Genomic DNA, 72089 nt, shown 5'->3' on the forward strand with positions numbered 1-72089 from the left:
CTAAGGCAGTGAGTAAATTTTTTTTTTTTTTAGAGATTACACTTTTTTTTTTATTAATTGGACATAAATTTTTTTACAAGGTGTTGTGCAAAGAGGGTGCAGTTACATAGTAGGGCAGTGTGTACATTTCTTATGATATCTTACGACCTGTTTTTCTATCCCTTGTCTAGGTCAGGTTGACATATATGCAATATACAATGTATCAAGAACATATACAGTATTCACAGACTTGGTCTCTACTGTCTCTCCGTCTCCCTTTGTTAACAGTCATATATCAGGGAGATCATGCCCCTTTGTTTTCTGTGTTCTAGGCTTGTCTCACTCAACATTATTTGTTCGAGTTCTGACCATTTCCCTGCGAATAACAGTATTTCACCATTCCTAATTGCTATGTAGTATTCCATTGTGTATAAGTACCATATTTTTTGGATCCATTCGTCTGTGGAGGGGCATCTGGGTTGTTTCCATATTTTACCTATTGTGAATTGTGCCGCGATAAACATGGAAGTACAAATGCCTTTTTGATATCTTGGATTTTGCTGTTTAGGATAGATGCCTAGGAGTGGTATGGCTGGGTCATAGGGTAGGTCTATATTGAGCTTTTTGAGAAACCTCCATACTGTTCTCCAAAGTGGTTGTACTAATTTGCACTCCCACCAACAATGGAGAAGGGTTCCTCTTTCCCCACAGCCCCTCCAGCATTTGTTGTTTCCTGAGTTCAGAGTATAGGCCATTCTAACTGGGGTGAGGTGGTATCTCAGGGTTGTTTTTATTTGCATTTCCTTTACTAGCAGGGATGTTGAGCATTTCCTCATATGTTTCTTTGCCATTTTTATATCTTCTCTTGTGAAGTCTCTCTTTAGCTCTTTTGCCCATTTCCTAATAGGTTTATTAGGCTTGGAGGGGCTTAGTTTTTTGAGTTCTCTGTAGATGACCGATATCAGGCCTTTGTCTGTTGCTGTGCTGGTAAATATCCTTTCCCATATCGTTGGCTGCCTTTCTATTTTGGTGGCTATGTCCTTAGCTGTGCAGAAACTTTTTAATTTGTAGTAGTCCCATTTGTCGAGTCTTTCCCCTATTTGTTGTGCCCCTGGGACTCTATTCAGGAAGTTCCTTCCTGTGCCTATAAGTTCTAGTGTCTTTCCTACTCTGTCCTTCAGTAGTTTCAAGGATTCAGGTCTGATGTTGAGGTCCTTGATCCATTTTGAATTGATCTTGGTGCATGGTGATAGGCTTGGGTCTACTTTGAGTTTTCTGCATATGGCTGCCCAGTTCTCCCAGCACCAGTAGTTGAAGAGGCTATATTTATTCCATTGTATGTCTTTAGCTCCTTTGTCGAATATCAGTTGGTTGTAAGAGTGCGGTTTTATTTCTGGGTCTTCAGTTCTAATCCATTGGTCTTCCGAACTGTTTTTATACCAATACCATGCTGTTTTTGTTATGATGGCCTTGTAGTAGAGCTTGAAGTCAGGTATTGTGATACCTCCTGCACTGCTTTTTTTGCCTAGAATTGCTTTGGCTATTCTAGGTTTTTTGCTGTTCCATATGAATTTATGGATTGGTTTCTCTATTTCAGTGAAGAATGTGGCTGGGATTTTGATAGGTATTGCATTGAATTTGTATAACAATTTGGGCAATATGGCCATTTTCACTATATTGATTCTGCCTACCCATGAGCATGGGAGGTCTTTCCATCTCCTTGTGTCTTCTTTGATTTCCCTTATTAGATTTTTGTAGTTTTCATTAAATAGGTCTGTCACGTCCTTGGTTAAGTTGATCCCTAGGTACTTTATTCTTTTTTTGGCTACTGTAAATGGAATTGTTTCCATAATTTCCTTTTCTGTTTGTCTATTGCTGGTGTACAGAAAAGCTGCTAACTTTTGTGGGTTGATTTTGTATCCTGCTACTTTGCCAAATTGGTTTATTAGGTGTAGGAGTTTGGGTACTGAGTTTTTTGGGTCCATCAGATATAAGATCATGTCGTCTGCGAATAGGGATAACTTGATTTCTTCCTTGCCGATGTGGATCCCTTTAATGTCCTCCTCTTGCCTTATTGCTATGGCTAGGGATTCCAGCACTATGTTGAAAAGAAGTGGGGAGAGTGGGCATCCTTGTCTTGTTCCTGAGTTTAGGGGGAATGATTTAAGTTTCTCTCCATTTAATATGATATTAGCAGTTGGTCTGTTGTATATGGCTTTTATTGTTTTGAGGAATGTTCCATCTATTCCTGTTCTCTCCAAAGCTTTTAATAGGTATGGATGTTGTATTTTGTCGAAGGCTTTTTGGGCATCGACTGAGATAACAATGTGATTCTTGATTTTAGTTCTGTTTATGTGGTGAATTACGTTGATTGATTTACGGATGTTGAACCATCCTTATGACTGAGGGATGAAGCCTACTTGGTCATGATGTATGATATTCTTGATCAGTTTCTGGATCCTATTAGCTAATATTTTATTGAGGAGCTTTGCATCTGTGTTCATTAGTGATATTGGTCTGTAGTTCTCTTTTTTTGTTGGATCTTTGCCTGGTTTGGGAATGAGTATGATATTAGCTTCGTAGAATGAGTTTGGGATTTCTCCCTCTGTTTCTATTTCGCGGAAGAGTTTGAGGAGTATTGGAATTAGGTCCTCACTAAAGGTTTTGTAGAATTCGTTGGTGAATCCATCTGGGCCTGGGCTTTTCTTAGTAGGGAGGTTCTTGATTACCTCCTGTATCTCACCATAAGTTATTGGTTTATTTAGTTGATTTATTTCTTCTTGGTTCAGTTTGGGCAGTTTGTATTTCTCTAAGAATTGATCCATTTCTGTAAAATTATTGTTTTTTGCTGAGTAGAGGTTTTGGAAATAGCTCCTTATGATTATTTGAATATCGTGTGTACTTGTTATAATTTTTCCTGTGGAGTCCCTGATTTTACGAATATGAATCTCTTCTCTTCTTTTTTTTGTAAGTCTTGCAAGGGGTCTGTCAATTTTGTTTATTTTCTCAAAGAACCAGCTTTTAGTCTTATTTATTTGTTGAATGGTCTTTCTATTTTCAATCAGATTTATCTCTTCTTTAATCTTTGTGATCTCTCCCCTCCTAGTCGTTTTAGATTCTGTCATTTCTTGTTTCTCCAGTTGTTTTAGTTTCATCGTGAGGGTATTCACCTGCTCTGCTTCCATTCTTTTAATGTGGGTGCTGAGTGCAATGATCTTGCCCCTCAGTACTGCCTTAGCTGTGTCCCATAGGTTTCTTTGTGATGTGTTTTCTTTGTCATTGTGGCTTATGAATTCGTTGGTTTCATCTTTAATTTGATCTGTGGCCCAAGTGTTGGATAGCAGCGTGGGGTTTAGCCTCCAAGAGTGTGTATAGACTCTGTGGTATCCTTTGTTGTTGAGGGTTACCTTTAATCCACTGTGATCAGATATAATACATGGGATGACGTCAATACTTTTGTATTTGCTGAGGTTCTTTGTGTGGGCTATGACGTGGTCTATTTTGGAATATGATCCATGGGCTGCTGAAAAGAAGGTGTATTGGGTCTCTGTAGGGTGAAAGGTTCTGTGTAGGTCTGTTAGATCCATTTGGGAAATGGTGTTATTTAGGTCCTCAGCTCCCTTACTAATCCTCTGGGTGTTGGATCTGTCTCTTGGAGAGAGAGGAGTATTAAAGTCACCCACTATGATTGTGTTTGCGTCTATCTTGCTCTGTAATTCTTTGAGAATTTGCTTCACATATGTCGGGCCTCTTTTGTTTGGTGAGTATACATTTATCACCGTGATTTCTTGATTCTGGATTTTTCCTTGTATTAATATGTAGTGTCCTTCTTTGTCTTTTTGAGTGGACTTTAAAGAGAAGTCCAGCTTGTCTGAGATCAGAATGGCTACACCTGCCGTTTTGGTGGATGCATTTGCTTGGTAGATCTTGCTCCATCCTTTCACTCGAAGCCTGTTTTTGTCCCTTGCTGTAAGGTGGGTCTCTTGTAGACAGCAGATGTCAACTTTTTGTTTGCGAATCCATTCTGCCAGTCTGCTCCTCTTAATCGGGGAGTTTAAGCCATTTATATTTAAAGAGATCAAGGATAAGGGTGTTTTTTCTCCTTCCATTTTCTTGTTGGGCTGTTTTTTCTTCTTCTTTTTTTTTTTTCTTGTCTTTAGTGAGCTTGTGTTTCTGCTGGACTTTGGCTATTGAAGTTTCTTTCTGATTCTGTCTGTGTGTCTTTTACGATCTGTGTTGGGTGGGGATCCCCTCTTAATATTCGCTGTAGGGCTGGTTTTTTATTCACATACTCCTTTAACTCCTCTTTGGTGTGGAAAGATCTGGTTCTCCCTTCGAATGTGAACTCCAATTTCGCTGGATATTTGATCCGAGGTTGTAAATTGTTATTCTGGAGTACTTGGATGGTGTTCTTCCACTCACTTCGAGCTTGGTAAGTTTGTGTGGATAAGTCGGATGTTATTCGAATCCTCTTCCCATTGAAAAAAGTTTCCTTCTTCGCTTTGGCTGAATTCAGAATTTGCTCTTTAATCTTGAGGTCTGTAGTCTTGAATATTATGTGCCTTGGGGTGGCTTTCCTGGGGTCTGGCCTGCCAGGTGTCCTATAGGCTTCGGTTACCTGGATGGGGTCCCCTGTGAGATTGGGGAAGTTTTCTGCAATAACTTTATTGAGAACATGATTAAGCCCTCTGCTCTGATATTCGGCTCCTTCTTCTATTCCAATTATGCGCAGATTATATCTCTTGTCTTTGTCCATTAGTTCCTGGATTAGTCTTCCCTGAAGCTTCACCTTTTCTTGGAGTGTGGTCATTTTCTGGTTGTTGTCAGCTGCTTCATCGTCCAGGCGAGAGATTCTGGATTCTATGTGGTCTACTCTTTGTGTTATGGTTTCAATTGTGGAGTTTATGGATGTCAGAGAGCTATTTATGGTTGTCATATCAGCTCTGATTGTGGAGATTTCTTCCTTTAAAGAGTTGTATTTTAAATCTATTTTTTCATGCATTTCAATTCTCAGGATGTGGAGATTTTCTTTAAAGGCAGCTTGCATTGTATCCATTTTTGCTTCCATTTCTTTAAAGCAGGCTTGCATTGTATCCAGTTTTGCTTCCATTTCTTTCTTGGCTTCCTGGGTGTCCTTCCAGATTTCCGCTCTAAATTCCTGGAATTGTTTTCTGATTTCATGTCTGACGCTTTCGATCATTCCTGTTAACATAGCCTCATTTTCTTTTTTATTCTCCATCTCCTCTTCAGTCGTGCTGCTTTTTGGAGCTGGCGAGTTGGCTTGCCCTTTGATGAACTGAGTTATGTTTCTTTGTGATTTGCGCATCTGGAGATCTGGATGGCTTCTCAGGTTTGGTTCTTCCTTCTCTCCTGTGTAGGCGTGTCTACGGCAGCAGGTGCTGCTGCTGTGGCTCTGCCCACCAGTGCAGGGTACGCCTACCAGAGCGGGCGCTGTCACTGGGGTCCCGCCCTCCTGTGCGCTGAGCGTCCACTGCAACAGGCACTTCGGCGGGATATGCCTCCCAGAGCAAGTCCTGGGTTGTTGGGTTGTGTTTGTGCCCTCCCACGAGTCAGTTGGGGGGGGCGGTATGTGTGGGGTCCAGTGGGATCGACTGTCCGCGTGTGGCTTGGCACCTTCATTCCTCACCTCTGCTGTGAGTGGGGGACCTGATCAGGCTCAGGTGACCCTGCTGGGCTGGTATTGCCCACCAACACCTGTGGTTTTAGTTGTAAGAGCCTGCGAGGTCCAGGCGCCTCGGGTGGGGTTTGCACAACCGGCCGTCTCCCGGCCCCTGTTGGGAAGGGGGCGGGGCCGGTTCTGCCAGTTCAGGAACCTGTGTGGCCTTGGGGCTGCTCCGCCCTTCCCCTGCTAAACTGACTTCCCAGCGCCTGATGGGAGCTTCCCCGCCTGATTTGGGGGTTCTTTGTTCCCTCAGGGGTGGGGGTGGGGGAGGGAGGGCACTCACTTTTGCTGCTTTGTGTGTGTGTCCCGCGCAGCCGTTGGCCCTCCAGGGGTTGGCTATGTGTCGTGGTGGCTTCCCTGGTTCCCGATTTCTGCCGTGCTGGGTTCCTTTGTCCGGACCCGGTGTGGACCTGAACTTCTCGTCGCTGCCGGTGTGTGTCTTGGTCCGCACCCTGCCTTGTGTCCGTGGGGTCTCCCGCTATATGAATTCTGCGCTCCTGGCAGCCTGTCTGCCGATCGCCGGGTTCCCCTTTCCCAGCCTGACCCTGTTTGGGCCAGGGTCGGCTGGTGGGGGGAGGGTGCCCCGGTGAATCTCCGGCTCCGTGTAGGTTTTCGGTTCTTCTTTTTTGCTCCTTTTTGTTTTCCTGCGTTTCTCCACTGCTTCTGGCTGCTGGTTTTGCTGGGTTCTTGATGGGGTGTTGGGTGTTGGAGTTCCCAGCTCACTATGCCGTTGGAGCGAGTCGGGGTGCCTCCCTATTCTATCGGCGCCATCTTTCCCTCTCTAGTGAGTAAATTTTTTATCCAACTTGTTACCTCCTCCTTATTTTTTCCACCCTCTTTCCCATCCCCAGTTCCCTTCCCACTGTCCCCGAGTTGTACAGTTGGATTATAGCATATTGTTTTGTAAGTATTGCTGTTGTATTGTTTCACCTTTACCCTTTGTCTCTCCATTTTGTTGTCCCTTTCCCTAGTTTTGATAAACATACATAGCAGTGTATCAATGTCAGTTACAGTGACATTAGGGATAAAACCATAGGGAGGAAAGATAAAAGGAAAAGGCTTAATTTCATATGGTACGTTGAAAATAACAACAACAAAGACAAACCACTTATTTCTAAATCTTGTAGTTCATTTCCCTTTGTATCATCTTATGTGATCATATGTACATTGCTATTGAACTATTGTGCTCTTCTGCTAGGACTGTCCTAGACAAATACTAATTATTTCTGATGAGTGAAACCATAGAGTTTATGTTTCTTTGTGTCCGTCTTGCTTCACTTAGTATGATTTCTTTTCCAAGTCTTTTCATTTCATCACAAATATGGCCAAGTCATTCTTTTTAATAGAAGCATAGAATTCAATTGTGTATATGTACCACATTTTCTTGATCCACTCATTTACTCAGGGGCATCTGGGTTGGTTCCATATTTAAGCGATGGTGAATTGTGCTGTGATAAACATAGTTGTGCTGGTAGCTTTGGTGTGATCTTGCTTATAATCCTTTGGGTGTAAATGCCCAAAATCCGGTTGCTAGGTTATAGAGGAGCTCTATGTTTAGCCTTTTAAGGAACCTCCATACTGCTTTCCAGAGTGTTTGAACAAGTTTACACTCCTACCACCAGTGCAGTGGGGGTTCCCTTTTGGCCACACTCCCACCAGCATCTGTTGTTGTTAGTTTTCTTGATAATGGACATTCTTACTGGGGTGAGGTGGAATCTCAATGTTGTTTTGATTTGTACTTCTTTTATGGCCAGTGATGTTTAGCACTTCTTCATGTGTCACCATGAGGCTAATTCTTTTTTTTTTTTTTTTTGCCAGTCCTAGGGCTTGAACTCAGGGCTTGAGCACTGTCCCTGGCTTCCTTTTGTTCACTGCTAGCCCTCACCACTTGAGCCAGAGCCCCACTTCCAGCCTTTTCTGCTTATGTGGTGCTGAGGAATTGAACCCAGGGCTTCATGCATGCTAGGCAAGCACTCTACCACTAAGCCACATTCCCCACTGCCAAGAGGCTAATTCTTAAAGCTCTATTCAAGGAGCCTCCTAGGAGGCAGGATTTTTTTTTTAAATTCTTTTTAACATTTTCATTTATTTTTATTTATTTTGTTGGTCATGGGGCTTGAACTCAGGTCCTGCATGTTGTCCCTGAGCAATTTTGCTCAAGGTTAGTGCTCTGTCAATTTGAACTACTGCTCCATTTCTGGTTTTCTGGTGATTAATTGGAGATAAGAGTCTCATGGACTTTCCTACTCAGTCTGAGGACTGTGATTCTCAGATCTTAGCCTCCAGAGTAGGTAGTTGGTATGAGCCACCAACACCCAGCAATACTTTTATCTTTTATCTCTAAGTAGTTGTAGAAAGAGATTTCAACTCTACATATTAATTTATGAGTACAGCACATTTTGATCAATGTCACCCCTGAAGAAGGAAGGATATTTTTTTAAGGACAATGACAGTTGCTGTAAATTCTTCATTTCCACGATGGGTATAGTGATTGCATTCATAGCAGGCCATACTCATTTATACAATATGAACTGATATATGTAGTTTTTGGACTTCAAAGCTAAGTTGCCTTTTTTTATATGAACTACTAAAAATATTTCAGAATGTATGGATGGAGAGAGCGAAGAAAAACACATCTGTCAATAGTTACAAGAAGGCTGGTTAATAAAGTATTAAAAGTAAAGAAGATTTCTGAGTGCCCCAGTAAGCTTGTTGATAATATAAATTAAAGGTAATACACTTATTATAATTCCCCCTAGCATATGACCAGTTGAATAGACCTGGCTCATAAATTGAAAGGCAATCTCCAAGGTTCAGACGATAGGAAAACGTGGAGGTCATAATCAACAATCTTTTCCACCCTGAAAATAGGAATGTCTCAGGACCAATTAGGCCTTTTGGTGGAGGTGGGCATCAATGGCGCTTTCACAGCATTACTTTCGGATTTTGGCTTCATGGTTTCTGCGCCACTTGTCTCTAGGTCATTGTTAAGTAACAAAACACAGAGTTAAGCTGGCTCTACTCATCATTTGTGCTGGGCAGTTTCCATTTGCCTTTGCAGATACACCCTCCATACTTTTTTCCTCATTGCTTCTTGTCATGGGAGGCTGACCTGCATGTGTCCTGGATTCCTCATGCCCTTTTTCTTGGGTTTGGCAAATGGACAACACTATTAGGAAATCAGAAGGGGGAAACATGATGAAAGTGAAGGTAATTATTCTTTTCTTCAGGTTCAGAAGTTGTCTGTATCAGTGCCTTAAGGTCACAGCCCCTCAGGTGATCCTCTCCACATAGCCTGACTCTGGGTTCTTTGAACTTCTCTTTTTCCTTAAGGCACAGGGTGCCTACAGTCTCCTCTAGTTGTGTGTCTTGCAGTTCTGCATTATCTCTTGTGACCCTTCATACTGTCTTTATATGTCCGTATTCATAGTTCTGTTATTAAACACTTGCTTTGATGGCTAATTTATGAGAGAAGAAACTAAAGTAGTAAATTATTTGGCTGAGTGGGCTAAGGTTACAGAGGTTACACTTTATACTGTTCTTCCAAGAAAACCCATGTGTACATCACAGGAAATCTGCCAGAGCACTGGGAGGAGGAGGGATGAATAGCCAGAGAAAAGAGGATTTAGAGCAGTGGAAGTACTATGCATAATACTCTCATGGTAGATACCATGCATCATATCTGTGTCCTCAAACTATATAATTCACAGTATCAAGAATGAACCTTTTTCTGGGGGATAGCTTGTGGTAGATCATTATCTTCCCAGGTAGGCAAGTCCCTGGGCTTAATCCCAACCCCAGAAAAACAGATTGTTTTCCAAGAGCAGAGTAAAATGTGGATATTGGGTGATAATAATGTGTCAGTATAGATTCAGTTGTTCAAGCCCCAGGATAAGTACAAAAAATTTATTCCAAAGTTACCTAAAAACTGTTAGCTACCACTCATTCTTAGCAACAAGTAATTTGAATAATGGGGGTTAAACAGTTGATAAAATAATTTTGTCCTATAGTAAGATCATCTCTAGATTTGCTATCTTTATAAGTGCTCTATAAACATTGTTGAGTAAATGAGTGACAATGATCTATTCAGTAAAAGAATGGAACAGCAATGAATTGCAAATGACTGGATGATATACTATAAAAAATAAAAGTCCCATATTTCTGACACCTAAAAAATATAAATTAGCCAGGTTCCAGTGGCTCACACCTGGAATCCTAGCTACACAGAAGGCTGAGATCTGAGGATCACAGTTCAAAGCCAGCCCACGCAGGAAACTCCATGAGACTCTTATCTCCAATTAATCAACAGAAAAGAAAGAAGTGGCACTGTGGCTCAAAGTGGTAGAGCATTAGCCTTGAGCCACAACCGACAGGAAAAAAAAATTACTTCAAGTTAGGAAAGAAAAATGTGAATCACCGAAATTGTCAAATCTTTATTTTTCCTATTTTATTCTGAACTTTATCTTTAGTTGTACAGTCTCTTAAAACTTGCTATTTTAGGTGTATGAGATTTTGCTTTCTCTTAACCTTGAAAATAGTGTATAAGATCCCTTATTATTGTTAAATAGCCTAGTTACAGTTTTTAATAACTGCATAAAATTTTAATAACCCACATAACATACAATGATTGCTCTTTGCCCTAATGTCTGGCATTTAGGTTATTTTCTGTGTTTTACTATTAGGACTCTAACCTAAATGAATTGTTTCATGATACTCCTCTGAAAAAAGGTCACATTTCTTTATTTTCCTAAATCAAATTAAATTTAGCTAGGGCTCCCACCTGTGAAGGTTAATGAGAAATCCAATCCCAGTTGTTTTTGAAACAGCTTCTACCTCTTCTATCAGTTTTATCAGAAACCTAGGGTTTATATAACTCAAAATTTGGGGGAGGACTCCTTATCGTCAGCTAGTGTTTGTGCTTTGACTTTCACCTTAACAATGCAATGTGTCCTGGCACCATGTGGCAGCAGAGATGTCTGTCTGCAGAAGCCCTACACATTTGTGGAAGCGGTTTCTTTTTTGGCTGGCCCTGGGGTTGAATTCAGGGCCTTCCATTCTCACTTGGCTTTTCTCCTCTAGGTGGGTGCACTACTGTTTCAGCCACACCTTTAGTTCTAGCTTTTTGCTGGGTAATTGGGGAAAAGAGTCTCTCAGACTTTTCTGCTCCTTTTGGCTTTGAATCTTGATCTTCAGCTCTCAGCCCCTGAGTAGCTAGGATTTTACAGGCCAACAGCACCCAGCCTGCTGGAGCAGCCACCACGTCCCTTCTGCTTCCCTCACAGGTGGTAGCCACTTCGACAGGACTGTATTCAACCACATGCACAATTCAGTCATGTACAGTTTTGTTCTGTCTTCTTCTCAGAGCCTTCTGGAATCAAGTCCTTCCAGAGACTCATCTCCTCTCAGACAATTAAAATTTCTCCCTCTTCAATTCAAATCTTTTAACCCAAGGCTTCAGTGACGGTTTTCTTTCTCTCTCTCTCTCTTTCTTTCTTTTTCTTTTTTCCCTTTTTTATTGTCAAGATGACGGAAGGGTTACAGTTACATGCTTAATGTAGTGAATACACATACATTTCTTGTCATACCTATTATCTCCTTCCTCATTTTTCTCCCTCCTTCCCTCCTCCTGGACCACACCCTACCCCCTTGCTTTCTTGATTATTTTTCAAAAAACAACAACAAAAAACTTATTCTCAATCTATACTGTCACTCTGGTCTACAATGCTTATGTCCTCTATGATTATTAATTGTAAACAAATTCCTTACAGATCAGGTGATATATACATCTCTTTTCTTTTGCTTAGTGTAATCTGCTCCTTTTTTCTCTAATTCCACCCCCCTCCCTGCTGCCCTTGAATTGCTTAGTTTGTTCTCATCAGTGTCCATTGCAGCTGTTGGGCCCCCTCTACTGTATCCCCCCCATTTTCCGTTCTGTGCCCTCCTCCCAGCTTCTTTCAGATGTGCATCTCTGTACATCTTGTGTGAGGTAAAAGGCCATAGGGTCCTTTAGGTTTTCTAAGATTGATTATGAAGAAGTCTTTTGCTTCCTTATCTTTGGTGTTCTTTACAGCCTGGATATTAAATTATGTGCATATGTTTTTGTGTTTCACTTTTGGGTGCCTTTCTCCCAAGGATGATCCTTTTTTTTTTTTTTGGTCTCCCTATGAAATGGTACTTTGGGTCCTGCTTTCTTTGTCGTGTCTCTTTGTTATTTATTTCTAACACTCACATATCAGGGAGATCATGCACTGTTTGTCTCTATGTTCTAGGCTTGTTTCACTTAACATTATTTGTTGAAGACCTGTCCATTTCCCTGTGAATGTCATTATTTTGTGATATCTAAATGTTGTGTAGAATTTCATTGTGTGCAGCTACCACATTTTTTGGGATCCATTCATCTGTAGTGAGGCATCTGGGTTGTTTTCATATCTTGGCTATTGTGAACTGTGCAGCAATAAACATGGATGTGCAGGTGTCTTTGTCATATCCTGGATCCTATTGCTCAGAATAGATGCCTAGGAGTGGTATGACTGGGTCCTATGGTATGCCTAGGCTGAGTTTTTTGAGGATCCTCCAGACTGCTTTCCAAAGTGGTTGTACTAATTTACATTCCCACCATCAGTGCAGTAGGGTTCCTCTTTCTCCACATCTCCTCCAGCATTTGTTGTTGCCTGAGTTTAGAGTATAGGCCATTCTAACTGTGAAGTCTCTCTTTAGCTCCCTTTCCCATTTAATGATTGGTTTACTAGGTTTGGAAGGGGTTAATTTCTTGAGTTCTCTGTAGATGATAGATATTAGGCCTTTGTGTGTTGCTTTGCTGGTGAAGATCTTTTTCCAAATGGTTGGATGTCTTTCTAGTTTAGTGACTATGTCTTTAGCTGTGCAGAAACTTTTTATTTTGATGTAGTCCCATTTGTGAGTCTGTCTCCAAACTGTTGTGCCGCTAGGACTCTGTTCAGGAAGTTCCTGCCCATGCCTATAAGTTCTAGTGTCCCTCCTACTCTGTCCTTCACTAGTTTCAGGGTTTCAGGTCTGATGTTGAGGTCTTTAATCCATTTTGAGTTGATGTTAGTGCATGATGATAGGCTTGGGTCCACTTTGAGTTTTCTGCATGTGGCTGCTCAGTTTGCCAGCACCAATAGTTGAAAGGCTATGTTTTTCCATTGTATGTCTTTGGCTCTTTTACAGTGACAGTTTTCTTTAGGGAAATAAAGAGTTAGTTAAGCCCCTAGAACTTCATACTATGCAGAGCTTAGAACTTATAATACAAAGACATGCCTGGCATTTATGTAAAAGACAGGAGGGAAATGCAGGAATTCTTCTACATCCTGAAAACATTCATACTTTAATTCATTGTCTCATGCTTAGAATTCAATTCCTTGTTCTGCCATGTCATGATGCTGCAATAAATATAAAGCATGCAATTTTTACCTCAAGCAGTTTGATTATTGGGTCAATTTTCATAGTCTTTCGGAAAGATAAAAGGCAGTGAAAGGATCCAAAGAGATGTGCCACAGAAAGTTAATGGCACAGTTCTATGCCAATTAATAGCACAAGGAAAAAATTTAGGAAATTCTACTGGAGATAAAAACGAAACATGGAGCTTATATTGTTGAAGATAATTTGGAAAGGACTTTCATCCTCAGCTCTGACTGTCCATTAAGTTACAGTGACATATTGTGCTTATGATCCAGCAAAGAACAACAGTCAGACTATCATGAAAACATTAGAGAACTACCAAGAGAGAAAGTTAAATCAGGATAGAACCAAGGAAGAGTAAGTTGCCAGCTTGGACTGCTTTCCCTTAGAAGTGAGTGCTTGATGGTTATATAGAAGAGAAACACATTTTGAGGCAGGTACTGGTGGCACACTCCTGGAATCCTAGCTACTCAGGAGGCTGAGATCTGAGGATTGTAGTTGTAAGTCAGCAGCTCAGGTATCGCCAATTAACTACAAAAAAATCCCAGAAGTAGAGCTGTGGCTCAAGTGGTAGAGCACTACCTTTAAGTAAAAAAAAGACTTAGGAACAGTACCCAGGCTCTGAGTTCAAGCCCTAGGACATACACACACACACACACACACACACACACACACACACACACACACACTCAAAAAGAAACTGAGATCTGATGATCATGGTTTCAAGCCAGCCCAGGTGGTAAAGTCTGTGGACTCCTACCTCTTAGCTAACCACCAAAAAGCTGGAAGTGGAGGTATGGCTCAAGTGATAAAGTACTAGCCTTGAGCAAAAAATCTGAAAGACAGCACTCAGGCCCTGAGTTCAAGCCCCATTATTGGCAAGAAACACAAGTCTTAGAGACTGACTGTTGCTCTGGATAGCCAGGAAAGTAACAGGAATTTAAATTCAGGTGTGGGAAGATGCCAGAAAATTCTAGCTTTGAGCTCACAGTTCATAAAGCTATAGTTTAAAAGTAGACATAAACAATCTTTTAAAGGCTGAATTCTTACAAATTGTTTCTGTTTTGAGGTAAAAGAAGGTACTTCTAGATTGTCAAGTTCCCAGAAACAATTGATAGAAGCCACATGCATTCTCTGTAGAGAAAGATAATAGGATATTCTCCTTCTCCTCCTCCTCCTTCTTCTCCTCCTCCTCCTTTTCTTCTTACTTTGTGCTGGTACTGGGGCTTGAACTCAGGGCCTGGATGCTGTCCCTTCACTTTTTTGCTCAAGAATGGTGCTGTACCACTTCAGTCACAGCTCCATTTTAGGCTTTCTTGGTGGTTAATTGGACGTAATAATCACATGGATTTTCTTGCTTATGCTGGTTTTGAACTGTGATCCTCATATTTCAGTCTCCTGTGTAGGATTACAGGTGTGAGCCATTAGCACTCAGTTGTAATCTTTAAAACAGACTAGAGAACAAAATATCTGGTAGATAGTAGGAAAAAATCACCCTGCCAGGTGACAGTACAGCATGAAAGAATTCATCAGAAATAATAAACAACAAAGATAAGTAAATAGGGGCTTTCAATATTGAAGAAAATATTTTAAATAATTTAAAAATATATACTTACAATTTGTGACAAAATATGGATTTCTCCCTTCAGATAATTGGAAATGAAGGACAAAGAATAAAACTGGAAAATAATTAAGGAACACATTGTTATGCTTTTTGAAGGACAGATTTCTTTAGTAATATAATATTTGTGCACTAATCATAAAGTTTGCCATCTATAAAGGAAAAGATTGATAAACCAACAAAATTTGAATTTTGAGTTCCAAAAAATATGACTAAGAGTGTAAAATTGCACATAAGCACACAAATGAGTGGGAGAAGGTATTTGCCAAGCATAAAATTAACAAGAGTCCCACATATAAAATATACAAATAAATACATATCAATGATGACAGATACTGAACAGAAAATGGGGAAGTAGAGTCATCATGCTGTACTTTGACTCTGTGATGTTATACAGAAGGTCCATGTGTCAAAGGTTTGGTCTTCAGTCGCTGCTGTTGAAAGGTAGTAGAGACCTTTAAGAGCTGGGGTCCTGTGGGAGGTATAGATCCTTGAGCTTGTGAGCTTAAATGGAAGAGTGGGAATCAAACTCCTGTCTACCTTTCTCTTTGTCTCCTGGCAGTTCATGTTGAGTAGCCTGGTCCCCAGTTGTCTCATGCTACATGCTTTGCCATTGCACAGCCCCCAAAACAATAGAGCCAGCTGACTGTGGATTGACATCTCTGGATTGTGAGCCAGTATGAACTTATTCCTTTATCTTCTTATCTCATGTGCTTGTTATTTAGCAAGAATCCTAGCATACATCATAAAAGTAAATATTTAAATGCCAGTACAATGCTGGGTGTAGTGGTTCATGACTGTAATCCCAGCACTTAGGAGTTGCAGGCCAGACTGGCCTACCTAAGGAAACCCTAGTTAACAAACAAGCAACAACAGAGAACAAAACCCCAAAACAACAACAAACCTGAACAACATTGTGATACTCATGAAAAAGTGTTCAACCTCACTAATAAAATGCAGAAAATGCAAATCAAGTGAAAAATAATATCAATTCAGACCCCACAGAATGACTGTAGTAGAAATGACTGACAATCCTGAGGGTTGGTGAGGATGTAGAATTTTGGAAACATTCATATGTTTGTTGAAGTTTAATTTCATCTTTTCAACCAATTGACAAACACTTAGGAATTACCTAGTGAGGTGAAATCTGTGGGTGTAATGTGTGCTGTGTGGTGAGCTGAGGGTGTCATGTGTGCTGCATGGTGAGCTGAGGGTGCAATGTGTGCTGTGTGGTGAGCTGAGGGTGTAATGCATGCTGCTTGGGGAGCCGGGGGTGTAATGTGTGCTTCTTGTGAGCTGTGGGTGTAACGCGTGCTGCGTGGTGAGCTGAGGCAGCAGCATGTTGTCTAGCAGCTCAGGTAAACCTTGTTCTTAAAGGAACTGTGTCAAATCAAAGCTCTACAAGCCAGTTTCAAAAGGCATGAGCAGCAGAGCTAACTCGTGGAATAAGCTTGGAACCCATACTCCAGCTTGCTCCTAAGCTGCTTTTGGGGGGAAAACAGAAGTCTGTGAGCTAGTTATTCTATTGTTGATACTCAGTTATTAAATCATTGCTCTCTTCCTCATTGTCAAGGTAAGAGCATTTACATGCTAACATCTCTATCAGGAGTTTTCAAGTCCATCACTGTATGTGACCCAAAAGGTCCAATCCTGCTTAATATATCCAGCAAAGATGTCTTCTCGATTATTATGGGTTGAGTATGAAATGGCCCCTGCAGGCTTATGTTTTGAAATCAAGGCCTGCAGCTAGCTGGTGCTATTTTGGGAGGAGTTGGACACTTCAGGAGGTGGGGGGCCTAGCTGACAGAATGAATTCTGGGGGTTTCATCTAGCTCTGTCCCTTCCTGTACTTCTCTTTCTAAGTTTCCTGGATTCCATAATGTGAGCTACTCTGCTTCATGTGCTCCCCTCTATGATGAACTAAAGTTCTAACACATGAACTAGAACAAATCATTCCTTCCTTTACATTGTTCTTCCAGATGATTTGACACAGTAGCAAAATTTGAATGAACAGGAAAGTGGTATTGAAAGTGAGCTTATTGCTGTGAGCAAAGCTAACCATGAGCTTCTTAAATCTTTAAAAGTGTTTTTTTTTAAATGATTCAAAAGATCTATTCAGTTTATTTAAGAAATTATTTATACTCTCCCTAATCACCCTATAATACATTTTCTGGTATGGATTCTCTATCATTGTATAAATCTTTGCACTTCCTGTCTCTCTTCCATGGCAAAACCAGCTGACATGTTGTTTTCACTCTGAGAAATAGATAAATACAATTAGTTTGTACCTCGCGTCTAGTTATCACTCAGCTAAGCTGGCTGCTGGAGCCTTACATTTCCACATAACACTTCTGTAACATATCTTATTTTTAAATTATTTCTACAGGTTTTAATTTAAAAGTGTTTTTGAGGACTAATTTGGCTATGTTTTGGAAGTGTTGGCTAGGGAAGTACTGGATACTAAATAGAGCTTTGTAAGGAATTCTGGTGGGAGCTCAGATTAAAATGCCAACAGGAATGCTCAAAGTAGCTCAAGAGGAAGGAAGTGAAAACAGTACCAAGAAGTGGACTAGAGGCCGTTTGTGTGACAGTGTGGCAAACAACAATAACTAACACAACTTGTCTACATAAAAAAATTTATTCCTTATTTTCAAAGTGATGTACAGAGGGGTTACAGTTTCATATGTAAGGCAGTGAGTACATTTCTTATCCAACTTGTTACCTCCTCCCTCAATTCCCCCCACCTTCCCCCATCCCCATTTCCCTCCCTCCCCATGAGTTGTGCAGTTACTCTGAGACTTTGTGGAAGGTTGAGCTTCAAGAAACAGGACTAATCATTCTGATAAAGACTATTGCAAGTATCTTAGCATGTAGATTGTCATATGGGCATGACTGGCTGCTTTTAGCCAGGATCACACTAAGAATTTGGGAGTAAAAAGTAGATCAGAAAGGTTTGAACATTTTTGAGCTGGTTTTGAGGCATGCAAAAAGCTAGAATTATGGGCTCATGGATGCTTCTACCCAGAGTTCAAAGCAAGGCCCTGGAGGCTAATCAGTATGTAACAGGGTCTGAGTCTCTGCAGTAGGCCCCTCAGAAGATGATGTGTGAAACTGTGGAAGTAAAGCCAAAGATATCAGTGGACACCCCTAGCAATAGGTAGTGACCAGAGTCAGTCCAGAAATGAGGCGAGGTGGCAGCAAATGGCAAGGCCACCAGGACAGGGTTTCCCAAGAAAATGTCTACTTCCACAGCATCCCCTAGATGATGACAGCATTTGATGTATATCCTCCTGGATTTCAGCCATGCTTTGCTCCATACCTTCTTTCTGAGAACTAATTATTTCCTTTAGGTTCTTTATTCTTTCTGGTACTAGACTTGAACTAAGGGCATGGCACTTTGTGATCACAGGCTGGTGCTCTACCATTGGAGCCACACCTCCAGTTCCCCACTACTCCCTTTGGAACTGGAATATTTATTTTGTGACGTTGTATGTTGGTAGTATGTAGTTTGTTGATTTCCTAGCAGCACGGGGACCAACATTTGGCATGAGTTTCAGAGGGGAACTTTGAAGTTGACTTTTGAATAATTTGGAACTTAAGACTGGGATCCCTTGGAAATGGACAAATGCATTTTGCATTGTGAGATGGACATGAACTTTTGGGAACTAAGGGTGGGATATCACGGTCAGAATATGAAATGACACCCCCATCCCCATTACTGGGCTCATGTATTGAAGGCTTTGTCCTTAGCTGATCCACTATCTGGGAAAGTAATGCAGAGTTTAGGATGTGGGCTCTGGCTGGAGAAATAAGTCACTGGGGGCATGTCCATGGGGCCATGTCTTGTCCTAGTTCCTTGCTTTCTTTCTCTGGTTTCTGTCTGCCTGTGAGATACTTTGCTCTGATGTGTTCTCCCTGTCAGGATGGACTGAGGACTCTGAGATATGAACTAAAATAAATGTTTCTTTCTTTTAAGTTCTGTCTCTCTTCCAGCCTAGGCATACATGTGAGTGTCCATCCACCTACCTTAGGTTTCCTATCACTGCTGGCATCCCAGACACATGCTACCATGTCTGACTTCCCTATGTAGAAGTAGAATCTAAAGGACTTTTCTGCCCGGGCTGACCTGAAACTGAAATTTTCCAAATCTCATCCCCTTGTGTTGTATATGATAGCAGGTGCATGCCACTGCCAGGCTACAGCTTGAAAATGGTTTTCTTCCAGGGCTGGCCTTCAACCACGGTCCTCCCATTCTCAGCCTCCCATGTCAGTAGGCTTCCATGTGTGAGCCGCTGGCACTGTTATGCCTAGATTTCCGATCCCCAAAGACCACCAAGGAGCTGATTCCCAGGCAAACGCATGAGAGTCTTTATTGCAAGCTCGAGCTTGGACTCCCAACCGTCACCGACACAGCGGATCTGGATTGAGAGTCCCGACCCTCAGATAGGCAGGATTTTTATTGTGATTACAACTGGGGCAGTGCATTTCCAACTTGGCAGATACTTGATTGGATGACATTTAGCAAGCAAGTCTTGTCCTGTTTCTATTGGCTGTCTACCCTATCCGTTAACTATTTTGGCTTTGATATTGGGAACTGGCCTCGATATCAGGAACTGACAACAGGTGGTCATGTAGCACTGATGCAGGGGTTAATGCAGGGGGTAGAGCAAGTCACAAATGGGTTAAGCAAGCCATTTACACAAGCAGAATTTTGTGGTCAGACTGACCTCGTAACAACTTTAATTTAACAATTGCTACCATGTTTTCCCATTACCACTAAGCAAGCTTGAGTGGGCTAAAACATCCAGTATTCAATCATAAATAAACCAACCCAACAGTTACCATGGCATTTCTACTACTATTATAGTTATTTCTATAGTCTACGACTATGATCATTTTTTTTACTGTCCGTTACCGTGGTTGCTACCTAGGTACAGAGGAGAACAAGGGCTCCCTATATTTTTATAATGTCAAACTACAAGAAACTAGTCTCATGGGTGGGGGTGCAGCCCTCTAACATGGAGTCATCACCAGGGTTTAGAAGCTGTTATAATTTTAATAGTAAAACTTATATTTAGTCACTCAGGTTCTCAGGCTTGTCCTTACAGCACTTGTCTAGGCAATCATGACAGTTGACACCATTCAGTCAGTAGAGTGGTGACTCACTGTTAGGAGATGTTGGTAGGTAGCAATACTTTTGTTATGGAGCATGTGGAGGAATTCTGGAAGGTCTTCCTTGACCAACTATGGGTGTGTTTGTGTAGGTGTGCAGTCTGTTTGGGTGTGTTTACTCAATGGTATTAATGAGCTACATATTTTTCTTTTCTATTATTTTCTTTAAAAATATTTTTATTTGAGCATTTGTACAAAGAAGTTGCCATTCAACAAAGCATTTTAAGAATACAATGTGTTTTGATTAATGTCACCCCTTTTGTCATTCAGACACTCTACAAATTTAATGATTGTTTTGTATTCTACAGTTATTTCTTCAGGTTATGACAGTCCTGGCAGCACTCTACATATTTCCTGTGCTTCCCTGCTCTCAGCTTTCAGGCATACAGTTATTTCCCTTTTGTTTTCCACCATCTTTTGTTTGCATGGTTCATACTGCATCACAGACTACCTGTGTTCCAATTGCCTTGGAGCAAAAGCACATGTGTGGTGCTAGCGCTAGTGGAGAAACTGGCCTGTGACTCCAGAGTGTACTTCTGTGAGAACTTAGAACCAGCTTCCTCTCTTTGCAAAGGGACTGAGAATTATGATTTCTGACAGCTCCAAAGGGACTGGAGGGTGGGAGAAGTCTAATGGAAGAAAAAAAGAATAGTCTAAAGGATACTACTATCTTCACCACAGGCATGTTTGTCTTTTGGCATGCCATATTATATTTACTTTTTTCTATTTTTGCAAATATTTTGATGTCTATAGTTGTCTTTTTACGTTCCTAACAATGTACTTTGAGTAGCAGAAATTTAACTTGTTACTTGCACTATATTAAAAAAGATGAACTAAAAACTAGTTGGGCTCCAGTGGTTCATGACTATAATCCTAGATACTCTCTAAGCAGAGATATGAAGACTGAGGTTCAAAGCCAGCCTGGGTCAAAAAGTGTGTGAGATTCTTATCTCCATTGAACCACAATAAAGCTGGAAGTAGAGAAAAAAGACCTGAAAATGGATACTAGATCTAGATAAAAGATATATAGAAGATAACATAAAAGATTTGTGACTAGATTTGACAAAGATTTTGTACTTATGACACTAAATCCATGCATAGTCCATACAGAAAAAAGATCAGTTGTGCAGTTTTATAAGAAATGTGTTTGTTATATTCATCAGGAATTGGCCATGCTTGGCCTACTTTTGTTTGTATTTTGTTTGAAATTGTTCTCTTTTGTTTATTTACTTTCTTGTGTTATTTTTTTCTTTGTGATGATCCTGGGGCTTAAACTTAGGGCCTGGGCTCTGTCTCTTGAGCTTTTGTACTCAAGGCTAGTGCTCTACCACTTTGAGCCATAGTGCTACTTCTAGCTTTTTGATAGTTAATTGAAGATGAGTCAGTCTCCAGGACTTTCCTGCCTGGGCTGACTTTGAACTGTGATCCTCAGATCTCAGCCTCTTGAGTAGCTAGGATTTCAGGCCTGAGCCACTAGTGCCCAGCTGAAATTAACACACAATTGTTAAACTTCACATTACTTAAAATAGTGGAACTTGAGTATGCAGGGAGTTATTACTATTAAAACTGACCTGAAGGCTCTGAAAGCAGCATGAAAATGGTTTACTAAGGGAAACATACTGTTGAACTGAGAGGTGACTAGATAATTGAAGCATATTGAAAGACACCATAAACATTGAGAATTTTCCTCTCAGATTCAACCAAGGTTTTTATTTATTGAAATGTACCCTGAGACAATGGAGGTGTGGCTCAAGTGGTAGAGCACAAGCTTTGAGCAAAAAGGCCAAGGGGCATTGTGATGCCCTGAGTTCAAGCCTTAGTATTGGAATCAGGTACCATGCTACTTGGAGAGCTGAGATTGACAGGGCTGTGGTTTGAGGCCAGCCTGGGCAGAAAGTTTTTGAGATCCCTTCTCAATGAAGAGCTGGATGTAGTGGTACATATCTGTTAGCTATTGCATGTCTTAGCCATAAGTGATATCCTATGGCAAAAACAATGAGAAAAACGCTGGGCTGGAGGAGTGGCTCAGTGGTAACAACCCTTGCCTAACAAGCATGAAGACCAGAGTTCAAAACATGTGCATGTGCATGGGTGCGCGTTCATGCACACTCACAAATAATTCAAGATTCATGATGGAAACTGTTTCTGAAGGAAGTACAAATGGAGACTTGTTAGTATTCAAAATAAAGGAGTTGTTCCTATATTGAAAGATTGCCAAATAACTATCCAAGTATTTTAAAGTGGAAAAACTTAAGATATTTAGAAAATTAACTTTTTTACTAACTCACTAACTTCCATTATGATAATTTCACATAGGAGGGCTTCTAGCATATATACTACATTGTAGACATAAACACTTATTCTACTTTATATACCCCAGTATCAAGATATTTTAAAAATATTTTTAATTTTATTACATTAATTTATGTTATACAGATGTTTAATGTCTATATAATGTAGTTTTTCTGTCTTTTCATTTTTGATGTATTTTTCTTTTTATTTTTTTTCTTTTTTTTTTTTTTTTCGGCCAGTCCTGGGCCTTGGACTCAGGGCCTGAGCACTGTCCCTGGCTTCCTTTTGCTCAAGGCTAGCACTCTGCCACTTGAGCCACAGCGCCACTTCTGGCCATTTTCTGTATATGTGGTGCTGGGGAATCGAACCCAGGGCCTCATGTATACGAGGCAAGCTCTCTTGCCACTAGGCCATATCCCCAGCCCCATTTTTGATGTATTTTTAAGCACCTAAAATAGTTTCCTGAGTTACTAATGTGCTCTACTGATAAATATCCATTGCTATTCTTAACCAGTTTTTGTTTTAATTTAACAAGCTTTATTTGGCAGTACAAATGCAGCTTATTTTCTTTTTAAAATTTTATTTATTTATTTATTTATTTTTTATTGTCAAACTGATGTACAGAGAGGTTATAGTTTCATATGTTAGGCAATGGATACATTTCTTGTACTGTTTGTTACCTCCTTGCTCATTCCCCCTCCCTCCTCCTCCCTTCCCTCTCTCCCAATGCGTTGTTCAGTTGATTTACACCAAACAGTTTTGGAAGTATTGCTTTTGTAGTCGTTTGTCTTTTTATCCTATGTCTCTCGATTTTGGTATTCCCTTTCACTTTCCTAGTTCTAATACCAGTATTCACAGTTTCCAGTGTACTCAGATAAGATATAGTGACAGTGCAGGTACAACCACAGGAAGAGGATACAAGAGGATCATCAACAATAGAAACTACGGTTTCACATGGCATGTTGAAAGTAACTACAACAGTGATATAACAGTCGTTTCCATAACATGGAGTTCATTTCATTTAGCATCATCTTATGTGTTCATAAGGGCATAGCTATTGGTCTCTTGTGATCCTCTGCTATCACTAGCCTAAACCTGTGCTAATTATTCCCTATGAGGGAGATAATAGAGTACATGTTTCTTTGGGTCTGGCTCACTTCACTTAGTATAATTTTTTCCAAGTGCTTCCATTTCCTTACGAATGGGGCAATGTCATTATTTCTAACAGCGGCATAAAATTCATTGTGTGTATGTATCACATTTTCCTGATCCATTTGTCTACTGAGGGGCATCTGGGTTGGTTCCATATTTTACCTATGACAAATTGTGCTGCGATGAACATTGTTGTGCTGGTGGCTTTAATGTGTTCTTGTTTGTGGTCTTTTGGGTAGATGGCTGCTGGGTCATAGGGGAGCTCTATGTTTAGCCTTCTGAGGAATCTCCATACTGCTTTCCAGAGTGGCTGGACCAGTTTACATTCCCACCAACAATGAAGTAGGGTTCCCTTTTGGCCACTTCCCCTCCAACATTTATTATTGTTAGTTTTCTTGATATAGGACATGCTTACTGGGGTGAGATGGAATCTCAATGTTGTTTTGATTTGCATTTCTTTTATGGCCAGTGATGTAGAGCACTTTTTCATATGTCTCTCGGCCATTCTCTTTTCCTCATCAGAGAAGTCTTTTTTAAGTCTTTAGCCCACTTGTTGAGGGGGTATTGGTTCTTTGTGGTTTTGTTTTAGAGGAATGTAATTATTTAGTTCTGCATGTATTTTAGATATGAGGCCTTTGTCCATTGTATGGCTGGTAAAGATCTTTTCCCAATCTGTGGGCTTTCTGTTTATCTTGTAAGTTATCTCCTTTGCCCTGAGAAGCTCTTCAGTTTGATGCAGTCCCATTTGTCCATCCTTTCTTTGATTTATAGCATTTCTGGGTCTTTGTTAAGCAAGTTCCATCCTGTGCCAAGGAGCCCAAGTGTTTCTCCTACTCCTTCTTTTAGTGTTTTCAGGGTTTCTGTTTTTATTTTTAGGTCTTTGATCCATTGGAATTGATTTTGGTGCAGGGTGATATATAAGGATCTAGTTTTTGTTTATTGCATGTGTTGACCCAGTTTTGCCAGCACCATTTATTAAAGAGGCTATCTTTCTTCCATCCTATTTTTTTAGCTCCTTTATCAAAGATTAAGTAGGCATAGTTCTGTGGGTTCATTTCTGAGTCCATTGGTTTTTAGGCCTGTTCTGCTGCGTGTACCAAGCTGTTTTTATTACTATAGATTTATAATACAGCTTGAAGTTTGTAATTCCTCCAGCACTGTTCTTTCTACTTAGGATTGTTTTTGGTATTCGGGGTCTTTTATTGTTCCATATGAATTTCTGGATTGCTTCCTCTATTTCATTAAAGAATGGTGTTGGGATATTAATGGGTATTGCATTGAATTTGTAGATACCCTTTGGCAATATTGCCATTTTGACTATATTAATCCTCCCAATTTAGGAGCATAGGAGGTTTTTTCATTTCCTTAGTTCTTCCTTAATTTTGTTTTTCATGTTTTTAAAGTTCTCATCATAGAGGTCTTTCACTTCTTTCGTTAAGGTTATTCCTAGGTATTTTATGTTTTTTGAGGCTAGTCCAAAAGGAGTTGCCTTCCTGATTTCAGCCTCAGTGTTTGGGTCATTAGCATGTAGAAAGGCCATTGATTTTTGAGGGTTTATTTTATATCCTGCAACTTTGCCATAGTTTTGGTTCAGCTCTAGTAGCTTGGGAGTAGAGTCTTTATGTATAACCTCATGTCATTTGCGAAGAGAGAAAGTTTAACTTCATCTTTTCCTAATTGGATCCCCTTTATATTTTCTTCTTGCCTAATTGGTGTGGCTAGGAATTCTAGTGCTATGTTGAGGAGAATGAGAGAGAGCGGACATCCCTGTCTTGCTCCTGATTTTAAAGGGAATGGCTTTAGCTTTTAGTGACTTATCTTTTAAAAAATGACTTATTAGTTTATTTCAGAATTATTCATTAATTCTTCTTCCTCAGCTATTTTATGTTTATTTGTGCATTTATTTATTTAGATTTAAACTTTAGGCTTGAACTTTTATTTAGGCTTGAACTCAGTGCCTCCGGCTCTTGTTTAGTTTTTTTCATTCATGACACTCTACCACTTCAACTACACCTCCAGTCTTACATTTTTATGATTAATTGGAGCTAGAGTCCTCTAGAATTTTCTTTCTGGTCTGACTTTGAGCCCAAAACTTCAGATCTCAGCCTCTTGAGTAGTCAGGATATAGATGTGAGCCACTACACCCTGCACTAATTGTTCATATTTTTAAATCTTAAGTTCTAAAAAAACTCCTTTCTTTTATATCTCTGTGACTAGGTTAGTAACTTATTGCTTTTCTCTACTGCTAGAGGAAGAAAGACAGGTTGCAACAAGGTATAAACTGCTTATAGAGTTGTAGTTCTCATGAGATGACATATTACCCTCTAGGCAACATTTGGCAACATTTGGTGACATTTTTGGTTGTTACAACTCAGAGAATGCTTCTGACACCTGTCGGTTAGAGGCCACATATACTGCTAAATGTCCTGGTAATATAAGGGACAATATCCCCAAACCCGTGCTATACACACAACAAAGGCACAGAATGTCAATATTGTTGAAACTGGAAAAAAAAACCTATTGTAAAAAATGAAATAGGATAGCTTAAAAAAAAGGTAAGTACAAACAGTACAAGAAATGTATCCAATGCCTAATGTATGAAACTAACCTCTCTGTAATTCAGTTTGATAATAATAAAAAAAAGATAAGGAAAAGAGAGAGAGAAAGACATGCCTTCAAAAGTACTTCAGAAAATTAAGAGTACTTAAATCAGGAGAGAACACATGTATTTTCCATGTGCTAAAAGGAAGATTTAATGTATGCAACTTGTTACTGGAAAGTTATATGTGTCATTAAGAGGAAATACAGTTCTGCATTCTTAGCTGCCCTACACAGTCTTTGATTTAAAGGTCAGTGGGGTATTAGGAGGATTTTGCTGGTGGGGATTTGTATTGATTAAGTAAAATAGGCTTTGGGGAGAAATTTCTCAGGTGGGTGATATAAATATCAGTTTCTGGACACTGGGTATATCTGCAAGGTTTTCTTTGAGTGGAAGTCAGAGCCTGAGTTATGTCCAAGATCTATTCAAAGGCACATTATCCACCCTGTTCACTTTTCCAGCTAAAAAAAAATAAGTGTTATACTTGCTTTACAAAATAAATGTTAGTGGTTCCAGATTTAACAAATAAAACTACAACTTACTGTAATAACCAGCGAGGCAGGAAGTCCTGCCCCATGCCCTGTCACTGTGATGGACTGCTGGAGGGGGCATGGCATTAGGCTGCTGGAGCATCACGAGTGTGAGAGGGGAAGCCTAGGAAGTCCCACCCCATGCTGGTGTCACTGCCACAGTGGCACTTCTAAGTGGGTCCAGCAGCTGGAGAGGGGCAGGGATTAGAGGGCGTGTGTGTGTGTGTGTGTGTGTGTGTGTGTGTGTGTGTGTGTGTGTGTATGCTGCCTGTTTGGAGGAGAGGAGAGGGAGGGGGGAGGAAAGCTGGTGGTGCCTGCTGGAGGAGCAAAGTGGTGTGGAGCCCCAGTCTGAGGCCTGTGGGTGAACCTGAAGCCTGAAGCCTGAGGCCTGTGGGAAAGTCTGAAGCCTGAGGCCTTGGGAGAGGTCTAAGGCCTGTGGGGAGGTCTGCGGAGAGGTGAAGGCCTGCAGGAAAGAGGAATAGATAGAAGCTTGCTCCCCTGGAGGTTTGGAGATTGAGGCTGTTGGAGGGTAAGGAGTGGATGTTTGGAGGTGCAGAAGTCAGTCCTGGGTTCTGGGTAGTTAGCTCAGAACAAGGTAGTCTTAGGCCAGCATTTGGAGGTGGAGGGCTGTTCTGGTTCTGAATTTTAGGTTGTAAGTAAAGCTTCTTTGTAAATAAAACCCTTTCCCACCTTTAGTTGTGCCTCTGTGGATTTTTCTCACTCTCAGGATATAACAGTATTTTGCTAGTATATTTTAAAGTGTTTGTTATTTACCTGAAATTCAAAAGAACAGTTCTATTTTTTATTAGTTCAATGCACATTTATTAAATAAATATCTTAAAGGGCAGACACTAATCTAGGTACTAGAAGAATAGGAGTGAAGAAAGTGGACCAAATACCTACCTTTATGGGATTTACACATATTACCTGTTGGTTAACAAAGAAAAAGAGACTGTTCCTTTCCTTACTCATCAGGAGGAGGCAGGGATAAAGGAGAATGTGGATAAAGCTGGAAAAGGTGCAGGAGAGCATCAGAGAAAGAAGCCTTTGGGAAGGTAAAGATATGGGAAGCAGTAGTCATGTTGTAAAAACAAGTCCTGCCTCATAGTCTAGAAAAACTTCTACTACCAGGAGCTTTTCATTCAGATAAGCAAACATTGGAGAGGTAAGTGCCACATGGTCATTTTCCTTTTGCAGCCAGATCGTCCAGAATCCAAACTCAGGGTTAAGATTCATGTCAGTGCCCCTCTGTACATTTTCCAAACAAACTCCAAAATCCCAATCTGTTCCTTCTCCAACACCCACTTCAAAGTAGTATCTTCCTGAAGTGAAGCCCTCACAGCCCGGGACACAAGGGAAGGGAGTAAATCTCCTAGGTGATGCTTCAAGATTTTCCTTGGTGGATACAAGAATCACTTATCTCCAGTCTTTAGACAGAAGTAGATCAGGATGTGCAGTGCTTGGATCCAGAGTCACATTGACTTGATAGTGCCTTATGGTTTTCACACCAAAATAAATCTCAGAGACATTACACATAGTTTGGATCTCCAAGGAAAAGTTCTCAGGGTCTTCCAGCTTCACCGCCAAACTCCTGACCAAAGTGTCTTTCACACCCTGTAGTATGGTCTGGACTGAGCCTTGACATTTTGCCTCCAGTTCCAGGATGTGGCTCTTGAGTTCATTGCTCTTCTGCTCCAGACTGGTCTCACTGCTCCTCATTCTCTCCAGCATCTGCTCTTCCTCTTTTTCCAGCTTCCAGATGTAAGATTTCTCCTCCTCATGCAGAAAACTCCAGAGGTTCCTGAAGTCAGACTTGATTTCTTGTCTCTTTATGTTTATCTCTTTCCTCCAGTCAGTTTTTTGCATTGTCACAAACATCATTTGATTCATACATTCCTCTTGGAGTTGATTCAAGTTAACCATAGCTTTCTGGAGTTTTTCCTTGTATCCCTGCCATACATCTTCCACAAGCACGGTGGCATGCCCTTAGTGCTCTGACTGCTCACAGCGCCAACAGATGAGCTGCCTTTCACCTTCACAGAACAGGTGGAGCTTCTCCCCATGTTTCCCACACAGCATCTCCTGGTCCATTTTGATGACTTCAATTACATTTTTCAGCCCTCTGTTGCTCCAGATACCCTGTACACTACATGGGGCATGACACAGGGGGCAGTTGAACATCTTCATCTCTGCTTGCTTTTGGCTTAGCACCTTAGAGAAGACCATTATACATGGTTGGCAGAAACTGTGTCCACATCTGATGCTCATTGAGTGAGTCATCAGGCTCATGCAAATGGGGCAGGTAGCTATCTCTCTCATGTTCTTGATACTAGAACATGCAGCCATGGATTTTCTTGAGATGTTCCTATATTGGATCTAGTGATAGATATGAAGCAGGCAGAGAGTTCCACAGTGATGGAAATATACCTCACTTGATATGGTAGCTACTGGCCACCACAGGTCCTGAAGTTCTCCTCACCCCCTTCCACTCAGAGGGCTCAGGTCTAGGTTTGGATCTTTCCTGAAGAACAAGGATTTGCTGCTAGTTCTCTCTTGGTGTCGAACAGTTCTATATTTTGGCTAGCAATCTTCAATATTTGCATTTCAATTGATTTTTAATATAAATAATATGTTTTTTATATTAATATCTCCCAGGTTCGTGTGTGTGTGTGTGTGTGTGTGTGTGTGTGAGAGAGAGAGAGAGAGAGAGAGAGAGAGAGAGAGAGAAGGAGAGAGACTCCTAAGTCCGTGCTTGTAGTGCTGTTCTTGGGCTGCAGGTGCATCTCTTGCCAGGAGTCTGCTCCTCTGGGTTTTCTTCCTGAAAATCTTCATGGTTTGTGGCAAAGATGTTTTCATAAACTATCAGTTTCTACTAGTAGAAGTTGTGCAGTAGAGCAAAGATATACTTCTCACAAGCAGGTTAAATAAAGCACAGAGCATGGCCATCCTCTTAAAAAGTGGATGGATCTGATTTTTATGTAGTTAGATTGACTGCTGGCTCCGTTCTTATGGGGGAGTCAGCCATACTTGCATTTCAGAATTCCTGTGCAACCAGCAAATCTTTCCTGAGGAAAAGAGAGGGCCATTGTATGGGGAAGGAAGGCCTTCCACTCAAGGGTGGAAAGAAGACTGGAGTTCTTGAGTCGCCTGTGGTCTTGGTAAAGGAAGATCTGGTAGCATTGTTGCTTTAGTGGAGACCTTTTGAATCAACTTGGGCCTGCTGTAGTTTCTCTCACATGTTCCATTTCACTGCAGGCATTTTGGAACCAAGTTCAATGGTTCCTAGTGCTTTTAGAATCACTTCCCTCCCTCTCTTCCTCCTTCTCTCTTCTTTCATGTCTGTCTCTCTGTAAGTATGTGTGTGGGGGGGGGGGGGCAGTACTAGGGCTTGAATTCAGGCACTGTGTCCCTTGAGCCACATATCTAGTTCTAGTTTCTCTTGAAATTCCTGTTTTTGCCCTGGCTAGCTTAGACCACAAGTCTCCTATTTAAGCTTCTGAATATAGCAGGGAGGACTGTCATGCCATCATGACCAGCTTTTTCTGTTGAGATAGGTAGGGTCTGAAGGACTTTTTGTCTGGGCTTGCTGTAGCCCCTATCCTCTTGATCTTGACCTTCAGTGTAGCTAGGATTACAGGTTTGAGTCACTGGCCTCAACTAGAATCATTGTTCTTCTTTCTGCCAGTGCCATGGCTAAGGTTTTCCCGGTGTCTTCTTTTTCTTCTGAGCATAGTCGTAGTTGAGGTAGGCTTTGAAAGACGTGATAGGTTCTTGTTAAATTCATCCTCCACTGACTTTCTCTCCAAATTTGACATTCTGAGCTTATGTTTGGAGACTTTGTGTTTCAGGAAATTTCTTTCTAACTTGAGCAACAGGTCTGCTGCCACCTGTCCTGTGACTAAGCTGCTGGCTGAACTTGGCCTGCCTTAGTCTGGTGGGTTTTGCATTGAGATCTGTGCTCTAGCATTCTCTGTGTTCTGAGAAGCCAGCTCCCATGTGGGTGAGGCCTTCCAGACTGTGTGGGCCATTTCCTCATACCCTCAGAGGGTGGCTTCTCTTTGGAGAGGGTGCATGGGTGTGTGTGTGTGTGTGTGTGTTACTGAGGATTGAATTCAGAGTCTCATTATTGCTAAGCTCTCTTTAGTCATAGCCCTAGCTAAGAGTGAGGTACTTTATATGCATATATGAAAATATAGTAATGAAACCCTTTAAAATTGTGCTAAAAGTGAGTAGGAGATAAGAAAGAATAATAGAATGGGTGAATTTTATCAAAGTGCATGGTATGCATTATGGAAATTTCACAATTAAACTTATTTGTGTGGGGCTGGGGCTTAATGGTAATGCTTGCCTTGCATGCATGAAGCTCTGGGTTCGATTCCTCAGCACAACAAACACAGAAAAAAGCCGCAAGTGATGCTGTGGCTCAAATGGTAGAGTGTTAGGTAACCTTGAACAGTAGCAAGCCAGGAACAGTGCTCAGGCCCTGAGTCTAAGCCCCAGCACTGGCAAAACAAAGCAAAACCTTATTTGTATAATTAATATATGCTAATGAAAAAGAAAAGGCTCATGGTAGTTACTATTTCTTTCAATATTCTCAGTAGTATAAGTGTGCAGTTCTAATGTTGTATTAATTATCAAGTTTGTATAAATCAAATTTGAAGAAAAAATAAGATAATAAATAAAGAAAAAAAATCCATATTTGTGTGATCCAGGTAGTGAGGTAACAGCCAGGGTGCGTATCCTTGGGATGCCATTTCTTTTTTTTTTTTTAATTTTTATTATCAAACTGATGTACAGAGAGGTTACAGTTTCATACGTTAGGCATTGGATACATTTCTTGTACTGTTGGTTACCTTGTCCCTCATACCCCCTCCCACCTCCCCCTTACCCTTTCCCCCCCTGAGGTGTTCAGTTCACTTATACCAAACAGTTTTGCAAGTATTGCTTTTATAGTTGTTTGTCTTTTTTTACCCTGTGTCTCTCAATTTTGGTATTCCCTTTCAATTTCCTAGTTCCAATACCAGTATACACGGTTTCCAATATACTCAGATAAGATTACAGAGATAGTGTAGGTACAACCACAGGAAGGTGATACAAGAACATCATCAATAATAGAAGCTACAGATACACATGGGACGTTGAAAGTAGCTACAACTGTGATATAACAATTGTCTCCATAACATGGAGTTCATTTCATTTAGCATTATCTTAGGCGTTCATAAGGGTATAGCTATTGGGCCTTGTGATGCTCTGCTATGACTTGCCTAAACCTGTACTAATTATTCCCAATAAGGGAGACCATAGAGTCCATGTTTCTTTGGGTCTGGCTCACTTCACTTAGTATAATTTTTTCCAAGTCCTTCCATTTCCTTACAAATGGGAAATTTCTTATTCTGTTCTGTTCTTGCTTTCTCTTGCTTTTGGGACAGTCGTGATTTGTAGTGTAAGATCCTCTTAACTCTGTCTGCTGTGTCTCTTTTGGGATTACAGGTGTGGGCCACCATGCTGGCTGTTCAGGTGTTTTCTGAATGGAGGTTGTTGACTTGGAAAGCTGGAAGTAGGCTCACTAGACGCAAAGCATCTTGTGGGATTGACTTGGGTTCTGGCTTAGATACTGGAGGACAGTCTGGAATCTGGGGGTTGCTGGATCAGTTTTCCCTGTGGACCATTCTGCTCCATTTTCTACAGAGGGTGTGGTTTGGCATCCACAGCTGTTGGGGTACGTTTGGCTATTGTCCACTGATATATTGAGTCTTTCTCTTTAGAGCTAGTATTGCTCTACTGAATGTCAACATCTATTAATTTGTAATCTGCTACCAATGTATGGTAATCTGTTGTAATAGTGAGGACATTACTCATTTGATGCGTAAAAAGCTGTTTTGTAACTCCAATGTGTGTCTATAAGCCTGAGCTTTGCTTTTTACTTAATTTTAAAAAGTTTAGTTTAGATATTAACCAGGCCGGCCTTGAACCCCTTGGTTTGGGTGTTTTGTGTCATCTTCCCTAGAAGCCAGAACAATGGGTGAGTGGCACCATGCTTGACATGTTTCCTGGGAACCATCTTTTCCTATGTTTCTCTGAGTTTTAAACTTATTTTTGTGTTTTATGTAGTGAGAGAATTTTATTTTGAAATAGAAAGAGGCTTTTATCAGAAGTGATAGGATACCCTTGAATAGACAGGTGAGGTGCTCAGTTCCAATCAGGACCAGCAGCCTCTCAGTCTTTTCCTGTATCTTTCCCTATTGGAAGTGAGTCCTTCATTCATTTTTCTACTTTTCACCTAAAAATTGTATGTAATGACCAAAGGATCCCTGTACTCACCTTTCCCCTCTTTAAAAAGTGGGAAAGATCCATGTGTGTCAGTGGGTGTGCTGATACTGAGGCTGGACCTCAGGCTTTTTCACTTAAGGCTGGCATTCTGCCTCTTGAGCCACACCGCTGCCTCTGGGTTTTTGCTGGTTAATTGGAGAGAAGAGTCTCCTGGATGTTCCTATCTGGTTTGGCTTCAGACCGTGACCCTTAGATTTCAGCCTCCTGAGTAGCAAGGTTTACCGTTGGGAGCCACCATTGTCCAGCTAAATGTGGGAAAGACTCTAATTTTATTTGTTGTTGTTATTTTTATTTTTATTTATGAGCAAGGAAAAATACATTACTTTAGAACCTATAATCTAGTAGAGCCTTAATTCTCATTGCTTGATACAATAATAAAATGTAACCATTTGATTCTGAAAATAGACAATTTTTTTCTTATTTATTGTCAAAGTGATGTACAGAGAGGTTATAGTTTCATACATTAGGCTTTGGGTACATTTCTTGTACTGTTCGTTACCTCCTCCCCCATTTCCACTTTCCCCCTCCCCCTTTCCCTCTCCCACCATGAGTTGTTCACTTGTTTATACCAAATGGTTTTGCAAGTATTGCTTTTTTTTTTTTTTTTTTTTTTTTTTTTTGGCCAGTCCTGGGCCTTGGACTCAGGGCCTGAGCACTGTCCCTGGCTTCTTCCCACTCAAGGCTAGCACTCTGCCACTTGAGCCACAGCGCCGCTTCTGGCCGTTTTCTGTATATGTGGTGCTGGGGAATCGAACCTAGGGCCTCGTGTATCCGAGGCAGGCACTCTTGCCACTAGGCTATATCCCCAGCCCCGCAAGTATTGCTTTTGGAGTCGTTTGTCTTTTTATCCTTTGCCTCTCGATTTTGATATTCCCTTTCACTTTCCTAGGTCTAATACCAATATATACAGTTTCCAATGTACTCAGATATGACATAGTGAACCAACAGTCCCCTCAACAAGTGGGCTAAAGACTTAAAAAGAGACTTCTTTGATGAGGAAATGAGAATGGCCAAGAGACACATGAAAAAGTGCCCTACATAACTGACCATAAAAAAATGCAAATCAAAAGAACATTGAGATTCCACCTCACTACAGTAAAAGTGTCCTTAATCAAGAAAACTAACAATAACAAATGCCTGAGGGGATGTGGCCAAAACTTCATTGTTGGTGGGAATGTAAACTGGTTCACACACTGTGAAAAGTGGTATGGAGATTCCTCAGAGGGATAAACATAGAGCTCCCCTATGATCCAGCAGCCCCACTGTTGGCCATCTACCCAAAAGACCACAAACAAGAACACATTAAAGCCACCAGCACAAAAATTTTCACATGTTCACCACAGAACAATTTGTCATTGCTAAAATATGGAATCAAACCAGATGCCCCTCAGTAGACAAATGGATCAGGAAAATGTGGTACATACACACAGTGGAATTTTATGCCTCTATCAGAAAGAATGGCATCGCCCCATTTGTAAGGAAATGGAAGGACTTGGAAAAAAATTTACTAAGTGAAGTGAGCCAGACCCAAAGAATCATGGACTCTATGGTTTTCCTCATAGGAAAAAATTAGCATAGGTTTAGGCTAGTCATAGCAGAGGATCACAAGAGCCCAATAGCTATGCCCTTATGAACACATAAGATGATGCTAAATGAAATGAACTCCATGTTATGGCAAAGAGTGTTATATCACTGTTGGAATTACTTTCAACTTGCTATGTGAAACTGTAGCTTTTGTTGTTGTTGTTGATGATCATCCTCTTATATACCCTTCCTGTGGTTATCCCTGCGCTATCACTGTATCTCATCTGAGTATCCTGGATACTTTATATACTGGTGTTAGAGTAGGGAAAGGAAAGGGAATTTCAAAATCGAGAGATAAATGGTAAAAAGACAAATGACTCCAAAAGCAATACTTACAAAACCGTTTGGTGTAAACCAACTGAACAACTCTTGGGGGTAGAGCGAAAGTGGGAGAGGGGATAGGGAAAATGAGGGAGGAGGTAACAAATTGTACAAGAAATATACCCACTGCCTTCTGTATGAAACTCTAACCCCTCTGTACATCACTTTAACAATAAATAAGTAATTGTTGGGGAAAAAAAAAAGCAGTTAAGGCAGCAAATGTTCCTTCTTTTGGTTCAGACTGAGGAGTTAAGTTGAGAAATCCCAGTGACAGACATCTAAATAGACTATTTCCACGTCTACCAGTACTTTTCTGGCAATCTCCACTAAGGGAATAATCAAGTCCTGTACATCAGGTGGCCATATTAAGAACCAAGAGAAGACACATTCCTACCTACAGGCTACTAGAACATGGATGGGCTGAACTTAAGGAAGGTGATGATTAAGGGATACAGAATATAATCTCACATGAAAACAAAATCAGATTACCTCTGGTAAGAGTTTAGATTGGGCTAAACATGGAGAACGCAAGCTAATTACCACTCACTCAAAATTTATCAAAGAAGAAAGGCTGGAGAAGAAGAGAAGACAAAGGCTGGAGAGATCATCATGAGCCACCAGTAACAAGGGGATGCTGGTCAGTAAGAAAAGAGCAGACAAATTCATAGACACAAAAGGAAACTTCAAGGACTGTTGACAAATGAGAAAAATGAAAAGCCTGCTGAATAGCAAATGATAAGAGCAGATTAGAAATGTTCTCCAGTTAAAGTATTTATTGGACAAGCTGAGGAGAGTCTCTATCATTCAAACACCCATAACAATGAAAGGAAATCAGGATTATATGAGCTCTTTTGTTTGCTAAGAGTTTATTGTATTTTCTCTTTAACTCAAAACTGCATTAATATATGCAATTACTACCAGTAAATTCTGGTACATTATTTTTGCATTAGAATGAAGGGAGAATAATGGAAAACCTGGATCTGCAAAATATGGCATCCAGGATAACTATATGTAGTTATCAAGTATTAAAAATGGGGTCTGTAAACAAGTATCATAGGGGAAGGACTTTAAGAGAGCTGAGATGGGGCTGGGGATATGGCCTAGTGGCAAGAGTGCCTGCCTCGGATATACGAGGCCCTAGGTTCGATTCCCCAGCACCACATATACAGAAAACGGCCAGAAGCGGCGCTGTGGCTCAAGTGGCAGAGTGGTAGCCTTGAGCGGGAAGAAGCCAGGGACAGTGCTCAGGCCCTGAGTCCAAGGCCCAGGACTGGCCAAAAAAAAAAAAAAAAGAGAGCTGAGATGGCTGGGATTGGGAAGGAGAGAACAACACTGACATCCTCACTGGGAATCAGAAAGCCTTGACAATTTCAGGTCAATTTGCTTCAGTCCACGGAAGAAGCCCAGGGGAAAGGCTGGAGAGATCCATTTGGCCTCTGAGTAGAACAGGGCAGCATGGGAGAGGAGGAGCAGCAGCAGCCACTGGGAAACAGGGCACCAGAAAGGGATCATGCTGACAGAGGTAGACAGGCTATGAGGAGAAGAGACCTTCAAAACAACATGGAAGGAATAGTGAAACCCAACAGACTACAAGAAAGAATGGGGTTCACTGAAGGGATTTCGAAATCGTGAAAAAATGGTCACAGAGTTGTGAGGGCACAAAAGAAAAGGTATAAGTTTCTTCTGTTGTAGGTTGTTCATCTATTCTCTGAGACCTAGGACCAGAGTTGAGCATTTATGGTGTTGTGCAACACAAGAAGGTATATAGCAACAGCCTAGCAAAACACACTTAAATGCCTCCAAGTGACCACAGTTTTGTGAGGAAGGCCAGGAAAGATCACTTGTGAAACTGTACCTCTCCAGAAAGAGCAGCCCCCCCCACCCGCAACCACCACAAAAAAAAACACAAAAAAACCCTGCATAGAGCTGTGGGGGGGAGGGGCTGCAGGTGCAGCTCATGTTGACTCTATCCATTCTGCCTGAATCACAAGACTCTGGCCACACCCTCTGTGTTCCTGTTTCTCTGACCAATGAGATACAAGCATTGAGGCCACGCCCACATTCCACACTGTGTAGTAGCACTGGGATTCCCTCTGTTGGCTCACACCACTAGAGCAGTTGTAGGCGGTAGAGGTGGTGAGTGGTGAATGTGCGAATTGAGTTGATTTTGGAGATATAGTTGGAGGTTGACTGAGTTATTGCTTATTGTTAGAATGAGCCTGGGAATGTGGCCCGCCCACCTTCGCCAGCCCAGTGCTGGGTCTGAACAAAAAAGACAAAAAATACTAGCTACAGGAAGAAAACTACTCCAAGAATGCCAGCAGAGGAATAGTGGTAGTTTACCTGCAGAATCCAAGAACAAGAAGATAATGAAAGAGGGAGGTAACCCCAAGACAAACACCACTGGGAACTCTACCACTGGGAACTCTACTTTACTCAAGGGTGCGTCCAAGAACCACGCAAACCCTGAGCCTCCCCCTCCCCTGAGCACTGTCAGAGCTGCCAGGGTCCAGAGTGTCATAGGTCCCAATAACACCTACGGCATGGAAAGGCACTGCCAACGCCTGATGCTTGCCTTGGACTACAGCAGAAGACACAACCAGCAGCTGTACAGTGAGATCCAACAACTGAAGCAGGAAAAGAAAGACCTGCAACATCAACAGGGGAAAGAACATGAGAAGATGGACTGTGTGTTCAAAGCAGTGAAAGCAGATCTGGAGCAGCACAGGCTATCCATACAGATGTTGGCATCAGACAAACCCAGTTTACAATCTTCCCTGGCCCCCACACAGCAGGTGGCTAATGAAAGCACCCTGGAGCAGGAGGCTCTCACCAGCCACCTGCAGGCCGCACAGCAGCGAGTGACAGAGCTCGAGCTCCAGTTGTCTGCGGTGTCCACCATGCAGAAGGAGACTGAGAACAACAACATAGAGCTCATGAAAGCCCTGAACCTCGTGCAGCTGCAGCTCCAGCAAAAGGCCAGAAGCTATGAAGATCTGGAGGACAAGAACACCAAGCTGCAGGGGAGGCGGGAAGTGCTTCTGACACAGAAGGCTGACATGAGGATCCAAATCCACAAGTGCCAAGAGGCACTGGTGGAGCGGGCAGAGTTGCAAAGACAACTAAACCACATGAAAGAGTTGGTGACAGCTTTAAAGGTGGAGAGAGACACCTTTGCAGAGGAGCTGAGGGCGGAGGGCTCCGCAGGAAAGGAGAAGGTGCAGCAGCTCTCAGAGCAGGTGAGCCAGCTGAGAGAGGAGAAAGAGCTGGGGGTGAGGCAGGTGTGGGAGCTAAAGAACAACCTGGTGGAGCTGAGAGCACAGCTGGCAGAGCTGCAGCCCCCGCAGCCCCCCACAGGGCCGTCTGAAGCTGAGCAGCAGCTGCAGGCCCAGGCCCTGCAGTTGCAGAAGGAGCTCAAGAGCCTGGAGGAGCAACTGCACATGCAGCTGGAGGAGAACCAGAGCCTAGGCCTCCAGAACCTGGAGCAGCGGCAATGGCTGGGGGTCCTGGAGAAGAAGGCCGAGGAATGGGACCAGCATTCTGAGGCTCCGCTGAAGATCGTCAAGATGATGGAGAAAGAACAGGAGACCAAGAGGCGCAACCAAGAGCTGAAAGAGGAGCTGGCCCAGCTGCAGGATGCCGTGCAGAGGCTGAGCTCTGAGAAGGAGGAGCTCGCCAGCCTCCTGGGCTCAGAGCATCAAGAGAAGACAAGCCTGCGGGAGAAGCTGGAGGAGCTGGAGGAGAAGGTGGTGTCAGAAGGCAAAGAGATGCCTGAGCTGAAGAACCAAGCAGCTGAGGACCTGCAGGAGCTGCGTAACAAGTACTTGGCCCAGGTGCAGGAGGTCATAGCCACCTGTGAACAGCACAGGGCCTCCCACCAGCAGCTGACTTCCGAGAAGGAGGCCCTGCAGCAGCACCTGCTGAAGCAGAGCCATCTGCTGGAGCTGCTGAATCAGGAGCAGGGGCGGCACAAGTTGCTTGCCCAGATGGAAAGGGAGAAGTTCCAGGACACTCTGAAGTGTCTGGAAGCCACAAGACGTGAGAATGCTCAGCTGCGGGCCCAGCTGAGCACCTTGGCCTTCTCAAGGGAAGGGGAAGGCCTAAGCAAAGAAGGAGACAAGGGTGAGGAGGTGACTCCCCCCGCTGGGACTGTCCCAGAGGACGTGGACAACCCACAAAGCATGTGGGATTTTTACATGGAAGCACTGTCCATTGCAGAATGCAAGAAGGCCAGGCTCAGCCGGCAGCTTCAGGAGCAGCAGGCCCACTGTGGGTGTCTGAGCCAGCTGGCAGCCCAGTGCCAGAGAAAGCTGGAGAGCCAGGCTTCTTTCCCCAAGCGCTGGCTCCATGGCCTGTTGGGCAGGAGGAAGCAGGAGATACAGATGCCTAAGAAGAACCTGCACATCTCCTTCCCCGAAGACCTGGCTGACAAGGTAGATGCCCAGAGTCCAGTGGATGACCCAGAACATCGCTGCCGCCAGCTGTCCCTACACTTAGCCGCCATCGAAGAGACCATCGTGTTGTACAAAGAACAGATGGATGTCCTGGAGAAGCTGTGTCAGGAGAAAGACGAGTGTGTCAGCCAGCTGTCGGAGGAGAAAAGGAGGAAGATGAAGGAGCTGAAGCAGCTGCTGCTGGGCCTTGCAGGGGAGGGCACGGAGTGCCAGGACAACGTGCTTGCAGTCAGCCAATGTCCCTGCTGCCAAGGTCCCCTCACACTTCTCGGGCCCCTGAAGATGGAAGTTGTGCAGGAGCAGCAAGAGCATGAAGCCATGTATCTTAACGAAAAGTTGGGGCCTGTCCCTGCAGAGGCTGGGGTGCCTGGGTCCCTGGAGAACCCCACTGTGGAGCCTCCTGTGCTGCTCCTACCTGCCATCCAGCTCCACCAAGAGCCTGCAGGCTTGAGTCAGGAGCCCTGCCTCCCTTTCTTCTACAAGACTGGTAGAAATGGTACTTTTGGAATATTTACTATTTAAAGAGCTGGCTGCCACTGTCTAGAGAACTGTCCTTCTGTGTACTTTGGGACATGGCAACTGGGTGGCAGGCCTTTCCTCAGGCTTTGTTTTAATGGGGGCCAGGAAGGAATACGTGTAGTCTAGACAGGGTAGCCACTACTGAGTGGTGGCCAAACTTCACAAACAGTCTATTGGTTGCTAGCCAAGTTGCCCAGGCAACGTTTATTATAAAGACTAAATTTTTTCCAAAGGAGAGGCCTCATAAGGGCATGGGTTTTGCTTAGTATATTGTGTTAGTGATGTTATTTTATGAATTACTTATACATTAGCATACCGGTATTTTGTGAGATATGCTGATTTATGGAGTAGTATTCATGATTCTTTAATTTTTGAGGAGAAATTTTTATTTTTTCCTCAAATGAGTTATTTCATTATTTTATAGTATATGTTGGTGCATTCATGCATTTTTGATATTGTTCACCAGGAACAAAAATTCTTTTTTAAAACTTTTAATATGATAAAATGGCATTACAGTGAGCTGAGAAAATAGCACAAACAAAAGAAGAATATGTTATTAAACCTGACAGTTTGGAACAAAGAAATAGGAATAATATAACAAATGGAGGTTTTTTGTAGTGGAAAAATATACAACCAAGTACTGAAATGTAATGGAGAATGATACTCAATTATGATAAAAAATAATACTGAATGTCTATAATGGGAATGTCAAGCATTCACTTTTTCATTTATGAATTGCTGAAGTGATAAATGTAGCATATTGTTCATTGAATCAAATAAAATATTAAAATTAATGTACTCATTCTGTGTGTGTGTGTGTGTGTGTGTGTGTGTGTGTGTGTGTGTGGTGTGGTGTGTGTGTTGGTCTGCAGGCTTGACCTTAGGGACTGGACATTGTCCCTGGGGTGTCCCCTGTGGCTTTTTAGTGCCTAGAGATGAGTCTCACAGACTTTCCTGTTCGCTGGTTTCTGTAGTGATCTTCATATCTCACCCTCCTGAGTAGATAGGGCTACTCTGGTGAGACCATGCTGCCCAGCTCTCTGGCTTGCTTCTCTGTGTTTGTCTCTTTTTGGTGTAGGTCCTCAGGCTAAAAATCAGTTTGAGTGCCATCCTCACAGTTAACTCTCTGCAGTTTGATGCTTAATTGACAAGAAAAATCTTGAGGATTCTTAACCTGGGCTGGCTTTGAGCTGCTGTTTTCAGATCTTAACCTCTTGAGTAGCTAAGATTAAGATGTGAGCCCACAATGCCCAACATATTCACTCTGTTTTAACATAAACCTAGTATAAATTTAAACAATTTAAATGTATCCTCTTGTTGGGGTCACTGCTGGCGTAAATTCTGGGTTCAGGACACAACATGAGTGACATGTTCAACGAGTGCACACTTCCTATGGTGAAGACAGTGCCACCTCCAGTCCTCACACTGAAATAGACATGTGACAGATATTGCGTGAGTGCATTATGATTGTCCACGTTAGTGACTGCCCTACTGATCCTTTCACGAATAAAGATGTCCATCTTTCCATAGAAGATTAGTCCATTCTCTATTTCTTTGAATATGGGATAGCTTTGAAACTTTTTGTAACCAGAAGAAACTGGTGAAATGGATGCTGCTTAGTTTGTATAGCCAGTGATGAATGCTTCCTTTCCATTTGCTCTTGCAAACTAATGATCAGGGTGTAAAGAAATTGGCAAGAGATTACTGGAGAGCCAAGATGGTATACGTTACATAGGATGAGTCTTGTAGGACTCTTGCTGAACAACCTAACAGTGTTCCCAGCAAATCACAGACTGAAAGGTGGAACCATAAGAGGTAAGTTCGGGTTTTTGCAGTGATATTATAAATAAAATATGCTTTTTATTTTGCAAAACAACTGGTTTTAGGCCCTGCGAATGGCAACAAAACCCAGAATGTTTCCTGCCCTCTGTGAACTGTGTCATGTACGTGTGTCATGCAAAAGTACTAAATAATTTCAGCATTATGTTTAGATCAGGGCAGGTGGTGTTTCTTAATGGCAGTACTGAATTTGAACTCAAAACATTGCACTTGGTAAGGAAGAACTCACCTCTTGACCCCTGCTTCTAGTCCTTTATGACACTGATCAAGTTTTTCTTTCATTTATTTTTGTTGCCTTTCCTAGGGCTTGAACTCAGGCCTGGGCACTGTGCCTGAACTTTTTGCTCAAGGCTAGTACACTACCACTTCAGCCATAGCTCCACTTTTAGCTTTTTTGGTAGTTAATTGGAGCTAAGATTCTCACAGACTCTTGCCTGGCCTGGCTTCTGTTGGTGATGTTCAGATGTTCAGATCTCAGCCTCTTGATTAGCTATGATTACGAGCCTGAGCCACTGGCACCAGGTAACACTGATCATCTTGAGTCTTGTTCCCTGACTAGGCCTGCTTCGGAACTACATTCCACCACCTCTATAATCTCTGCTGGCCCTTGGATGACAGATGTGCACCACTGTGCCTGGTTTCTTCGGTAGAAATAGAGTATCCTGCTCTTTTTCCCCTGGGTTGACCTGTGCTTATGATGCTCCCATTCCCTGGCTTTGTACAGCTGAAATGACAGGTGCGTCCAACAGCACCTGCTGCAGTTTGCATTGCCAACTCGTACCCTTTTTGCATAAGTTGTTTATGAACCTTCATGCTCCTGCTCATAGCCTCCCAAGTAGCTTAAGTGTATGAGTGAAGCAGGTTTGAAACTCACTTTGGGCGGGTGTTTTAGTTGGCTATCCTGTGGTCCTTGTTGGGCCTCACCAAGGGGGGGCCTACAGCTTAGGACTAGGATCTCAGGCTCAGGCCTGCTGAGGAAGCACTCGCTACTGCTTCACAGTTGTTTTCTTCAGCAACTACTTCCATGTATGGTGGCCTTCAGTCCTTTCCTGATGAGGAGAGCAGCAGCCAGTCCAGCATTCCACCTGGCTCTCCTTAAAGACAGATGCACAGGGATAACTGTGCCTTCCAATTTGAGCATAGGAAGCAAAGAGAAGTTTCAGTATGGAAAATTTACCTAGGCAGTGGCACCTTAGAAAACCTTTTAATCTCCCCAGACTAGACTTCCTCACTTCTCTCCAAAGGTAGGATACAAGGGCCTATGGGCACTTTAACCTCCACTTGTTTTTCCTAGTGTGCATCAGGGGTTCCTTGGGTGGTTTTCTTCTCTGTGGTTGCAGTATCCAGCTTACAATGTCATCCTGGCCCAATATCAGGATCCCTTCAGTCTCCAATTGGCCATTTGTACTCTGTGGCTCTCCTGTCTGGGTACTCTCTCTTACTAGGTCCCTCATTTACATTTCCCCTACAATAGTTAAATCCCTGGTAGTCTGCAGCAACTCAGCTGCTAAATCATGAGTCATTCAGCTAGAAAGCCAGCCACTGAAGTTTTGAACTGGCACTACTGGGAGAGCTTTAAGAAAACTTTGTCCTTGGCACTATAGGAACCCCTGAAAGTAAAAGATGAGCAAGGACACTAGGAGGAACACAGCACTGATTCGTGCTGACTCTGCCACTTCCCCTCAGGGTCTTCCCAAATGAAGGAGGCCTGTTTATGCCAGTTGCATGGGATTTTGATCTCTGAAGTGAAAATGTTTGCCATATAGAAAAGAGTGTTTACAAGGCCACCAAATGTAAGGAGATGGGATCTCCAAGACCTAAATCTGCCGCCCACAGGAAAGGGTTTAGAGCTGTCTGCAGAGTATGGAAGTAAGGGTGTGCTGTGTGGGAAGGGTATCTGAAGGCAAGGGAAGAGTGATTGGGGCCTTTGTATTCATGGTCCAACTGTATGGCTCCACATTGGTGCAAGTTCAACAAGTTGCAGCATTAGGGTCCTCTCGGAGTGGATTTTTTAGCCTTCTGATTTCCAAAGGTCCCCCTAAGACTCTTGCCAAGACCCAAGTGCAAGGATGTTAGCTGCAACAGATTTGAGCTTCCTCCAAATTCCTGACAAACACTCAACTGCAAGATAATCATACATCAGAGGGGATGTCTGTGGTAGAGTATTTGGGTGTAAATTGCCCAACTATGTTCTCTAAAACATGATAAAAGTGAATAACTAAAGACAAGTGAAGCAAAGTGTGCTTTTCCATTTCTAGAGTGTCATCAGCAACTCAGAAAGCAACTCATTAATATCAAAGCAGCAAAATAGAATTATTTTAGGATCTAAATAGCGTTAGTGCTTAAGACAAAATCACATATGATCAAAATTGTACTTCAGCTTCCCTTAATGCCTGCAAACACAACCATACACCAGATAGCACTGCTTTGGTCAACAATAGATACATACATGAGGGTGAGCACAACAGAGGATTGTGTAGCTGAAGGATTGCCGTTACACAATGACATCAAATGCAGCGCAATATATGTGGTGATGCTTGTTGGACATCCTCTTTCTTTTGTTTATTTTTCACTGCCTATATTTATTTATTATTGTGAAGGTTTATGTATGGGCGGGGGGGGGGGCTACAGTTACCTAAGGAATTGAGTACAACTCCTGAACATTGTTACTCCCTCCCTCATTTTCTCTGTCATCCCTCTCCTCCAAAGAGGAGCTTGAAGCCATGCATCTTAATGGAAACTTGGGGTCTGTCCCTGCAGAGGCTGGGGTGCCTGGACCCCTGGAGAACCCCACTGCAGAGCCTCCTGTGCCACTGCTACCTTCCATGCAACTCCACCAACAGCCTGCAGGCTTGGGCGAGGAGCCCTGTCTCCCGTTCTTCTACAAGGCTGAAGGGAGGGATGCATTTGGAATAATTACTGTCTAAATCTCTGGGTTACTATCCTGTAAAATGTACGTTTGCACATGATATTTTAATTATAATTGGGTGATGAGTGAAAAGGAGTAACTGGAAGCTGCTGGACAGTCATGTAGGAGCCCACTCATAGCCAGAAAAGGGGCTCAGGTGAGGGTTATTACAAGGAATAACTTCCTTAGGAAAGAAGATGGGGAGCAACAGCGTAATTTAGTGATATAATTTTATGACTTACTTCTATATTAGTAAACTCACGACAGTGTTTTCTGATATAATCTTATGCTAATTTTATGGAGTATTTTTAATTCAGTGTCTCAAATGAGTTATTTCAGTACTCAATGTTACATATTGTTTCTTTCATGAATTGTTCACAATCATGCTCTGTGCCATTAACAGTGAATTCTCTCTTGTTTGTATTTTAATGTACAACAGTGGGTACACTGATGCAATGGCAACCCAGTAAAACTTGAACAACAAGAAAAGGTTAAATTTGACCATTCAGAAAAAAGTTACTTAAATCAGTGTATGTGTGCTCTAATTAAAAATATATAGCAAAGAAATTCAGAAATATAATGCAAAATAATACACAGTTATAAGACATCTATAGTGAGAATATCAAGCATTTGAAATGTTCTGTTATGTATTATTCATATATGTGTGATAATTGATATTGTGGCACATTGTTCATTGAATAACAATATTAAAATTCATCCATTCTCTTTCTTCATTTACACCCTGCTTGAATATGTTAGTAAATTAAAAATTGCTGGGCACCGGTGGCTCATGCCTGTAATTCTAGCTACTCAGGAGGCTGAGGTCTGAGTATAGCTGTTGGAAGCCAGCTGGGACAGATAAGTCCACATGAGACTCTTGTTTCCAATTAACCACTCAAAACTGAAAGTGGAGCTGTGACTCAAAGCAGTAGAGTGCAAGCCTTGAGCAAAAAGAGCTCAGAGACAGAGCCAAGGCCCGAGTCCAAGCTTTATGACTGACGAGAGAGAGAGAGAGAGAAAGAGAGAGAGAGAGAGGAAAGAAAGAAAGGAGGAAATAAGAAACAACGGTTAAAATAAGGTGGCTGGTTGCTGGGTGGCTCTCATCAGTAATAGAAGCTACCCAAGAGGCTGAGATCTGAGGATTGTGGTTTGAAGCCATAAAAGTCAGAAAAAGTCCAGGAGTCTCTTACTTCCAATTAACCACCTAAAGAGCTGGAAGCAGAGCTGTACCTCCAGAGACAGAGTACTAATTCTGAGCATAAAAACTCAGGGACATTTCTCTACCTATAATCATGATCTTATTGATTTCAATGGGTAGGACATCTTTGAGGATTTTCTGTAATGCTGGTTTGTTGGAGATACATTCTTTCAGTTTTTTCTTGCTGTGGAAGTTTATTTGGCTTTCTATGTTCATCTCAGCACAATTTGTTATCACTAAAAGGTGGAACAAACCAAGATGCCCCTCAATAGAGGAGTGGATCAAGAAAATGTGGTATATATACACAATGGAATTCTATGCCTCTATAAAAATGAATGACATTGCCCCATTCATAAGGAAATGGAAGGACTTGGAAAAAAGCAATACTAAGTGAAGTGAGCCAGACCCAAAGAAACATAGACTGTATTGTTTCCCTCATTAGAAATAGGACATGTCTAGGATAGTTACTGGAAGATCACAATAACTCAATAGCCATGTCCATATGAACACATAAGATGATGTGTCGCGAAATGAACTGCAAGTTATGGAAACAAGTGGTATCTCATTGTTATTTTTAATATACCTTGTAAAAATTATGCCCTTTTCCTTTTTCTTCCTGTGGTTTTACCCCTGATGTCATTGTAAAGGATTTTGGTACCCTGGATATTGTATAGACATGTGTTGGAACTAGAGAGGGGAAAGGGAATACCATAATGGAGAGACAATGGATAAAAAGACAAACAAATGCAAAAGCAATACTTACAAAAGTATATGGTATAAACCAACTATACAACTCATGGTTGAGAGGGAAATGGGGATGTGAGGAAAAATGAGAGAAGAGGTAACAAGTCTGGTAAGAAATGTATGTAATGCCTTACATATGAAACTGGGCTGTACATCACTTGAACAATAAAGAAATGAAAAAACAAGCAACAACAACAACAAAACCTTCAGGGACAGTGGCTAGGACCTGAGCTCAAGCCACAAGGAAGGCACCAGAGAGAGAGAGAGAGAGAGAGAGAGAGAGAGAGAGAGAGAAACACTTGTTGTGACAAAATTTCTTTCTGGTTTGGACAGTGCTGGTATAGCTTTGTGGTTAATGACACAAAACTAGTGGCATGTGACAGGAAGAAATTTTCAAGTTTCCCATGATGTAAACCTCCTTGCCTCCAGTCTTTCCATTGGAGAAGAGTCATAACAAAATTTCCCTGGATAGATTGAAGTTGCTTTGTGACTGCCATATTTCTTTTCTTCTGAATAAGCTAGTCTCTCTTCCCATTCTCAAGAGAGAATGCAGTCCATTCTCTCTTTCTTTGTATTTGGCTTGGCTTTGTAACCTTTGTGACCAGAAGAAAGTGATGGAAATGATGCTGTTGAGTGTAGCCTGTAAAGGCACTGCCGTTAGTTTTGCTCATATGTACTAATGGCCAAAGTGTAAAGAAACTTATTCTAGAATGTTTTGGTGGGGAGAAGATGACAATGAGATCCTCTTAAGTGTCTGACACAAGAGGAGGCTTCTTAGATTCAAATAGGGAGCACCTACACTTTGCCTATCACTTAACTTTTCTCATGGAATGGCAAAAGGATTTACCTTGTGGCTATTGTGTAACTTTTTAGCACAGGTGCCCTTGATAGAGACCATTCTGGCTCACTAAGCCTCATACCTAACCCTGTGCCTTACCACCACATCACTAAGTTGCTTATTTACTGCTGTTTTACCACCCCCGCCTCCAGTACTTTTTGGCCTCGTTGCAACAAGCATACTAGAGGGCAAAAGAAAAAAAATAGTTTGAGGAGACCTAACAAATATGAGCGCTAGAGTCAGATGTGGAAGGAATGTTATAATTATCAGACTTTTTAGTATAATCAACTTTTCAAAGTAATAACTAAAATGTTCAGTGCTTTAATGGAAAAATATACAAGATGCAAGAACACATGCATGATGTAAACAGAAATACTGAAATATTAAGAAAAAATGCAGAGATCAAAAATAAATTAGGAAGGAAGCTAATTAATGTACTGGATACAGCCAGGAAATGTATCTCTGGGCTTGCGAATATAGAAATACAAACTTTCAGAACTGACAATAAAAAGAATGTATTCAGAATATGCAAGAGAACCAGATATGTATCATAGAAACACCATCAAGAGGGCTGGGGATATGGCCTAGTGGCAAGAGCGCTTGCCTCGTATACATGAAGCCCTTGGTTCGATTCCCCAGCACCACATATACAGAAAATGGCCAGAAGTGGCGCTGTGGCTCAAGTGGCAGAGTGCTAGCCTTGAGCAAAAAGAAGCCAGGGACAGTGCTCAGGCCCTGAGTCCAAGGCCCAGGACTGGCAAAAAAAAAAAAGAAAAAGAAACACTATAAAGAGAGGGATAAAAGGAACTGAGACAATATCTGAGGTATCAATGGTCTCTATCTGAGGTTGGTCACTAGACCAACTTTCCCCTAAACTAACAGTAGAAACCCATGCATAGATCTGGGACACTCAGAGAACATCAAGCAGCATTTGCCAAGAACACTGCACCTAGCCACCACATATCCAGCATTATGGGAACCAAGATAAAAAGCCTTGAAAGTAGAAATCCAGTGCTGATTGACATAAGAAACCCTATTTCCTTCATAAAATGCTAACTCTATCTTTTGTCTGTAATATTATGGAGTTTTAAAGTATTCTAGGACATTTTCTTAAAATGTCAGTTTTTACTGGACTTAGGAAAGGGCTAAATCTATATTTTTAGGAAGAAAAATTAGCAAAATTATATAAGTAACTAACAGTATTTGACTCAGAAAGTCAACCACAGGAAAAATGAGGGTGTGTATATAATGTTTGTCTTGATAGTGTCTATAAATATTATTTTGAATCTTAAATTTTGACAGTCTCCACTGAATTTTTAAAATTATGATCATAAGAGGCCATGCTTCCAAATGGATATGTTATCATTTGTGTAAAATCAGAGACATAATTTCAGATAGAGTGAAGAATGGCAATTCGTTAACACATTGATAAAACAATTCAACTAGCAGAAAACACATTGTTTCATAATTAACATAATATATAATAAATGAGCATGAATGGATGCTGATAACTATTCTAAATTTGTTATCAAAATGTTATATATTTTGAGATTTAAAAACATAGGCATATTTTCTTATTTCTTTTTTTTTTTTTTTTTTTTTTTTTTTTTTTTTTTTTTTTTTGCCAGTCCTGGGGCTTGGACCCAAGGCCTGCGCCACTGACCCTGGCTTTTTTTTTTTGCTCAAGGCTAGCACTCTACCACTTGAACCACAGTGCCACTTCTGGCCATATTCTATATATATGGTGCTGGGGAATCGAACCCAGGGCTTTGTATATACAAGGCAAGCACTCTTGCCAGTAGGCCATATTCCCAGCCCCATAGGCATATTTTATATGTGTGAAGTGGGTTTGGGGGTCTCAAAATCAGTAAAAATTCACATTGCTAAAACATAATTCACTGACTCTTAATGTTAAAGTGTTTTAAGTGGTGGTAGTTTGGGTAATGAGGCTTGAACTCAGAACCTTACATTCTCACTTGGCTTTTTCACTTAAAGATAGTACTCTCACACTTGAGCTGTACTGCCATTTCCTGCTTTTTGCTGGGTAATTGGAGACGAGTCTCTCAGATCTGTCTGCCTGGCTGGCTTTGAATCATGATCCTAAAATCTCAGCTTCCTGAGTAGCTAATATTAAAGGCATGAGCCACAGCTACCCAGCAGGTTTGAAATTTTTAAAAAGCCTTTAACTATTAGCTTTGGAAGGAAGTAGTAAGTTACATTCATTAAGAGTAAATTTGGGGCTGGGGATATGGCCTAGTGGCAAGAGTGCTTGCCTCGTATACATGAGGCCCTAGGTTCGATTCCCCAGCACCACATATACAGAAAATGGCCAGAAGTGGCTCTGTGGCTCAAGTGGCAGAGTGCTAGCCTTGAGCAAGAAGAAGCCAGGGACAGTGCTCAGGCCCTGAGTCCAAGCCCCAGGACTGGCCAAAAAAAAAAAAAAAGAGTAAATTTATAACTTATAGCAGTTAGAAAAATGAAAAATTGAGTAAGCTCCATTCACTGACTTCCCAAAGCTGATCAGAGCTTTCAATTTTTTTAGATTTCTTAGACATGCCATGTAATTATATACACCCAATCCAAATACTTAAGAGTTTTGGAGTTAGAATTATGAGAGGTATACGAATGTGCAAACAATACCAATTTCATTTTCATAATTATGATTACTTTGTCTTGCTCTTCCATCCCACCTGATAGCATTGATTTAACCTTTGCAAACATGGGATAAAAAAGTATTTCATTTTTCCTCAGCCAGTTCACACACCTTATGAGTCCCTTCATATCCCCTCCAGCCCCAGTGATAGTGTACAGCTGGGGTAGTTCCCACTGTGGCTCTTACTTATACTATGCTGATCCCCAGCCATCCTGGCCTCCATGCTCTCCAGCTACTGCAAGCTGGAGGTCATTATAGTCTTCATTTTGGCTCCTTTCAGAAACCACAAACAAATTTATTGCTGTGAAAACAGATACAATGTTACTTCATTTTTATTATTACTATTACCTTTAAGTAGTTGTACACAGGAGTTCCCATTTAACAAAGCAGTTTATGAATATGATGGACATGGTACTTCTGATGTGTCTTTCTCAGCTATTTTCATGTTTCTCCTAGATGATAGGAAATTTCGCATGGACATCAAAACCCCTCCACACCCAGCAAACCACAATAGGCTATCTCCCTCTGACCAATCACATTAGATTAACCCTTTTTTTAACTAATGGGTGGTTAAGGAGGTAAAGATCCAAAATTCTTGGCATTTCTAACAAAGAACAGAATGAACACAAACACCATAAAGTGACATATTGGGGAGCTCAGTAGAGCTAAAGTACACCACTAAGGGAAATGACAGGTTCAAGTTAAGTAGCTTAAGAACAAACCAATGGTTAATGTTTAAAGTATTCTAAGGCTTGAGGAGTATGATGGCTGCTCATGACTTTGAAGATTTTTGGAAGGGAGCTGTGCAGGAAGGAACAAGCCTGCCATCCCAGGGTATTATTAACCTTAAGTAGAAACGTGTTGGGCAGAGATCAGGCTAAGGACTCAAGAGGTTCCACTCCACAGATGTCTCACCTCACCTAGGGAGAAGTCCTATCTGTAAATGGACCCCTAATGATCCCCAAAAAGAAAACGTCCTGGGAGGTACAGAGAGGAGGTGGAACTCATGAGTGTCTTCTAGTGTATGAGTAGGAGAAGGGGCTCACCATTCTTTTCCTGTAGTTAATGTGCACACTAGGGCATGTGTGGTGGTGGTGGTGAGGGGGAGAGAGAGAGAGAGAGAGAGAGAGAGAGAGAGAGAGAGAGAGAGAGAGAGAGAGAGAGAGAGAGAGAGAGAGAGAGAAAGAGAGAGAGAGAGAATGTCTGTGTGCCAGGGTTTGAACCCCAAACCTTAAGCTCCCACTATTTTCACTCACAACACTCTTCAACTTGAGTCATGCATCCACTTGTAGCTTTTTGTTGGCCAACTGGAGATAATAGTCACATAGCAGCCAGGGATGAAATCAGACAGTGTGGAGACAGAATGTCTCTCTCTGTGGCACTTCGGTCCCTTTCATGAATTTCAGAAAACATTATATGATTTAAAGACTTGTTAGATCTCTTCAAATACTCTGGGATGTAAAACAATATAATTTATATAATTTTCCATATTTTGATTTTCAAACATTTTAACCCAATCAATCATAATTTTAGCTTAATAACTAGCAATTGAATGGATAATATCCTCCAAATTACAAATAATTTCAGCTTGAGTATGGCATTATACTTGGTTTATTGGAAATATTATAGTCTTGTGAAAATTATTTTAAAAGTATGTTTTCTAACTCCTTTTAGCAAAGATGTCGCCCCATCATTAGAAGAAATCTTTTTTTTTCCTGTGTCAGTGAAGTTTAAATTACAGAAAGCTTTATTACCCATCTTGAAAAAATTCTGCTTTGAATTTCACTTTGGGGCAGTGTTGTACAATTCTCAGATTGCACCCTCCCTTGGCAGTGTATTATTTCTTTTCTTTCCTTCTCCCCCTACCCTTTTTTTTTTTTGGTGCTTCTTGGGGCTTGAACTCAGGGCCTGGGCACTGTCCCCAAGCTTTTCTGCTCAAGGATAACACTCTACTACTTAAGCCAGAGCTCTACATCTAGATTTTTTCAAGTATAATTTATTGGAGATAAGAGTCCCACACACTTTCCTGCCCAGCTGGATTTCAACAGCAATCCTCAGATCTCAGCTTCCTGAGCTGCTAGGATTATAAGCATGAGTCACCAGCACCCAGTGGTATATTGTTTCTAATACTTCTGTATCACTTATGATTTTACTTAGAAGAACTGGTTTTTACTACATTTCAGTCAGACTAACCTTCACAGTATTATATATATGAACAATAAAATTAGAATATAAAAAAGATAACTGTACACTTGTGTTCATTGAATCTATATTCACAATACCCAAAATAAAGACTCAAACTTTAAACTGGTAAATGGATAAAGAAAATGTGGCATATACCTGAAATGGAATGTTCTTCACCCATAAAATCTATCAATGGAATCCTATCATTTCTGGCAACATGGAACATTATGTTTAAAGAAATAAGCCAGATACAGAAAAACAAGTAACAAATGATCTCACTCATATAGGATTTCTAGAAGCTGGTCACACAGTAGAGAGAAGGACAGAAGTTACTAGAGGCTGAGGAGGGAGCAGCCAGGCAGGGATGAGGAGAGATGGTCAACATATATGAGCTTGTAGCTAAAAATGTGCAGTAAATTCTGATGTTCTGTTGTACTATTATTGCCATGATATGATGATTACCAATATTGTATAAAGTATTTCAAAACACATAACAAAAGGATTTGGAGTGTTCTTGCCACAAATAAATAATAAATGTATAAGGTGACAGACATGCTAGTACTCTGTGACTGTTACACATATCCTCATGTATCAAGAACCATGCCATACCCCATAAGTGTGTTTTTATGTGGCAATTTAAAAGATTTTTTAATATTGATGTATTCCAATTACCTACAACTGCAGCTAATACAAAGTCTAAGCTCATTAATAACTTGAAATGTATTCACAATAATGATTGCCTGTGAGAAGGTCTAGAAAATTTAAATTGGAAGCGAGGAACAAGAGCAGCAACTTTATCTGTAATGTCCTATTATAAGAAGAGAGAGACAGAAAGGTGAACAGATTTAGAGAGACAAGAGTAAAGAAATAGACACAGACAAAACATAGCCCATGTATCTCAAAAACATATACTTTATATATCTGTAAGTAATTTCATAAGCAATTCAATAGTAACAGCTTCACCTTTCCTTCTAAATCTTACCTTCTACAAGTAAGCTAATTGTTTCACATGAAATTATTTTGCTTTCTATTTTCAATTGTGAACCAGTGATGCAGAGCCTGTCTTTAATTTCTGTCATATTTCATTGTATTTCTTGATGAAGAAGTAAAAACATTTGGCTTTTTGGCCTCAGTTTCATACTTCATTGAGTTGTTTGACCAATATGGAACTTTGCCTCCTCACCTGAAAATATAGCAAAAATCCCTGAGTCCTTCCCATATGTAAGATTTAAGGACTTTACAATACAAATGTCCTTTCAATTCTAAAATACGATGCTGGGGCTGGGGATATGGCCTAGTGGCAAGAGAGCTTGCCTCCCATACATGAAGCCCTAGGTTCGATTCCCCAGCACCACATATACAGAAAACGGCCAGAAGGGGCGCTGTGGCTCAGGTGGCAAAGTGCTGGCCTTGAGCTGGAAGAAGCCAGGGATGGTGCTCAGGCCCTGAGTCCAAGGCCCAGGACTGGCCAAAAATAAAAAGTAAAAAAATAAATAAAATACGATGCTAATATTTTCACATTAAATTCCTATTTTTGTGGTTATTTGTTTGTTTTTTGTGCTGGTCCTGGGCTTGAACTCAGGGATTGGGCACTGTCCCTGAACCTTGTTGCTCAAGGCTTACACTCTACCACTTAAACCATACTTCTACATCTGGCTTCTTGGTGATTAATTGGAGAAAAGAGTTTTACATATTTTTCTGCCTAGGCTGACTTAGAACCACCATCTTGAAGTCTCAGGTAAGATTACCTGTGTGAGCTACCAGTGTCTGGCTTGTTTATTTACCTTTACTCTGGTACCAAGCACAAACACACACTCTTCCACAATGACTAGAAAACTAGTGGGAGGACACAGAAATATATGTTTATGTGTGGGAAATAATTCCTAGTCCAATGCCAAATTAGTTTTAAAACAACTAAATGCACTGTCATTTTGTATGCTCATGAATGTTATATTAAGTTACCACACAGCCACAGTTATGAGAAAGAGGCTGTTCCTTGGGTCTTTTGTTTACAGCAAGTCAGTGGTAGAGTATATACTGTGCTGTCTTAATGTTGTAACTTATTAATAAGAATGTGCATATTGCCTGTCTCTTCACTCATGCCTCTGAGCAATCACAGATCAAATGGCATGTAATCATGACTATTTCTCCCTCCCTCCAACACGATCCTTTTGAAGCCACAGAAAGGTAGACTTGTTTTTCTGTGACTTTCAAGTTCTATTTCAACAGCCCTGCTTGAAAATCCAGTTACTATGGTGATATGTTCCATGGCAAACAATCTCTGGATCAGCGAAGTTATACCTTAGCCACAAAAGTGGTATCTGTGGTTTAATGTTTTAGCAAAAGGGCGACAAATCTATGGTTTTATTTACTACTGGGAGGTTTTGAATAAGCAGTTTGAGCTCCTGGAATTGGAGGAGATGGAACAGGAACTGGTTTAAACTTAGCAGAGTCAATCTTGGAGGACACTTCCTGGACAGAGCCAATGTGGTACAAATTAGAATATGCTGAACTGGCATGACACAATTTGACTTTTTCTGCATCAGTGGAAAGGGATGGAAACAGACGTGTTCAAAAAGAGAGAAACCTGGCACCCAGGGAAGAGTACAGTTTTCTTCAGAAGCCCCCCTGCTGTCATTCCCTGCTCAGCCAGGTGCCCACCGGAGGATGCTGGCTCTGCCTTACTTGGAAAAGGTATGAGCAGTGAAAGAAAGGCAGTTTCCTGTCACTGCTGAGAAATGATCTTAGAATTCTAAGTGCCTTCTCAGAATGCATTTTCCCTAGATAAGTAAAGTTTAAGTCAAGGATCAAATTCAAGAACAGCATGTCTCATGGTTTGTATGGGATTGTGGTTGACTTGCTCAATTAATACTATTTCTGTTCCATTTATATGACAAACTATATCCTAAATTCTGAACAATTGACTCCAAGAAAAACTTTCTAAAGACAAAGTGTTACTATGGATGACTTTGTAGACCAAAACAAAGAAACTACCTTCTTAATTTTTATTCACATTTAGCAATTAGTGTAGGCTTAATTAGCATGGCAGATTCAGTACTTAATAGTATTGGCAGTCAATGCTTAGATAAGATAGAAAAAATAAATTGAATCCAAAAGTCCTTTGATATGAGACACATTTAAAAATACATTATTAACCCAGGTGCCTGTGGCTTATGCCTGTAATCCTAGCTACTCAGGAAGCTGAGATCAAAGGATGCAGATTTGAAAACAGCCAGGGCAGAAAAGCCCATGAGATTCTCATCTCTAAATCAACCAGAAAAAAAAAAGCCAGAAACTGTGCTGTGGCTCAAGTAGTAGAGCACTAGCCTTGAGCACAGAAGTATAAGGGACAGCAGATCCTGAGTTCAAACCTCAGGACTGGCACAAAAAGTAAAATATATTTTAAATGTTTATCACAGTTCACCTTTAGTTGTTTTTAGGAGAGATTTTCAAAAGCCTAGACAAAGCTACCAGTCAAACCCTCCCATGAAGACACCAACAAAAAAAGCAAGCTAGAGCTCGGTGTGTTAATAAAGTGGATCCATAAAACTGCGTTTGACCAAAGGCTGCAAATTAACAGGGTCACAGTCTGTAAATAGAACATCTGATGACATAAGCATTACCATCTCAAATTAATATCTGCTCTGAAGTACCCACACAGCTGGAGACAAAATGCAGGCTATGGCGATTCTCTAGTGTGCACAAATTGGCAATAAGGCCGAATCAGCAATTTTTTTTTATCATTACATGGAACCTCTCCCTACCTTGGAGACTGCATTTAATTGTAATATCTATTTATAGTTACTAATTCAAATGCATAGGCCGAATAATTATCTTTTAATACTAGGACACTTTTTCTTCCACTCTGATAAAAGATCAAGTCCTTCAGTCTGTGTGTCAGCATATTTGTGTCTGAGTGTATGAGAGTGCACGTGTCTGTGTGTTTGGAAGTTGACTACATGGTTTACATCATCTATAAGTCCTTGTTTATTTTGAAACCCTTCCTTCACTGCTAACTTAATGCTAAGCTCAGTGGCCATTTTCCCAGGTCCACTATAATAACAGCTTCTTAGAACCTAACTTAAAAAAATCTCTTTAAACATCAGTTTCACGAATTGTATTATTCTCCATCCAGTCATTTTGCAAAACATATTAGAAGTAGGTTTTGAGGTTGGATATTTAGCTCAATGGAAGACCACTTGCCTAGCAAGTGCAAGGTCCTCAGTTCAGCCTGCAGCTCTGAAATAAAAACTAGTTTTCTAAATTATCTGGATAATATGCTCTTTCTTTTTCTTTAACTCTCAGGAAAGGCACAGTTCTAACTTTTCTTCTTTCTGATGTTTTTCTTTTCCTTCTAGTTTTCCATTTCCTCTTTGCTCTGTTTGTGTGTGTGTGTGTGTGTGTGTGTGTGTGTGTGTGTGTGTGTGTGTATGTGTGTGTGTCCTGGCTCTGAGACTTGAACTGAGAGCCTGGTGCTCTTGCTTAGCTTTTTTTTTTTTTTTTTTTGCCAGTCCTGGACTTCAACTCTGCCTGTGCACTGTCTCTGAGTTCCTTTTGCTCAAGGTGAGCGTTCTACCACTTAAGCCACAGTGCAACTTATAGCCTTTTGGAGTAGTTTATTAGAGTTTCCTGTCCCAGCTGGCTTTGAATTGCAATCCTAAAATCTCAGCCTCCTGAGTAGCTAGGATTACAGGTGTGAGCCACTGGCTCCCAGGTTTGCTCTGCTTTTTCAATCCAAGCTGGTGATCTACCATTTGAGCCAGGTCTAAACTTCCACCTTTTTGCTGGTTAATTGGAGATAAGAGTCTCTCAGATTTGCCTGCCTCAGATTTGTGTGCCCAGGCTGGCTTCAAACAGGAATCCTCAGATCTTATCCTCTTAACTAGCTAGGATTACAGGTATGAACTGCCAGCACTTAGCTTCTCTGATGTCTCTGGTTGTGGATGCTTTCCACCCAGATGCATAGTACAAGGCTGTTTATTGTACTACCCTCGGCTTCATCACTTCATCTGTTGCCCACCTCACACTCCCCAGATCTACCTCTTGAACACAGCTTCTCTTCATTTCAAACTGACAGCAAGAAGTATTTACTGAAAAACAGTACTTCCAGCTGGTGACTCATGCCTATAATCCAAGCTACTCAGGAGGCTAAGATCTGGGGTTGTGGTTTGAAGCCAGCCCAGATAGGGAAGACTATGAGACTCTTATCTCCATTTAACCTCCCAAAAGCTGGAAAGGGAGCTGTGGCTCAAATGGTAGAGCACTAGCCATGAGCAAAAAAGTACAAAGACAGTGCCCAGGTCTGGAGTTCAAATCCCAAGGTGAAAAAAGAAAATATCCCACCAAGAAAATAGTTATCAATTTCTCCCATTTACCCCCAAATAATCTCCTCCTGTCATATCATTACATTACATTATAAAGGCTTCTTTTTGGCACTATAGTCCTGTACTGAAATTTGTTACTCAGAATCATTTCTTATCCTTTCCCCCTCTACCTCCCCCATCAAATCAGCTCCATCTTGCAGATTATATCTGCAGTTTCTTATGTCCTTTTTCCTGTTTGTTCCTGTCGCAGCTGCTTCAGTTCACATTTTCCTTATTGTCCATATACGCTATGAGTATGGTTATTAAAAGGGCCATCCAATTCCAGTTAACTAAACCTAAAATGACTGAGGGACCCAATGTAAAAAGAGCTGACATTTAAGTTTTCCACATGGTGTGAGTGTGTGTTGTGTGTGTGCGTGTGAGAGAGAGACAGACAGACACAGAAAGACAGACAATATATTCATGACATTTGACTTACTTTTGTGTCCTTTGATCTAATAACTAAAATTTGCATATGTTACTGGTGAGGATTTTACTGAAGAAACGGCTTAGTGATTCCTTATCTGATTAAGCATTCACCCACCATATATGCCAGCCTTCCACTCTTGAGTATTTATCCATTTCAACTGTCACCCTGAAGAATTAGCTTAATCAGTATAAAAAAAATACACAGTGCTTTTCTACATATAACAATAGCTCAGTTCAAGGCTGTGGATGGAGCTCCACAGCTTTGTAAATCAAGCATTTTAAAGTGCTTGAAAGGCACAGAATTTGGAATGGTCTGTTTGGGGAAACAGACTACAGACTTTCTAATTACATTAAAGAGGCAGGCAGGACTAGAATGCCAACTTCATTATTTTCCCCAGACACTGAACTTGTCTTTGGTTATATTGGCAGACATGCTGTGCACTGTGCGGAAGTGTGCTCACTGCCTCTCTGGTAAGGCCCATTCCATCTACAGTAGATATAACTAATGAATGTGGGGAAGAGGTGACAGTTACAAAGTAGCAAACAGGCCTTTCGGTCATTAAATCTTACAGGTTGTGCAAGCTCCTCTCTCTGAATACCCCAGAGCACTTCACAAACGTCATCTACTATACCTGTTCAACATCAGTGGAAGCAAGAGGAATAAGTATATCCCCACCTCCGCAGAGGAGAAACAATGTATTTGACAGGAAAGAGAGAGATGCTTGTTTACTAAACAAGCTGAAGGGGAGAAAACAGCCCAGGGCCATGTCCCAAGACTGGTATCCAAACCTCAGAGACCAAACTCTGCCTTTCACAAGACCTGATTAGTTAATTACATGGGAGGAGGAGAGAGAAGCCAATTAATTACTTAACATGTTCATTTTGCAGTTATATACATATGTATATATATGTGATGTGCATATTTGCATACCTGTACATATATACATGCAGTATATATACATGTGTGTATCTGCATGTATATATATATATATATATAAATATATATATATATATATATATATATAAATAGGGTATATATATATATACCCTATTTTTCTTTGGATCCCCAATACAAAGCACATGTAGCTATGCTATAATAATTTCATTTTTAACATCTTTATTGAGTTCCAGCTATACAGTCTACAATCCACATGTAAAATATACACAATGATTTTTAGTAAGTTCATACAACTGCCATCAGAGTCTAGATTTAAGGTTATTTCTACCATCCCTCAATTGTATTCCATTCATTTGCAAACAACTCATATTCCCCCCTCAATACCAGGTAAACATAATCTACTTTCTGTTCTTATGAATTTCATGTAAGAATGTGTGTGTTCATAGGTATGTATGTATATATGTGTGTGTCCATACAATATCCTGTACTAGACACTGAATTCAGAACCTTATCCCTGCTGGACAACTGTTCTATCACTTGACCCACACCCCCAGGCATTATGCTTTTAGTTTGATTTTCACATAGAATTTCACACTACCCTTGCATAGGGTGGCCTCAAACTGTGATCTTCCCCCCTCTGCTTCCTGAGTAGGTGGGAATATATTTATATACCACCAGACACCCCTAAATTTCATATGAATGGAGGACAGAGGAGGAGTAGCTGCTGTGTCTGTGTGGCATGTGAGGTCAGAATGTGACCTTTCCTTTCCGTCTTCAAGCTGGCAAGCCCCAGGCACTGGTAAGCAATCCTTGGCATCGGATGATTTGGGACAAGGCAATCTTTTGAGGACAAACAATCCACACTCTGGTCAAAGATTATTTACAATTTTTTATGTCATTTACTTAGGAAGATCTTACAAAATTAGGAAATTAAATCAATCAAATCCATCCAAGAGCTCCAACTCCAAGACTACAAAGTATCCAAATCTTAAATTTTTAAGTGACTTTCTATCAGCTACTTTTAAAAATAAATTATTGGGTGTTGAAATATCCAACTTAAATATAATTTGTCCTATTTCTTCTTCATACATCTTGAAGCTATATTATTCAATACATAGTATGTAGACTGTGATATGCTCTAGAAACTCACTTCATCCTTTGTAATGTCCAGGTTTGAAATCTACTTTGTCTGATAGTAAAATAACCACTAAAATGTTATCCTTATAGCTGACAAAGTGGCAGAACTTGTTCCATTCATTTCTAGTACTTTTTTTTTACTTTTTTGCCAGTTCTGGGCCTGAACTCAAGGTGTTGGCACTGTTCCTGAGCTTTTTGCTCAAGTCTAGTGCTCTACCACTTGAGCCACAGCTCCCCGTCTGGGTTTTTGGTTACTTGGAGATGAATCCCACAGACTTTCCTGACCATGCTGACATTGACTCTCAGCCGCCTGAGTAGCTAGGATTATAGGCATGAGCCACTGGTGCCTGACTCATTTCTATTACTTTTTTGTGTTCATCCAAATGTTAGACTTTTTATTAAACTTCTTTCTTTATTGCCAATGTTTGGTACAGAAGGGTTACAGATTCATATGTAAGGCAGTATGTACATTTCTTGTTCAACTTGTTGAAAGCAGCACGAAGTTGACTGTTCTAAGATCAAATCATCCAAGACTGGAAAAAATAATGTCAGATGAGGAATAAAAAATAAAAGATTTTTGATAAAGTAAAAGCAATATAAAATATATGGCAAAAAGAAAAGACCTTTAATTAAAAAATAAATCCAAGCCAAAAAAAAAAAAAAAGAAGAAACAAGCAAACCTTGGAGAAACCTCTTTCTGGTTTCTCTGCCACTGGGAGCTGCGGAGCGGTGGGGACAGTGAGCCATTGCCCCAGTGTGCTAGATTTCCTAATGTTTGGGCTGATGATGCAGCTAAGCTTCACAACTGCAGTAACTTGAGAAACTTTTTGCATACAGGGGTCACTGATGGCCCAAGTGGCCTGTGCTGCCAATGAGTGTGGCAAGTTCCTGCTCAATCTGACCCCTTCCCTCCAGTTAGTGCACCACTGGGAACACACGTTCCAGCCTTGAGTATTCCCTCTGTGCTTTGGAGAGCTGGAAAAGCAAGCAGATCTCTGAGATCTGCACTGAAGAGGGAGGACTGAGGGAAGTTGGCTTTCTGCCACTAGTCTTAGTGCTTTCAGATTCAGGAAAAGTTGGGAAAATCAAGTGATCCACTGGACCTGGGCTCAGAGCACTCAGTCCATCTGGCAACAAAATATACATTGCAAGGAGGCAGCTCCAGAGGCTGAGCAACACACCAGCCATAGGATGAGACTTACTAGCTTCTAGAGTACCCACAAGCAATGGGGTCTGCTGCTTGCCACACCGAATGGGGCCACAATACACCATGCACAAGTTGAGCCATCAGCTGCCTAAACTTCTCTCTGCAAGTCTGTATCCAACCCTTCCCCCATATTCAACTACCTCTCATGGTCATCTGCCTTCCGAACACTGTGATAGGGTGTCCCCAGGCCCCCTAACTGGTGAATGTTGCTGCTTTCAGTTCCGTCCTGGCAATAAGACGCCCTCTCGAGATGGTGGCTGACTATGGCACTTATGCAGGAAGAGACACTGTCACATCAAATCACCTCAGTGGATTTAAAGCATGGAGAACTGTAGATTTCTCCTATGGCTAAGACTGTCAGTCTTCTGTGTCACTCACTACCTTCCTGGCTCACCTGTGGTTGCAGCTTCTGCTCCTCCATCCTGACTCCATCCCCAAACCCAGAGTTCTTACTGCAGATTGTCTCCAACTTTTCTTTATGTCTCTTGGTTTCTCTGGGCTTTTTAATTCTTGGGTCATTTTTATTGATGTTTGCTCAAGTTCATGAATCTGTTCTTTCTGAATTTGTAGTGTATATTTTACCTCAGACATTGTAGGTTCCATTTTTAGAATTTTGATTAAGTCTTTTATATCACCATGTGTCTATTTCATATCTTCTATCTTTATGTTCAATTTTTCCTCTAGTTTCTTGAATGTATATGATGTAGTTAGAACTGAATTCTGTGGTCTCTTCTATACTTTCTTCCATCTCTTTTATTTCTGGATCTGTTTATTTTTCTCATTATGGGCCATAGATTTCTACTTTTTAAAGCAATTTTAATTGGATACCACAGTCATTGAAAAGTCTAGATTTTAAGGTGTTTCATGAGTTCCTGGTGTATGTATTTTCTATTTTCTATTTTTTGTTTCTAGCATGTTTGTTGACTCTGTAATAACAGTAGTATTTCTTGCAATAACAACTGCAAGAGGAAAAAATAAATTCAGCTACTTCCTCTCATGCAATTCATAAACACTGAGTGTAAGAAACATTTCAGCTGCTCAAAAATTGTTCTGAAATTTATGGCAGATTCAGTTCAATTTAAGAAAAGCAGCACAGATGTAGCAGAACAACAAAGATATTAAAATAAAAATACCAATTAGCAGGTCTAAAAAGTTAGTGGCATTGCTTCATGTTTTATTTTCTACCACCTTTTTTCCACCAACTTTGTCTTAGTAGAAAAATGAAAATTTGGGGGGAACATAACAGGAGTGCTAATCAGGTTAGCTGTCACGAGAGACTAAGTCTTGATTAGCCCTACTGATTTCTTCCTTTAGTGCTTATTTCATAATTCTTCTTAGGAAGAGAATTATCTTGATACCCTTTAGGAAAGATGTTGAGATTCACAAGATACAAGTTAGCAGGAAAGAACAATAATGGGAAAAGTTAACTGCTTTGTGTATGAATGACTAGAAAATGTGAGAGTAGACTTTGAAAAAAATAGAAAGGAGAAAGGAGAGAGAACAACTTAGAAGAGATAAATGTCTGAGCTGAGGGTGGTGGCTCACACTAATAATCCTAACTTCTCAGGTGTTGAAGATCAGAAAGATTGTGGTTCAAGACCAGCCTAAGCATACTCAAGATCCCGTTTTAACTAATAAATAGATGGTTCTAGACACATCAATGAGAGAACAGTGGTTCAGGTTGGCCTGGACATAAATACAGGACTCCATTCAAAATACAGTGAAAGTACAAAGGTCTGGGGTATGACTCAGGTGGGGAGAGTGCCTACAAAATCACAATACTACCAAAAAAAAGAAGAAAAAAAAGCGGGGGGAAGAAGTGGTAGTGTTTGAATGATATTTAAGGCCAGAAATAAGTAACATGTAAAGTCCTTTGCATTGATGAGATCTGCTATCTTCCCAAAATATTATTGCAATGTATTTCTTAAAGTCATTTCCAATATAATTAATGAAAAGCTAAGTCATATATTTGACCTATATAAGCCCAAAATAGAAATAAAGAAACATCTAGAAAATGTATAGGAAAACAGGCGTCAGTGGAGACAGATGCCAGACAAACTAATCATGAGAAATATGTTCTTCCTCTTCCTACTCTTTTTCAGCAATTTGAAGGAAGGTACAGAAATGTCCTGAAGGTATGAATTAAGTGTTCAGTTTAATTTTATGACCACTAGAGTAGAGATACCTGAGATGTCAGATGAGTGTAGATTTTTCTACAAGGCAATACCATTTTTACCAAACGTGTTTACTTGTACTGTCAATACTAAAAATACCCATAATCATTAATTTCTCCACAGTTCTACTTCCAGACAGTCCTGAAGTATGCTATTTTCACTCTGCTAACTAACCTCTCATCACAGCCACTCATACCTACCAGATGGTGTTTTGTGCCTTTCCTTCTCAGCATTCACTCTCCCTACAATGTGTACTGCATAAACACTGAGTGTAATAAACATTTCAGCTGCTCAAAAATTGTTCTGAAATTTATGGCAGATTCAGTTCAATTTAAGAAAGGCAGCACAGATGCAGCAGAACAACAAAGATATTAAAATAAAAATACCAATTAGCAGGTCTAAAAAGTTAGTGGCATTGCTTCATGTTTTATTTTCTGCCACCTTTTTTCCACCAACTTTGTCTTAGTAGAAAAATGAAAATTTGGGGGGAACATAACAGGAGTGCTAATCAGGCTAGCTGTCACGAGAGATTAAGTCTTGATTAACCCTACTGATTTCTTCAAATAGTGACACATTTTTAAAGGACGTTAAGTACTGTAATATGGCATCAAATATGCAAAACAAGTGGCTGTGGGCATGGTATTATGGAGAACTTTATTAGAGAAAACTTAATAGAAGAGGTACCCTATGAATTGCACCAAGCAGAAAAGAAGTAGTAACATTCCTAGCAGAGAAAACACCTTGCTCACCAAAGACACAAAAGCATAAAAGAACTGTCTTTTGGTTGGGGATATGGCCTAGTGGCAAGAGCACTTGCCTTGTATACATGAAGCCCTCGGTTCGATTCCCCAGCACCACATATACAGAAAATGGCCAGAAGTGGCGCTGTGGCTCAAGTGGCAGAGTGCTAGCCTTGAGCAAAAAGAAGCCAGGGACAGTGCTCAGGCCCTGAGTCCAAGGCCCAGGACTGGCAAAAAAAAAAAAAAAAAAAAAAAAAAAAAAAAAGAACTGTCTTTTGTAGACACTGAGAAGTTAAAAAATTCAATAACCTGACAGGTTAGTCCACCTTCCATCTGAATGACAAAATACCTAAGAATTGTAGTTTGCATGTGATAGAGAAAATCTGCTTAGCTTATGGTGGTAAAAGAAGAGAAGGGGAGGGGAGAAGGGAGAAGAATGCAGAGGTGAGAGAGTGAGGAAGGGGGGAATGGAGAGGGGAGAGGGAGAAGGACAGAGAAGAGCAAGAGGAAAAGGAGAAAATGAGGAAGGGGGAAAGGAGAGGGGAAGGGGAGAGGGACAGAGAAGAGCAAGAGGAAAGAGAAAGACAGACAGAGAGAGAGAGAGAGAGAGAGAGAGAGAGAAAGGAAAGGATAAGATTCCCAGTATCTTCTTACCTTCTACTAGGCCCTACTCCATTCATCAAGCCTCCACCATCTCCCAATAGTGCTACCAGCTGGGAAATTAGTTTTCAACACATGAGCCTTTGAGAGACACTTAAAAGATTATAATGTTAAGTTGTTGAAAGATTTACCTTGAAGATGAAAACTGTATTTTAGAGTGTTCAGTCAACATTCTAAAAATATATTTATAACAAATTAGCAAAAAATGAAATAATGCTTAGAATTTTAGGTATAGAATTTCTGCGAACTACGACTATAGTTATGATCAATTGGAGGTAAAATCCCTGGACCCAGGAAAGTTCAGATACTTACGAGCTCCCTTCTTAGGCTGCCCTTTGTATCGACATTTTCCTGGTGTAATGATTCAGACTCACTGCTCTCTCTCTAAAACATCTTTGCAAATCTATGCACTCATGTTCTATTTACAATACTTGTGGAAAACAGCATCATGCCCTCATTTACCACCTCACTTTCTCTCTCACATAGCATACATACTCTACCTTAGATCACCAAGCAGCTCCTTCTGTGTTTCCCCATTCACCAGCTTTCTTCAGACCAGAACTTCCTTAAGGACAATTAGCAATGAAAAAATAAAAGGTTTCTTTTTAGTAAAAAAAAAAAGGGTAGAATCATTAAGAATATTAACATTGAGCTAGTCACCTGAGTACCTGTGGTTTATGCCTGTAATCCTAGCTACTCAAGGGGCTGAGATCTGAGGACTGAGGTTCAAAACTACCCCAAGCAGACTAATCTTTGAGACTCTTTAAAAAGAACATGAAGGAGGAGGGGGAAGAGGAGAAGGGCAAGGAAGGAAAGATGGAAGGAAGGAAGGAAGGAAGGAAGGAAGGAAGGAAGGAAGGAAGGAGGGAGGGAGGGAGGGAGGGAGGGAGGGAAGGAGGGAGGGAGGGAAGAAGGACAGAAAAGAATCTGAAGTGGAGGTATAGCCTGACTGGTAGACCACTAGTCTTGGGTGACAAAAGCAAGTGAGAGCCCAGGCTCTGAGTTCAAACCCCAGTATCAGCATGCATGTACACTAACACACTTGAGTGTGTACACATGCATGAGTGTGCACAAATGTGCACACACAGTGTATTAACACCAGACACTGTTATTATAAAAACATTAGATTTTAAAAAGTCTGAGTTTAAAGAAAATCAGATAATGAAACTTGTTTAACACAAAAGGTCTGTGAGTAGCAAGCTTGTACAAGCTAATTAAGGGTTTAAAATATACCTAAAATAATTAAAAAATAGCAAACTCTTCATATTTGTTTTAAAATTAGATATTTAGTATCCATTTTATTATCCTTTTTCCATCCATTTATGTGAATTTCATGAATCAAACATTGCACTAGTCAGGCTCATACCTGTAATCCAGGCTACTCAGGAGGCTGAAATCTAAGGTTCTTGGTTCAAAGCCAGCCTGGCAGGAAAGTCCTTGAGATTCTTATCTTCAATAAGCCACTAAAAAGCAGAAAGTAGAGGTATGGCTCAAGTAATAGAGTGCTAGCCTTAAGCAAAAAAAAAAAAAAGAAAAAAGAAAAGAAAAAAAAGAAGAAGCTCAGGGACAGTAGTAGGACAAGTACAGCGCGCACGCACCCACTCACACAAACACACACACAAGTGTACAAGAACCTGGGGAAAGAGACAGACAAGGAAGAGTGCATGGAAAGATAATAAATAGGAGCAGACATTTCCAGACTGCAATAAAAAATAATATTAAAATCTAAATCTCTAAAGCATAAATTTAGAGAGATTTGCATAGTATCAAGAAGCCATTTATTGTTAGTTTTTCTGCACTCATAGATAAATGCAGCCAAGAAAATTTCCATTTTCCAAGCTGCAAATTTTCTGAGCATGGTATGATATTAAGCTGTTGAGTTGGAGTGTTGTCCGCTGTGACTTCTAGTTTTGAATCTAACAGGCATAATCAGCATGAAATAGCATTCTTAGACCCCCTCATTGTAATCAGCACGTTATTGTAGCCATATTATGGAACCCAAATAGAGTCTCCTCATTCTTAATTTCCAAATGTATTTTAAGAATAAATTGTAATAATTTCCAAATCCACGAAGGACAGCTTTGTAAGATTGTGTCTTTCTCCTGAAAATAAGAAGAAATTCACTAATGAATCCATTAGACAGAGTCCACTAAAGGTGACAGGACAAAGATCTCTGAGAAACCTCATCAAGTAGAGACAATATATAGGATTAACTCAGGGTCCATTCTACTTCCTCGAGGACTGCTGAAAATTTTACGAAATGATGCAACTTACATGCAAAACAGAACATGTTTTTATTAGGAGAGTTTAATGTGATACTGTGAAAATTTCTCATTAGATACTAGTTAATAAAGGGCATGAAATGTAAATTAACTGAAAGCTTGATCTGCATGAATATGGTTTTATATTTGCAAGAGTAGCCCTATTACTGCATGCTTACTAATGTCTCATTTATTGTCCTGTCTTGTTTTACAGTCAACTCATTTGGAATCATAACTTTCTATTAGTTACAACTTTATCCATAGAAATTTATGATTCTGGAGATTCAATGACTTTGTTTCAGTTAAAAACAAATTTTTCAATTAGGAATTTAGCATCATATACAGACACAAAACAACAGTTACTGATAGTTAAGTAACTCAGAATATTGAATTGTGCATTCTCAAAGTGGAAATATTCCTATGTGAGAGAATATGTAGCTGTTATACAGACTAAAATCCACTGGGGATAATAATTTACTTTAATAAATATGATTACAAAAATATAAAAGCTAGTACACATACTATATTGTGATATATCTATAGATATTGTGGTACATATTTATAGATATAAATAAATGATATATATAAATAATGAAAGAAATGAAAGTTTTGAAAAAGCATTTGGAGATAAAGTCTAACTTTATGTGAAAGCCCTAATGTTATTATTATAAGACTCAGTGTTCTCAAAATTATAAAAATAAAACTCCACCAAATGGGTTATAATTATAGAGATATCTTATTAGTACATAAAATCCAACAGATCTTCACGTATACTGAAAGATGCATTGATAAACAAATTGTTCTCCTATAACAACTTCTAAATTGTTAGCGTAAACCAAAATAACACTTTATTTTCTTCTATTTTTGGTCTGTATCAGGACTCGAACTTGGTACCTGACACCTTTGCTAACTGCTCTACCAACTGAGCCCTATCTCCAATCTTTTTTTTTTTTCCTTTAAATGATTTTTAAAAGACAAGATATTGCTGGGAGATTCAGTACGTGCTAGTTTCTATCATTATCACAATTATTGTTTTCACAGTCAGTATAGCACTGTGAATTCAAGGTTTTGTCATCGCTAGCCAGGTACTCTTTCACCCTATCATGCCCTTGGTCCGTTTGCTTTACTTGATTTTTGAATAGGGTCACACTTTTTGACTGGGACAGCCTGAACCACAATGCTCACATTTACAATTCCTGAATAGCCAATGACAAGCATACACCACTCTTACTTTTAAATTGGCTTCTATAGGGCCTCCTAGGGCTAGCCTCAAACTACAGTCTCCTATCTCTATATCCTAAGCACCCAGGATTACAGCCAGAGTCAACATGTCAAAGTTGATCCTAGTATTAAAAAAAATTAAATGCCAAGTGGAAGGTCCTTCTGGGGTGCTTCCATTCTTTTGTTGACTATGAAAACCAATGTACTAGAAGTTTCTGGCTACAAACTCAGAATACCTAAGTCTGAATATTCAAATGAGAGACATGCATAGTAGTCTGCCCCTGACCAACCGTTCCAGTATGGAGAAGTTGGGGTGAAGCCACTCATCTGATAACTGAGCTCAATACAAGCTTTTTGTTTGTTTGCTTCCTGATATCATTTTACAGGTTCTGCTGGTCACAGTACTTTCCATAAACAAGTTGTAAGTTTGAGTTAAACAAGAATATTTTCTAAGGTATGCTAGGCATTTCATATTATATCCTATTAGGGAGCCCATGATGCTTACTTAGTTTTCTTACCGTTACTGCTGTAAGAATGGTCTCTAGGTTAAGGTGGTAACTCTCGAGCTCTCTGTTATGAAGGTAAGACTTTGCCTTTGTGATTAGCAAGCCAACAACATCATATGAAATCGTTTGCCCCATGGTTTAGCATGAGGTGATAATAGCTTGATTCAAATTTTTTATGAAAGAGTTATAAGTAGGCTTTTTTTCTTTTTTTATTTTTTGATGACACTACGGCAGGAATTCATAACCTCAACCTTGCTTAATGCCACTTGAGCCACACTTCCAGCCCAGCCTTTTGATGACCTAGGCTGGTTCTCAATCATAATTCTCTGCAGATCAATCTTCTGAGTAGTAAGGCCTATACTGTGAGCCAATGCTACCCTGCAAACAAGTGATTTTTAATTACATCATTCCTTCTGCATAACAAGTGGCATTTGGTCTATTTGCTTACTCTATACTATAAACCTACAAAAACCTCAGGACAATTGCTTAATTATTTCCTTTAAAAAAAAACAACTTTAAAGTTGTCAGTTTAACAATACTCCCCAACAGTAGAAAAGAGGTGTAATTCTTTTGCTTTGTTGTGGACTTGGGATTTCTTACATATGCTAAAAATTTCAGCTAATGACATTATTTATGCTGATCAAATCCATCATCTGTCTCTCCTTGGACTGCCTCTGGAGGCATGCTTCCCACCAGCTACACAGTGCTCCATGGAAGGGATGACCCACAGGTTACCAGCCATACCCCCACTGATGTCCACTAGCATCATTTCCAGTTTCCTACTTCAAATAATTTGTCATTAATTCAATATTTATTTAAGTTTTTTTTAATAAAAGCCACTTATAAGATAACTTCATTCCTGCATCCTCTCAATTGTTTCTTCCTTATATTTGCCCTTTTCCTTTCCTACTTGATGGAATTTGGCTTTCCATTCCAGGATCTTTTTGTGGTCTTTGTCCAGTTTCAGCCTGATAATAACCACCTACTGGGGTGAATGCCCACGTTGACAGTGGTACCATTGGCCTTTTCCTGATGTTTCTGTTCGGTGTAGATGACATATTTCTTCCTGTAAACCTGGACCACTCTGCCAATGTGTTGACCTTTATAGTGCCCTAGCATAATCTGCACTTCATCATCCTTTCAGATAGGCAAAGACTGCACAGTATACTTCTGTCTCAGCTCTTTGGAAAGAGGGGAAGCCAATCTTTCTTCAAATGTGGGAGGGTGCATTGAAATGCCTTTTCCGGTTCTTGCTTGGGTCAGAAGTGACAAAGGGATGAAACTTCATTTTGGCCTCTCCTGCTTCAGTGATGCCCGAAAAGAGCCATTAATTCAATTATAACTGTCTTTTATTAACATAGTAGGGGTATTCCTTCCATTGTAATAATATAAAACTGAAACAAAAAAAATTGAGTAATTTGCCCAAGTTTATCTAGCTGAAACTAAAATCTTCCTGTCTTCTTTCGAGCACAGTATGGCTTAGGCATTCTCCAATAGCCAACTTTCAGTTACCATTTTTTTGTTTCCTCTTATTTCTAGGCATCTTTGAAAAACAAATAAAAGAAAAAGAGCAAGTCACCACATGATTCTTTGGACCCATACAAAAGTGTGAAGACCTCTTAAGTAAGAGAATAATTGCCTACTATCTACAGTTTGAACTAGCTGAACTCTGCTCCTACCTAGCTAGAACCTAACTCATATACCCATATATATGCTTAACCAAAATGTACCCTCTGGCTTCTCTAGAAGTGGCATTTAGAAGACAAACTCTTTGTGAAAAAGGAAAGAGATTGTATTTGCTGTGGTGTCACTATGCAGGGTTATATTCAATATACTTCATTACATTTTTCTTAAATTCAACCAACCATAACGAGAGCCACCAATTAAATAACAAATTTGGATCTCAGTATAGCCAGGAGAAAAACAGTAGATGATGACAAATTCATTCTTATTTGTTTGTGCCAGTACTGGCGCTTGAATGCAGGTCCTGGGCACTGTCCCTGAGCTTTTCTACACAAAGCTGGTGGTATCCTCCCACTTAGGCCACAGTGCTACTTCTAGGGTTCTGGTGGTTAATTGAAGATCTGAGACTTTCTTGCCCAAGCTGGCTTTGAACCATGATCCTCATATTTCAGCCAGCCTCATATGTAGCTAGCATTATAGGCATTATAGGTATAAGCCTCTGGTGCCCAGTGAAGAATTCATTAAATTGTCTTGACCATGAAGTATTTTCACATGACAAAAATGGAGTGGCTTTTTTGTAGGGTACACCTCAGATGGCTTGATGGATTTGTACTATGTCTCCTTTCCTAGATGCTTTGGGGAAAGGTAGATGAAGGAGTATAAACTAATTCTTCCTCTAAACGAAAAGAGAATAAATATTCTTTTGATTTGCATTTATAGTTTGTTTTTGCCAAGCTCACTTTTTCCCCAGTGATGTGCATCTTACAGTTTTCACTTTTTGGGTCCATCCTGACAATCCATCTTTTCCCCCTTCATCTAAAGCCACAATTGCCAACTTTTTCCTTACTCTACTGACTACTTTTAAATGACATGCAGGAGAAGACAGACACTGTGGTTAAATTTATAAAAATAAATTTTCTTGGCTTACTGGGGTAGCAAACAAATATCTATGAGTAATGCCCCTATATCGCCAGCTAGCAGGGCACTTAATAAAACCAAAACAACTGTCACACACAGGTTATAAGGTCATTTCTCACATATAAGATAAACTAGAAATCTATCCAAAGGATAGAATCAGGGACAGTGTTATGGTGTTTGTTGGCAAATAACAAATGAGTTTCACATGTTATTTCAGTTCCCAAGGACACTTTGATAAGCACATACACATTGTCAATGCATATTGGGACTCCAGTGCATGTGGAGACACAAAACAAGCAAGTTCAAAGCCATAAATGTCACTTAGTCACAAATTAAATAGTTGCCATGGGTGACAGGAAAACAAGTAAAATAAAGCTGCATGGTGTGTGGGGACTGCCAACAATATGGGGAATTAGGAAAATATAATTTAAAAACAAAACAAAATGAAGACACTATCCTTCAGGAAGGTAATGATAAGATTTCTTTTTATAACATTTACCTTTAAAAGAGTTAGAGAGGCTGCGTTGTCAATGTCTGGCGAATGAGTAAGTGAATGAATGAATGATCAGAAGTAAATGGTGTGAGAATATGGGTATATGTGGATTGTAGAGAAGGAATGGGAATTCATAGGCCTGGTTTAAGAAGCAACAACCCTATTTGCAAATAAAGTTTGAATGTAAAGAAAGCATTAGTTTTTTTTTTTTTTTTGGCCTGTCCTGGGCCTTGGACTCAGGGCCTGAGCACTGTCCCTGGCTTCTTCCCGCTCAAGGCTAGCACTCTGCCACTTGAGCCACAGCGCCACTTCTGGCCGTTTTCTGTATATGTGGTGCTGGGGAATCGAACCTAGGGCCTCGTGTATCCGAGGCAGGCACT

At 40.6% G+C, this 72089-nt stretch overlaps 1 protein-coding gene and 2 pseudogenes across 1 annotated transcript; 1 reads left to right on the forward strand and 2 right to left on the reverse strand.

The window, feature by feature from the left end:
• Positions 1-27411: 27411 nt before the first annotated feature.
• Positions 27412-28793, reverse strand: LOC125354931 (annotated as a pseudogene).
• An 8432-nt stretch (positions 28794-37225) lies between these two features.
• LOC125349145 (golgin subfamily A member 2-like) lies at positions 37226-39658 on the forward strand. Its single transcript, XM_048342987.1, has 2 exons — positions 37226-38323; positions 38378-39658. Exons 1-2 carry the CDS (start codon positions 37226-37228, stop codon positions 39656-39658), a joined length of 2379 nt encoding a protein of 792 aa, XP_048198944.1.
• A 29810-nt stretch (positions 39659-69468) lies between these two features.
• On the reverse strand, positions 69469-69903 carry LOC125354940 (annotated as a pseudogene).
• Between the last annotated feature and the right edge of the window lie 2186 nt (positions 69904-72089).

Source organism: Perognathus longimembris, chromosome 1 (assembly GCF_023159225.1).
Source record: "Perognathus longimembris pacificus isolate PPM17 chromosome 1, ASM2315922v1, whole genome shotgun sequence".
NCBI lineage: Eukaryota > Metazoa > Chordata > Mammalia > Rodentia > Heteromyidae > Perognathus > Perognathus longimembris.

Bases quoted from the DNA above. Each gene is read 5' to 3' on its own strand.
- LOC125349145 (XM_048342987.1), top strand. From the start codon at position 37,226: ATGGAAAGGCACTGCCAACGCCTGATGCTTGCCTTGGACTACAGCAGA. The intron at 38,324-38,377 runs GTGCAGAGGCTG...CTGGGCTCAGAG, and splicing joins TGGCCCAGCTGCAGGATGCC to CATCAAGAGAAGACAAGCCT.